At 42.6% G+C, this 72,089-nt stretch overlaps 1 protein-coding gene across 2 annotated transcripts; it reads right to left on the bottom strand.

Moving 5' to 3' along the window:
• Window positions 1–31,783: 31,783 nt before the first annotated feature.
• Window positions 31,784–65,268, bottom strand: SEPSECS (Sep (O-phosphoserine) tRNA:Sec (selenocysteine) tRNA synthase). Of its 2 annotated transcripts, none has more exons than XM_030314100.2 (11): window positions 65,069–65,268; window positions 64,090–64,244; window positions 61,599–61,717; window positions 61,110–61,268; window positions 58,012–58,165; window positions 54,560–54,662; window positions 47,644–47,773; window positions 47,430–47,521; window positions 35,827–35,920; window positions 34,055–34,145; window positions 31,784–32,402 (listed from the first exon to the last, which is right to left on the bottom strand). In XM_030314100.2, exons 1-11 carry the CDS (start codon window positions 65,180–65,182, stop codon window positions 32,099–32,101), a joined length of 1,515 nt encoding a protein of 504 aa, XP_030169960.1. In that variant the 5' UTR covers window positions 65,183–65,268; the 3' UTR covers window positions 31,784–32,098. The 2 variants fall into 2 exon arrangements, with proteins under 2 accessions (XP_030169960.1, XP_030169961.1); XM_030314101.1 differs by lacking the exon at window positions 31,784–32,402 and adding an exon at window positions 33,526–33,976 and having other exon boundaries at window positions 65,069–65,187.
• Between the last annotated feature and the right edge of the window lie 6,821 nt (window positions 65,269–72,089).

Below are 72,089 nucleotides of genomic sequence, written 5' to 3'. Positions count from 1 at the left end.
TGTTGCGTGCTAGGCAGGAAGAAGAAGGGTGAAGGAACGATACCAGCAGAATTCTGGTTATGTTTCTTTGCCGGAAAAGTGTCATGCAGGCACTCTTCGCTGCACGGCAGGTAGAGAAACCAAGTATTTAACCTTCTAACCTCTATAGTAGAGGAAAGTAATGGATAAAAGATTTGGGAATGGTGTTGAATGAGTCACCTGCTGGTGACTGCTATCATAGGAGTAGAGGCTACAGGCTGGAAGAGACTAGAATGACTTAGGATCTTATGGAACGCAGTGGTCCTCAGCACTTGGTTGTACATTAGAATCACCTGAAGATCTTTTAAAATAATGATGCCAGGCCTTACCCTAGACTACTTAAATGAGAATCTCAGGGAACGCATTCTGGCATTGTTATCTTTAAAAACTACCCGGCGGATTAAAATGCGTGCAGCCAGCTTCTCAGAGCTGTTCTGTCCAACACGGTAGCCACGAGCCCCATGCGGCTATCGACATTGACAGTGAGATGAATTAAAACTGGATAAAATTTAAAATTTACTTTCTCAGTTGCACTGGCCGCATCGCAAACAGTCATCAACCACACGGGGCCGGCGGCCACAGTATTGGAGAGCACAGGTATAGAACATTCCCGTCACCGCACGTAGTGCTGTTCCGGAGGAACCTAAGAGTGAGAGCCTGTTCAGCATTTCAAGGCTTCTTAAGTCTGGCCTGACTGAAGTGGGGCAGGGCAGAGAGGTTTGACCTGGAAGCAGTGGAGAAGAGGTGCTTAAGGGCATGAAGCACGGGGCCACACAGCCCAGGTCCAGATCCCAGATCCCCCACCTTCTGGGTAGGTGACCAGACAAGTCACTTACCTCCTCTTTCGACATGTGTAAACTGGGAATGCCGTCTCCTGGGCTCGCGATGAGAACGCTAAGCTGCTTCGTGTAATGGTGCCGTGGCCCCTGCTATCTGCTATACGTATCTGCAGCCCATGTTGTCTAGGAGGGCGCCAGGGGTCCGAAGCCCCCCTGGAGGGGCCCTCGCTGGCCACCTGTGCCATGTTACCCGTCAACACCACCGGGAACCGCACCTAAGCTTCCTGACTGGGGCCCCGACGCTGGCATTTCCACGCCACCCCTTGCTCTGAAGTCTGTCCTCCTGGCACCCAGCTGGATGGCCCACCCTGGTCCCTGCCTGTAGGGCGAGTGAGAGAATGAACGAATGGATGAACCCTGCTCACATCCTTGTTTTCATTCACAGAGTGTAAGGAGGCCCTTTGCCATATAACTCGCTCCTGGGTGTGGTGGCTGCAAGAGAGTGTGGGGGCAAGAGAGGCAGGCTGTGTGGTCCCGGGCAGGCCACTGGGCCTCTCTGAGCTTGTGGCCCCTGATCTATAGAATCAAGGGCTGGAGGGAAGAGGGAGTACCGCCTCTGAAGGGCATGAGATCTCTGCAGCACAGTTTTCCCTTCTTGGGGAAAATTACAGCTTCCTAACCAGGGTGGCTGTACCTTGGTCTTCTTCCAAGGCTTCTGATCTCCCCAAGGTGAGATGGGTTTCCTTTCTCGGCTCCCCAGGCTGCCACCCGAGCCTCCCCTGTCCCTTCCCTACCTCCAGGCTGTGTTCACAATGTCTAGGAATGGGGTCCTGGGGTAGGAAGATGTCATTTGCTGCACCAGAAATGAACACGATGCCCCCTCCCTGCCACATGAGGGTTCTCAGAAAGTGGGGGCGGGGGTGGGGGAGGGGGGCAGCGGCGAGGCTCCTTGAACAGTCCGCCTCCCAGGGAAGGAAGGGCATTTTCAGATGCAACAACCTTGAGCCTCAGCACATCTGCTCCTGGCGTGCGCACTCCTCAGCGCGGCAGACACGCCACGATGGGTCCCAGTCATTAACTGGCTGTCAGGTTCTTCAGATGATGGAGCTAAAAATAGCGCGCTATAGATAGAACCTTCTCCCACGCAGGCAGGCACAGACTGCAAATGGAAGTGGGGAACAGGAGCTGCGCGTCTCCCTCTCCCCTAAAGGGAGGTGTGTGCCCATCTCCAGCCCCCTGCCGCCCTCATGGGCAATGCCCTGCCTCCCTCAGCCGCGTCCCCCCCTCCCCTCACTTGCGACCCGCAGATGTGCCCCACTGTCCCTAACGCTCACTGCTGGCCGGGCACTGCGGCGGGGTTCATTTGTATGCAGCACCCTGGATAAAAGTGATAAGGCCCCAAACCCTCCAAGGAGACCGCGCAGATGAAACCCCGCGCTGCTCGCTCCGGAGGCGAGCTATTTATAGAATCCAAATATCAGCATTTTCCACCCATTTACACAAAGCAATTTCAGCCTTTTCAGATGAGAAAAGAGCAGCCCGGGCCGTCATTCATTCCGGTGCCGGAATCACATTTGGGGCCAGGAAGCCCTGATTTTATAGGAAACCTCGAGGCGGGCTCGGATTAAAGATCAATGGCCACATAAAATGTAGGCTGTCATATTCTCGCTGCGAACTTGTCCTGGTAATAAAAAATGTTGTTTTAGTAAATAAACTCGGGGAGATGCATTGCTGGGTGCTGTTTATCCCCCCACCCCTTCCCCGCGCTTCACCCTGAGCCCCGAGAGCAAAGGACTCAGGGACAGAAAGAGACACGGGAGCAGGTCATGGGAGCCCAGCGCTGAGCCTGCCCCCCTGACTCACTCTCCGCCCGCAGAGCCCACGGGCCTGCCCTGGGTAGGTCTCTCTCTGCTGCTTCCTTAAGAAAAGTGGGAAACGGGTTTGCAAATAATGACGAGGCTGGCAGTGGAGCTGACTGGTTGGCAGAGCGGATCCTGGGACGGACAGACGTGGGGCCGAGGTGGGGTCCTAGCACATTCTAGCTGCTGGCGTCTGGGGAAACTATCCAGTCTGCAGGAGTTCAGTTTCTCATCTGTTAGGTGGGGGCCTGGTGGTCTCCCCTTCCCCCCTCTCTCCCTCTCTCTCTCTCTCTCTCTCTGGTTGGGCAAAGATCCTCGTGCATTCAGACCGTCCCCTCCACACGTCCGCATCCCCTCCGACACCACACCCTGATTTGGCAAACCAAGAGAGAAGGGGGCTGGCAAGGACCTGTCGCTCATCTGTTTGCTCACTGGCTAGACCAGTGGTTCTCAAACTTTAGCGTGTCCTCAAAATCGCCAGGACAGTCACTGAACCCCAGAGTGCTGAGCCCCACCCCCGGGTTTCTGATTCAGTCAGGAGTGAGACGGAGTCTGAGAACTTGACGTTCCTAACCGGTTCCCAGATGATGCCAATGGCTAGAAGAGGACCCGGCAAAGAGCACTGTGGGAAGGAGGGGCCGGCGTATGTGTTGGATGGAGCCACATGGCCGAGGGAGGGAAGTGAGAGCAAAGGAGAGAATACGGTTAAGTATGAGTTTCCAACCCAAAGAAACCAACTGCCAGCTGTGGTCTTGTCATCTTGTCGAGACTCCTTGATGAGAGGTCAGAACAGATGCTCAGAGGCTTCCTCCTCCCCAGAATTCCTCCCGCCTGCCTCAGCCCTGTCAAGTCCCGAGGCTGAGGGCCCCACCCTTATTGACTGTTCTCACCCCGTGTATTGTTTCAGTTGGGGACTGCTGCATAGACACCCCAAGGGTTAGTTCTCACAACTCTGTGGGTGGGCTGGTTCCTCGGCTGGTCTCACCTGGGGTCCCATGTGCCCGCAGCTGGCAGATGGCCTGGGGCAGCTGCTCAGCTCTGTCCATGTTCTATTGGCGGAGGGGAAATGGAAGGCAGGAGGTGGAGAGAAGAGTCATTCCTTCCTGTTTTCATCCACATCAGCCACAGCTTTCAGACCTCAAGAAAGGGTCTAGAGGTTGACAGCCTGAAGGCTGGCTTAGTTTTTCAACAGGGTCGCAAAGGACCCAGATTCTGTCTTCTTACTCTGCCACCTGTGAGTGTTGTCTTTTCATCTTCATGCCTGTCACCTCACGGTAGCAAGATGGCTGCTGCAGCTCTAGACATCATGGCTACATCAAAGGCAGAAAGCAGAGAGATGGCTATGAGGGGCGATGAGAAAGAACTTCTTCCTTCTCTCTCTCTCTCTCTCTGTCTCTCTCTCTCTCTTAAAATTTCCTCAACAGACTTTCCCCCCACATTTCATATACCCAAACTAGGACAATACCTCTAGCCGCATGGGAGGCTGGTTAATGTAATGTCTAGCAAAGGAGGATGAGATTACCATGAAGAGCTGAGGTCAACCATCATTTCCTACCCGGGGCTCCATGTACTACCTGAAAAAAACTCAGGGGCCTCTTCTCAGTAGGATGTGGAAGGGGAGCAGCGAAAATGGGGAACACTGCGGAGAAAGCAGTCCCCCCCATCCAGCTCCTTGCCTGGCCTGCCTTCCTTGCCCCCGGAAGATCCACAGGCACTCAGCTGGGCTCCCCTCCAAGTCTCCTGACCCAGGGCTTGCTGCGACCTCTGGGGCCACCCCTGCAACACAGGAAGCGAGCTCCGGCCCTCCCGCTGCAGACACGCAGGTGGCCAGACAAGCCTGGGGTCCCGTGCTCCGGCTCCCTGGCCTCTCTCTCTGCCTTGACTTCCACACTCTTGGTTAAGGGCCCCCTTTCTGGCCAGCTAAGGAGACACATCTCTCCCTCCAAGCTCTGTGTTTGCACATACTCCCTCAGACCCCCCTCGGAAGAGAGGCTCAGACCTTAGAAAATGCACAGTCCCACCAGAGCCCTGACTCCCCATTCTCCCTGCTGCTGCTCATTCGTGGGCCTGCCTGTGTTCAAGACAGAAATAAAGGAATTTAGGAAAACGTCTGTCCTCTCAACAGCACCTGGCTTCAGGAGACTGTTCTCTTCCTAGCGCAGGCAAGAAGATCCCAGCCCAGGAACCCAGGGGACACCTCCTCGGGATGGCGTGGCTCCCCACCCCTGCCTCTCCACCATCGCCCATCGCTGCGTCACTGTATGGACAGACTGAGGGCTGGGGTTCCCCGGAGGCCTGCTGCCTCCCCTCGGCCATGAGCGCCCCGTGCAAATCTAGCACACCCACGCTTATCTGGATATTTCTAAAGCTACTCACTCTGCCAGAGGCCAGCAGGGAAAAGAAGAGCAACGACCTAGGTCCGTGACGTTTTCAGTCTCTGTCTGGTGCCATTTTCTCCATGACCTCTTGGGGTCAGAAAGGTGGGAAAGGGATTTCCACCTCCTTTGTGTTATATCCTCCTTCTTCTTAACTCCAGCTCAGCTTTTGTGACCCATGTTGGTCACTGCTCTCTTCCCAGGGCCTAGAACAGTGCCTGGCACACAGTGGGTGCTCACCGAGTTGTACTCTGGAAGGCTGAGCGCCTCTGGTCCCCTCCCTCACCCTGCTCCTGGGATGTCCGGCCCATCCTCCCCCACCCCCCCCCACCCCCACCCTGCCTCTTCCTGGCAAATCCTGCTTATCCGTCATCGTCCTGCACACGTTCACATTTTCCAGGAAGCTGTCCTATCCTCTGCAGCAATTAGAATGACTCAAGAGTTTCTTCTTTCTTTCTCTGATCTCTCCCTGAGACTCATCCCCACCCCCTCTGCTTAGAAAGGACTTTTTTTTTTTTTTTTTAACTTTGTGTTTGATCAAGTTGCACACGCACCCTACCCCCATTCTGGGTGTTTGTTACTCGCTGAGGAGAATGGGAGACATTTTATTTTGCTTTATATTTATTCCCCCTCCCTCTTACCCCCATTTCCAGGACCCATCACCATGCTTGGCACATAGTGGGTGAATATTTGTTGAACGACTACTAATGATTATTTTATTGTATATAATATGGATGTAATATTATATTTACCTATAAAAGATGTATATTGTATGTTGTAGATGTATATATATGTTATGTGTGTTATATATACTAGTTATATATAATGAGTCTTCCTCTACGTTCTTAGCACATTATTAACTCATTCCCTCCTCCCAGCAGCCCTGAGGGCCGCACAGTCAATAGGAGAGAGTAGGAGAGAGAGCTGGGAATATAGCACTGGAGGGTGCTTGGTTTTAAAAGCATATTCTAGGGGCGCCTCGGTGGCTCAGTCGGTTAAGTGTCCGACTTCGGCTCAGGTCATGATGTCACGGTTTGTGAGTTTGAGCCCCACGTCGGGCTCTGTGCTGACAGCTCGGAGCCTGGAGCCCCTCCAGATTCTGTGTCTCCCTCTCTCTCCGCCCCTCCCCTGCTCAAGCTCTGTCTCTGTCTCTCAATAATAAATAAATGTTAAAAAAAAATATTTAAAAGCACATTCCAAGAAAAGGGTGTTGGTCTTTGGGGCATGGTAAATCCGGGAAGGCTTCTTGAAGGCAGGGGTAGATTGCATGGTTATTTAAAGGAGAGGAAGAATGGTTTCTAGGTGGGTGGAGGCAGAGAAGAACAAGACAGAGTAGGAGGCCCATGGCAAAGCCAGTTGCCCTTTTCTGTTCCTCCCTCATCTGGCCTTAAGTCAGCGAACTCGAAAGAGCAACTGCTTTATTTGGTTCCAGGGAAAGATGGTTCCAACAAACATTATCCGGATATGCTGACTTACCGGCCATCTTCGCTGCTGGAAAAGGCGCCCCGTCTTGGCGTATCAGACCTTTAGTAAGAGTTTACGGTCAGTTACCGAGGTGCATTACTTCCCACATAGGTATTCAGTGAATTGCAGAAACGCCATCCGCCGTAGCTAAAGGGTTCCATCGCCATCTGCATAATTCCCGATGCTGTCAGTCTGCGTGACATGTGTGCACTGGGCCTCTCACGGCCATCTGGCAGTCTCTCTGAAATCACAGCTTCCCCTGCACCCCCCGCCCCGTCCTCCATCAGGAGTGGGGTCCCCGAGCCAAGACTATCGGTAAAGCAAGATCAGGACGTATGGACGCCTGTGTGATGATTTAGCCGCGTCACCTGCTTTCTGACATTTCCATAGCTCTTCCCGGCTTCACCTCTGCGGCCGGCCAGTTGAAAGCCGCAGGAGGCAACAAGCAGAAATTGAATTTTCCATAGTCTGCCCACATTTGGGAGGCCCATTCCTCAGCTCTAGGGGCAGCTACCTGGGAAGGTTCCAGCAGCTGCGACGGTCCCCCACGCTCTGCCCTCGCCAACTCCCCTGAGAGGAACTGTCCCCACCCGGAAAGGGAAACGTGGCTCCAAGGACAGAGGCGGAGGTAGGACTGTGCTCTTCTCTGTGGCCCCTGAACAGGTGTATGGAGGCCCTCCCCCGATTATCCTGAGAAAGCCCAAGAGAATTTCCCATTTCGTGGACAACTTGGCCACACAGAGGCTCCCCGGGGCATCATGGCGAGTGTGGCTACGGGAAAGGCACATCCACATCCACACTTGGCTTAGTTCTCTAAATCCCTTGGACAAAAGAATGTTTGTCCACGGCAAGGTAACACAGGAACCGGGAAGAGAGATTTTCCTCGCGGTCTGCTGGACACCGGACCCACGGGCTAACGTGAGGGTGCGTGAGTGAAGCGAGGGTTCCAGACAACCTGGTTATTTGTTTCCATCTAAACCCAAAGTCCCCTTTCTCTGACTGAGCGTTTCACTCCAGCACCTATCAGGTGGGCCACGAGTGACGGTGCCTCGGTTGCGGTGTATAAAGGAATTTCCTGGTGGCTGTGGCAGGACCGGTCCAAGCTGCAGGGGTTCTCACTGAGTCGCTTTGAGTGGACCCAGGAAAATACGAGTTAAACAAGTACCATGCAGGGTTCTCTTGTAGGTGCTTCTCAGCTGTAGTTTAGGAAGTGGGGTTGCTACCTGTAGTCCCTTCCTACCGCGTGGAATCTCTCCTTGAGGGTTAGGGCAACGGTGCCCACGGGTGGGAGTGTGGGGGTGGGGGGTGTTACAGATGTTCTGTGCTGCTTCTTTTCTTTTTTTTTTAACTTTTTAAAAATTGATTTATTTATTTTAAGAGAGAGAGAGGGAGGGAGCGTGAGTGGGGGAGGGGCTGAGAGAGAGGGAGAGAGAGAGTCCCCAAACACTCTCCACACTGACAGTGGGGGGCTCAAACTCACGAACCATGAGATCACGGACCGGAGCCGAAAAACCAAGAGTCAGACGCTTACCTGACGAAGCCACCCAGGCGCCCCGATGCTTCCTCTTTTCTATCCCTTAGACATGGGATACAGTCTCTGCAATTCACTGCTCGGGATGACCCTTGCTTTCCTGCGTTCTCCCTCCCGCTTATTTCTCCCCAAAGGCAGGTGCCTCCCCCGACTCCTTGTCACACGCTGGGTGTCCGTGGGGGCAGCAGCAGAAACGACGCCTAGCATGACGGACTTTGTAAATATTTTCGAGCTACTGTGTTGCATATGTATTAAGTCCTAACTTTGCTTCAGGCCCTAAGCTAGCTGCTAATGAGAAGAAAGAAGGTAGAGAAATAATTTTAACCGAAATTGATAAATAGCGCTGAGGATAAAGGATGAAGCAGCCAATCTATTGGATTGGCACAGGTTGAAAAAAAGGAAAACACCCAGCTTTGGCAGAGGTGGGGAGAAGTTCTGACGGGGTGTGTAGGACTGCAAATGGGCAGGGCCGTTCTGGAGAGCAATCTGGCAATACATGACCAGAATAAAAATGTCTATTCCCTTCGATCCTAAAATTCTAGTTCTAGGACACTTTTTCTAAGGAGATAACTGAACGAAGACACAAAGCTCTTCACCTGAGTTGTTCCTCAAACATCTGCTGAGAACCTCCTATACCTGGGCGTGGAGCGAGGCACTGGGCAGCCAGGGTGTGACTCAAACGGGCAGGACGAGGTGAGAGTGTGGATGGTGTAGGTGCATGTGGGGAGGGGGACGGTTATCAGAGCAAAAGCCCAGCAGCAACCTACAAGGCCATCCGTGGGTGGCCCACGCAGCGTTTTGATAGAACAGAATACTGAGGACCCTAAGCATCCATTTAAAATGTTGCTGTGTATTTGCAGTCGTTGTTGGAGGCTCTCCGTGACATTGTTGAATAAAAAAACATGCAAAACCAGAAAATGTCTCATTACGTCAAGTGACACCCAGATGTCCACGTGACTGTGTACATAGAGAAAGGTGTCGACAACTTCACTGTCCCATGTCAGAATGTTCAAAGGGTTTGTTTCTGGTTCATGGGGTGTTCTGTATTCCTCTTTCTACCCTTCTGTATCTAGATTTTTTATAAGAGCAGGCACTCAGGATGCAAATACCGTCTTTGTAAACGGAATGAACGAGCGAATGAGTGAATGAGTGAACCAACGAACGAGGGAAAAAGCAAAATAGCATCAAAGCTCAAGCAAAGAGCTAACTGCTTGGGAGGGCCAAATGGCTTTTCATGGAAGCCCTGGTGAGCCCTCGCCCTCGGCCCTGGGAGGACTCTAGCTCCTGGGGGGTAGGCACCAGGGCCGGCAAATGGTAGGTGTGCAACTGTGTGGAGGCTGCCCTTCTATGTCCTCGGGTGGCACATCCTCACCCCAGAAAGCCTCACGGGTCTCCTCTCGTCCGACAACCGTTGGACCCCATGGCTTTCCCGGGCCTCTTCCACCAGGGAGGCTCGGAGAGGCTGAGACTCTGACAACAAGAGAACCCCATCCAGGCCTCATCGGGCTGGAGTCCGCCGGCTGGCCCCGGGTTGCTGTTTCTTATCTGCCGAGGCTCCGTTGAGCTGGCTGAGTGACAAGGCACAGCTGAGGCAGTTAAAGCTCCCCCAGCAACGCATGTGCGGTCAGGATTATTCACAGCGGCTTCGGTCCCCTGCCCAAGACCCCTTTTCCCCAAAGAAACCCTTCCAAGCCCGACGCATGGCTAATAAACCCATACCCAAATTGATCTCCCAGCTGTTCTCCAGAGGAGCTGCCAGACCCCCTCGTCTGATCCAAGCTGTTTGGCCTCGCAATAAATCGGGGCGATTTTTCATCCGGGGCCTTTCATTGGTTTCAGAAATTGTTCTCATTCAACAAAGGCTGTGTGTGTGTGCGTGTGTGTGTGTGTGTGTGTGTGTGTTTTAAGATTTTATTTTTTAGCGCAGTTTTAGGTTTACAATAAAATTGGGAGGAAGGTGCAGAGATCTCCCATATATCCCCCTCCCCCTCCACATGCGTAGCCTCCCCGCTTATCAACATCACTTATCAGAATGGTACATTTTTTTTTTTTATTAAGGACAAACCTACAGTGACACATCATAATCACCCAGAGTCCACAGTTTACCTGAGGGTTCACTCCTGGTGTTGGACATTCAGTGGGTTTAGACAAATGTATAATGACACGTATCCATCATTATACTATCATATAGGATATCTTCACTGCCCTAAAAATCCTCTGTGCTCTTCCTGTTCATTCCTCCCCTCCTCACCACCACCCCTGGCAACTACTGATCTTTTTATTGTCTCCATAGTTTCAGCAAGGGCTTTTCAGTAGAGACAGTAACACATCTTGGCAACAACATGGGTTTGGAAAACTGGCTTTCTCTTATCACCACATATATTGGCCAAAAAGACGCCCCCCCACCGCCCCTCCCATCTGCTAATATAGCTTGGTTCTTCCATGCCTGCATGATTTGTTCATGAGAAAGACAAGGGAACGGTGAATGCCCCCTTCTCACAGCTTCCTTTCATCAAATTGAGGCAGAACTTCAAACAACATGGCCCAAATGCAAGAGGGAGGCTGGATATTAAACACCACTGATGAACTCAGTACTAGGCAGTTGGGGAAACAGGAGAGGGGTGGTTCTTAAGAAGGAGGTGTCTGGAGGCCCATGAGGACAAGAGCTGCAGACCACAGTAAGGCCAGCAATGGCATAAGCCCCGGAACCAGTAGCCAGAGTGGTGGTGGTGACAGCGGTGGGAGAAGTAACAATTATCATGACAAATATTTGTGCAGGGCTTGGCCTTCCACAAAGCATGTGCCCATATATAGTCCCATTAGCTTTGGTTACAAAGACAGATTTTCCCTTAGACGCATAGCACCCGATGACCATGCATGATTCATTCATTCATTCATTCATTCACTCACTTATTGAAAAACACTTACCAAGCTCCTCCTTTTTCCCAGGCACTCTGCTAGGTAATTGCCAAATCCAGGGTATGCCACAGAAACAGAGCTGATATGATATTTGTATATAAAGAGAGAGCTTTAGGGGCACCTGGGTGGCTCAGTCAGTTAAGCATCCAACTCTTGGTTTTGGCTCATGTCACGATCTCATGGTTTCTTGAGTTCTAGCCCCGTGTTGCTCTGCGCTAACAGTGTGGGGCCTGTTTGGGATTCTCTCTCTCTGTCCCCCCTCCCCAACTTATGCTGTCTCTGTCTCAAAACAAATAAACTTAAAAAAAATAAATAAAGAGAGGGCTTTATTTTAAGGAATCTACTTACAATTACGGAGGCTGGCAAGTCCAAAATCTACAGGGAGGATTAGCAGGCTGGACACCCAGGAAGAGCTAATGTTGCCATTCAAGTCCAAAGACCATCTACTGGAAGAACTCCCTCTTGCTCAGTGGAGGTGAGTCTTATTCTATTCAGGCCTTCAACTGATTGGACGAGGCTCACCCACTTTATGGAGGACAATCCACTTTACTCACTGTCACCTGATTTAAATGTTAATATCATCCGAAAACATCTCACAGAAGCATCCGAAATAACGTTTGACCAAATGTCTAGGCGCCATGGCCCAACCAAGTTGACAAATGACATTCAGTATTATAGTAATGAAGGCACTGAGCTGAAAAACTCAGTCCTCAAGAAGATCATAGACTAATAGTAGAAGCAGTCGTATGTACTAGAATGGTAGCACAAGATAGGAAGTGATACATGCTATAAAAGAGGCACAGGTAATATTGCCAGAAATCCAAACTTTGTTTGGCCATGGGTAGAAGGTAAAGGAGCAAGGGGTTCCCAGAAGGCTTTCCAGAGTAGGAGGATTTGAGCAGGCTCTTGAAGGATGGGTAGAGGGGCGCCTGGGTGGCTCAGTCGGTTAAGCGTCCGACTTCAGCCAGGTCACGATCTCGCAGTCCGTGAGTTCGAGCCCCGCGTCGGGCTCTGGGCTGATGGCTCAGAGCCTGGAGCCTGTTTCCGATTCTGTGTCTCCCTCTCTCTCTGCCCCTCCCCCGTTCATGCTCTGTCTCTCTCTGTCCCAAAAATAAATAAACGTTGAAGGATGGGTAGACTTTAGAAGCCTGCACGTAGAGGGAGGGATATGGCACTAGGTAGATGGAAGAGCATGAACAAAGAAAGAGTTTCGAATCTGTTCACTGAGCAGCCAGGAATGGAATACAGGTGTGTAAAGAATTAACAAGCAATGTTGCAATCAACAGAGCAGACAAAGGCATTGAAAGCGTGCTTTCTTGTCCCTTTCCACCTTCCTGTTCCCTGTGGTCTGACTTCTTTCTTTGTTCAGTTATAGTTAACTACGAGTAAGGCAGGCTGCAGGAGGCAAGCAACCCCTGTGTTTGTCCCAGCGTCCACGGAACCGCACCCAGCACTCCGCTCTGGGGGACACTCTTCCCCAGGCTCCGGCCCTGCTCTTCAGTTCACGCTCCGCCATTGGCTCTGCGACGGAACATCTGACCCAGTCCTGAACCAATCAGAGCCCCACACTCGCACTGCTAGAGTGATTGGTCAATAATGGACATGTGACGGCACCGTGGCCAATTACGCGCTGCGAGCGGGTTTTCGCGCTTCCTCTCGCCCTGAATATGAGTGAGAGCATGAATGAAGAGTGAGCAGAGAGGCTCCAGCGGAGGCTGAGCCTGAAGCCCACGCGCTGCGGGGCAGAGCCGACAAGAGAGAGAAGATGCGTTCCTGTGCCTCCAAACACAGCCCACAGAACACGGAGGAGGCTTCGGTGAGCTCGACATCCATAAGCGTCTGGCAATGATTAAAAACCCTGATAGGAATGAGCAGCAACTGTTTTTTGAACTCTTACTGTGAGTCAAACACTAACGTAGTCTGTCCTTGGGGCCTCCCAGCCTTGAAAGGTAGTTACTGTCATCCCCCATTTTATCGCCGAGAAACCAGTTGCAAGAACTTAAGGAACTTCCTCAAGGACCCCTATCAAAAGGTAGCAGGAAAATCAAGTTGCAAACCCGGGTCTCCCCAGTGGTGAACCCCAAGCTCTCTCCACCTCAGTGGTTCAGAAACCCCTGGGAAGATTCTGAGAGAGTGGAGAAATGTGTGTCACTTGGTCTGGAGGGGTTGCCCGGGCACCCCTAAAGGGTAGCCACCGCACCAGATCGTGTGGGAGGCAGTTCCTAGTGCTGGAAAGTCCTCGCAGCCACGTGCACAAAAGCGTGTTGACCCCGACCCCGCAAACTCCCAGCAGCCCAGGGCAACCCTGACTTTGACTCCACACCGCCATTTGGATCACTCGATTCCAGTTCCGCCCTGATTGCGAGAACTGCCAAGTCTTCTAGAGGGTGCAAGGGAGGCGTGGGGGGGTGGGCTAGGCCAAAACAGGAGACCCCCTCCTTCTCTTTTTAAATTTGGCCTGTCATTTTTAGAAAACAGGCTGCATAGTTCATGAAGTGAGGAAAAGCAGCTGCAGTGAGAAACTCAGGGACGTGGGCTCCTGGCTTGTCACAGCTATGATCCACGTTCTGTTCCACTCCACTTACAGGCACAAATGTCCCTGTGATATTCAGGGAACAGTGTGCACAGCTGGTCCCACCACAGCATACCACAGCCGGGGCCAGGAAAGAGGCTGTCTGAGGCGGGGCAGGAGCCTGACTCCAAGTCTGGGGGCCATTTGGATTTTTAATTGTTGGGCGGTGGGGATGGGAGTGGGGGGTGGGGGGCGATGAGGAGGGAGAGAGGTCGGGGTTGTTTGCTTGTTTTGGAGAGTTGGCCAAATGTAATCAGAACTTCTTTTCTGAACATTCTTCTTGCTTAAAAAAAAAAAAAAAAATGCCTGGACTGCAATTTTGGTTTTATGGCCTTTCCCATGAGATCAGCTTTTATTTCAAAAGTAAAACCCCAGCACAAAGGTAAGGAAGCTTGCAAACCTTTTTGAGGATGGCTGTATAGCATGAGTTTTCATTAAAACGCTTCAGTAACTCCTATGTTACCAGGAGAAGGCCTTTTGCACTTACTCTAGAAACTCCAGGTTCCTTCCGATTTTCTGGTCCTGTGATTCTCTTGTGCCCAGCACTGTGCCTGGCACATAGTTGGTATTCAGCAATTTTTTTCCCCAAAGAACAAGAGCAGAAGAGAATCCTTATTGACCAACTAGCTTTTTTCTTCAGTAGCAAGTTGCTGCAAGGACGTCAGTACTACATGAAACGTGAAATTATTGCCCAACTGAATTTTAATGAAGCATTTCACCATGGGGGGAAACTTTAAGTAAAAAAAAAAAGCAAAAAACACAAAAGCAAAATTATCCTCCTTGTTGTTACTATTATTAACATGATTCTACAAATAAATAAACAAACTTTAAAATAATGGTCAGAGGGGGGAAAAAAGCCCCAGAATAATAGCAATAATGTTGGAGAGCATGGTATCTATTTCTAAAATGCAATAGAGATATATTTGGGCCCAACACTCAGCTCTTAAGACCTTTCGCTCACACTGGTCATTATTCAACATTCTTTGGCTACAACCAAAGATGAATCAATCTATCTGTGCTACATAGCCAGACCACATTTCTTCATCTTGTCCAAAAGGCCGTTGTTAGTGTCTCTGATAAAGATCTCACAAGATCAAGGTCTACCAAGTCTTCAGCATTTCCCAGACCCATATTAACCCCATCCCCAAAAGAGTTTAAAGGGGTTTGGCATGACTTGTTTGTGGTGAACCCATGAGAGTACCTGGTGATCACTTCTTTCTTCTAATCCAGGTATGTCCAAACTGTCGGATATTTTTATAAGGGATTATTATCACACAGTCTGGGGTTTCTACAATATATCCTTTTCTCCTTACAAAAAGAACTAGAAAAACCCTTTCCATCTCTGGCTCTCTCTCACGACTCCCCTCTTTTGATTCCTCATAGGACTCTGACAGCAGCTCTATGGCCACGTCCGCAAGTTTTTCAATGTCCTGGAGTACAATTTAGCTGAGCCTTGGGAATGGCACTAAAGTAGCTCCATATGCTTTCACTATCTTCCTGCTCTTAAGAATCAGTTTGCTTATTCCCTGAACAATTGTTTAAAGGCAAGCCTCTCCAAAGAAGCTAGAAGCAAACTAAGTGTGATTGTGGTCTGTTTTGGGCTTCCACACATGCTCACATTCTCTAGAATAACAGCTGCATCTGCTGAAGAACCTACAACGTGTTGGACGTGATTCTTTCAAAAAACTCAGTGAAGAAGGTACAGCTATTAACCTTCTCATGCAGATGAGGAAACTGAAGCATAGAGAAGGTGAATCATTTCTCCAAGGTCACACAGCACAATGGCAGAGCTGGTATTCAAACCCATGTCCTTATCCAGTACGCTATACTGACCTGTCCATTCTTTGCCACTTTTTCTGAACTCAGTTTTAAAAGCTCTTTATGATATGACAGGATTATGGGAGATGATTTTTCAATTTTTCTGCTAAGATGTTTTTATCCGATTAGTAGTTTATAAAGCCTGTTTAGGTGACTCCAGTATCACTGATAGGTCCTGCCTTTATGGAAGCCTAGCGAATCAGGCTCCTTTCCTGCCTCCTGCTTCACTCCCCATCGGTCTTTTCAGGAGCCACAGGCCCAGTCTCAGATGGTGGCAGGAACAGAAATCACTTCCGTGGAAGCATCAGCCATAAGGAAAGACTTAATGTTGTGTGTTGAAATGTGTCCCTCTAAAATTCACATGTTGAAGTCCTAATCCCCAGGATGTCAGAAGCTGACTGACCTTATTTGGAACCAGGGTCATTGCAGAAGTAATTAGTTAAGATGAGGCCATATCCGATATGACTGGTGTGCTTATAAAAAGGAAATTTGGACACAGACACACGTAGGGAAAATGCCATGAGGAGGCATAAAGACAAAGACAGAGATCAGGATGATGTATCAGAAGCCAAGAAAGACCAAAGGTTGCCAGCAAACCACCAGAATCTGGGAGAGAGGCACGGAACAGATTCTCCCTCACAGCCTCCGAAGGTACCAACCGAGCTGACATCTTGATCTTGGACTTCCAGCTTCCAGAACCGTGAGACAATACATTTCCGTTGTTCAAGCCTACTTGGTGGCACTTTGTTACGGCAACCCTAACTGATACACTGAATGTGAAACAGTAAAGAGGGACGAAGGACATCCCAGTTAATGAAATCCTCTGACTCTCCACTTAGATGCCCCTGGTCTCAGGAAGCCTTCCCCAAGGCCCCGACAGTGGTCTACAAGAGAGGGGGGCTGGGGGCAGCTCCCTGGCAGAAGAGAAGGCCAGGGGAATGGTGTGGAGGTGGGGGTCACAAAAAGTAAGCCTAGGCCCTTAGTAAATAGCAACTATTCCTACCTTTGCTGTTCCATGAACCAGCCAGTGATATTCTTGGAGCCAGTAGCCCATAGTTGCCTAGGTGGTATGTGGGAGGTGGGGTGAGGGGGAGTGGAGGGCTTGGAAGATGTTTGGAGCAGGTCCCCAACTTCTCCTGCACTGGTTCCTACTCCCCAAACCTTAGGCAATTTTACAGTTTGGGGACCCTCCAGGGACTCTGTTTAGAAGGCCATCCTGGGTGTGGGGCTAGTTCCTGTAAAAGTAGGTTGATCTCAAAACTGCTTCTTCCAAGATGTCAGTGTTTGGAAGCAGTCGCTGATGCTCCCACCAGCTCATCTGTGAGTGGTCTTGCCTATCTGGGGGCAGTAGACCTCTACAGCCACTCTGCTGTGGACACCCCGTGAGCCTGGGCACATCGGCACAAGGCACAGCCCTTCAGCTCTTACCAAGTCAGCTCGTGCAATGGTTGGCAGCTCCCAGGTCCATCAGGGTCAGGGATGGGACCCAGCCAGCTCTGAACACTGGAATCGATGCCCAGGACAGCACGAAGGCCCCTTCTGCTTCCTATCCATGTTAGCTTAGGTCTGGAAAGACTGACTACCTATGGTCCCTATTGTCTGTGCTGTGCTCTTTGCTCCTGGTGTCTCTCTGTGGAGCCTCCATGGTCCAAGCTGATTGCTTGAGTTCCAGCCATCACATCTGCATTCTGTGTGCTTCCCAGAGGCCCCCATTGTGACTGTTACTAAGTGCATGCCTTATTGATATGGGTGCCTCTTTAAAACATGTCCACAAATTCTCTGACCCTCCTACAGAGAAAGATGCAGGTGTATGTCCCCTCCCCCTGAAGGTGGGCCAGCATTTGTGACTCACTTGTAACCAGTAAAATGCAATGGAAGAGAGACTGCTAACAGGAAATCAGAAAGGTCATGCAGATTCCACCTGGTACTTTCTGGCTGCTGGCTCTGGGCGGGTGGGGGTGGGGCTGGGGGTCATCCCTTAGGAAGTCTCAGGCCCCAGAGCCACCATGCTGAAAAGGCCATGCCCAAGGAGGGACAACACTGGTATTGAGACCACTGGATGGGAATCAGAGGGTCCAGTACCAGCCGAGTGGCCGCTCCGGAACGGCACTTTCTCCCTCTAGACTGTGAGGGGACAGCAGGGCGCACCGCTAGAGTGTGGACCCGAGAGCCTGGGGGTCAGGATTCGCGTGCTGCTTCATCCACTCCCTGGCCGTGTGCCTTTCACAGGCAACTTGATCTTTCTGTGCCTCTGTTTTCCCCATCTGTAAGATGGGGATAATAATCGTCCCTACTTCACAGAATTGACGTGAAAATTAAATTGGTTACTACCTGTGACAGACTGAGAACCTTGTCACGCTCAATATTGCCTTGTTCTCTTTACTTCATGGCAACGGTTATTCCCTGGCATTAGTGTGTTTCCTCATTTATAGCTCTTTCTCCACTCGGATGTGAGTATACAGGTAATGTGTCACGTGTACAGGTCTCACTGCTGGGTCACCACCACCTGGAAGAATGTGTGGCATATAGGGGGGACTAGTATCAGCTTAGAGCAGGTTTGGCTGTGTGTACCAAATGGATTCATGACAACAGTAGTTTTATTATTTTTAGAAATTTTTAATGTTTACTTATTTTTGAGAGAGAGAGAGAGAGAGAACAAACAGTGGAGGGGCCGAGAGAGAGGGAGACACCGAATCCGAAGCAGGCTCCGGGCTCCGAGCTGTCAGCACAGAGCCCGACGTGGGGCTTCAGCTCACAAGCCAGATTATGACCTGAGCCAAAATAGGGCACTTAACGGACTGAGCCACCCAGGCGCCCCAGGACAATAGTAATTTTTAAAGGTAGCCTTTTAAGGAAACTTTCCAAAAGTCACATACAGTAACTCAGCCTACCTCTCATCGACCTGACCTTTCTACGTTTCTACACCTAACTCCAAAGCACGCTGGGAAATAGAATTCATTGGAAGGGTGCCATTATTCCTGATTAGAGTTGGGGTTCTAGGGGAGAGGTGGAAATACTGAAAAGAAGCTAGCGGTCTCTAGCCAGTGCTCAGTAAATCTTAGTTTGACAGATAGATAAATGGTGTAGTCCTTTCCAAGGGGATTGCCCTGGGGAATCCCATGGAACTGAAGGCCAGTTGACCTGTAATTTGCATACACCAGGCTTTGACTGCTGTCTGAGTCAGAGTCAGAAGGTAGGAGGCAGGCTCAGGAGAGAGGAATGCTCAAGGCAGAAGCAGTCACTCTTTGCTCTGTAGCACACCCGCTCCTTCCCATAATTAAGGTCCCCAAGTCACGGCCAGAGCAAGCCCTGGGCACAGAAGAGGCGACTGACCAACAATGAGGCTGTCGGATGGAGTGGGCACGGCCAAGCGCTGACCTCCTTCACTTGCACTTCACCCCAGGACCTCATCTGCTTGGTTCCCGAGGGTTCTATGCAAAGTGTCACCTTACTCATGGTCAGTGGGAGCGTCAGGGGTCACCTGGGCAGGCGCGGACCTTCCGGCTGACAAAGGGGAACTTCAGGCCTCCTCTTAGTATCCTGGGTCCTGAGAGCCCTGCTCTCACCTCTGGAGCCGCTCCCTTCCTACCTCCAGAGTGTAGAATCATCTGAGGTGGGTCTCTAGAGGATCCCGGAAACATGTGCCAAGCCACAAGCATCTGCTTCTGAAAGGGGAGAGCAGGGAGCCAGATTTGGGCAAATCTAGGCCAGCCGCCCACATGCTGAGCAGACAGACTCAGGACTTTTTCCTGGATTCAGCTCTTCAGCAGCTTTCTGTGCTCCCAGGCGTCTTCTTCTGGCCTCCATCCCAGTCTTCCCTGGTGATGCCAGAGGCCCGTAGACCATGACTCCTGGCCTGGGTCTGAATTCTTGGGGTGATAGGATTGGAACGCTCTTTCCAAAGTTCACACCCTCTTAGTCCTCAGGAATTAGAGGAGCATATTTGGCTGGTAGACAATTACCCCCCTCCCCCCACCACCAACACCAACACCAACACTCAGGTCAGGTTCAGAACCTGAGCTAGGAGGTGGGCGCCGATGAGGTACAGAACGGGGAGTTCATCGGCTCTGGAAGAGTGCTGACCCCATGCACAGCACCAGGGTATGCACTTGACATGCGTTATCCCCAATCCTATGGGGTAGAGCCTGTTGTTATCACCCCCATTTTAGAGATAAGGACACTAAGGCCAGGAAACACAAATTCCTTATCCTCATTTCGGGTCAGGAGACCTAACATGCAGCCCGTGCTCGTTTAGCTTGGGCCTTTCTTATCACCGATGAGATGATTTTTAAGAGCGTATCTTTGGTTTAAAAAAAAAAAAAAAAAAAAGGATTTCTGCCCCGTGGGCATGTCTGGATTTCTCTTCAATGCACAATTTTTCATTAGCGCCAGGTGCGGAAAAGGCTGGGGTTGTTTGAAAGAGACACGTATATTTTGGGAGGACAAACCATTCCCGACGTAGCATCGGGTCGGGGCACCTCGCATGTACCGAGGGCAAACTTACGACACACATTATGCTGAGTGCTTCACAGCCGTTACATTTCACCCTCCAGTTCCTGCAGGGAGAAATCATCACCTTTTCCATCTTGTAGTTGAGGACACTGAGGCTTATCTAGATCACCGGCCCCACTTAATAAACGGCAGGACCAGCTCTAAACGTGAATCGCACACCATGGCCCAGAGCAAAACCCAACCAGCCTCCTTATTTTTGTACAGCTCACGAGCTAAGAATAGGTTTTACACTTTTAAATGACTGGGGGAGAAAAAAATCAAAAGAAGGCGAATATTTCACAACTCATGAAAATTATCTGAAATTCAAATTTCAGTGTCCATAAATAAAGTGTTACTGGAACGCAGCCATGCCCATCATTTACATATTGTCTGTGGCTGCTTTCGAGTAATTGCGGCAGAGGCCGTATGGCCTGCAAAGCCTAAAATATTTACTACCCGGTTCTTGACAAGAAAAGTTTGCCTGTCCCTGTTCTAAAGCAGGATCCTGTTTGAAACCCTTGTTCCAAAGTTTCCACGAAACCTCCGAAGGCCTGAGTCACAGCCCGAGCGCTAGGGTTTCTAAAGCCCTACCCCTCGGAGTGAGGCCAGACAAGACATCTAAGTCATCAAACGCCTCTTGGGTTTCACCGCAGAATAAGGATCATCACCACACCCTGCCTGGCTCCGAAGGCTGTCAGTGGATGAAAACATGATAATGTATATGAAAGCATTTTGTAATCTGGAAAGCACTCTATAGAAATGGGAGGGATTACTGCATTATTTGGTTCAGGAAAAGGAGGTTGGTATGAGGGAACGAAGCCAGTGAGTGCAGGGGAAGGGGGTGGAGGGGAATTCTACTTTGCTTTGGCATGATTCATTAATAAAACAGACCAAACCTGCTAGAAATGGCCTTTGGCATAAACCCTAGCCCCCTGGCTCATGTGGTGGTTTCTTTGGCCTTGCACAGTGGAATCCACCCTCAAGCATTCATATGTGAGGCCAGTGCCTCGGCCCTGAAACGGCTTGAGCTGCCGCAGGGGGCGGGGGTGGGGGGCTTCCCAGGTCCGCCCTTCTTCCCAAGGAGTGGGCTTCCTCCTCAGCGGCTCTTAAGGTGCTAGGAAGACACCCTTGCCCCCAAACATGCCCTGCTCTTCTGTTTTCTTGTTTGCAAAATTGCAAGAACTTCACTTCTATCTTTATTCCAAAGTTGTTAAAACAAGTATTTCTAGAACAGGCTACCCTTCAACCCTATTGGTTATGTCTATAGTGTTTAGCAAGTTAGTTGATCATTTGTTCAACAAATATTTACCAAGGTCCTCCCATGTGCGGAGCAAAAGGAGGAAAATTCAGGAAGTAGATCAATGCTTCCCCCAGAAAGGAGGCAATCCGAGGTCCAGGCAGGGGAGGCGAGGAGGGCGAAATCGAATCTGGTGCCATCACCACTGTGCTGAATCGACCCCATTTTTCAAGGTGTCTAGGAAAATGAAAGGTGGAGAAGAAAGTGCAGCAGGAATCTCAGGAGGTATGGTTAGGTTCGAAAAGTTTTGTAATATAGGAGGGCAGGGGCATGAGCCAGGTCTTGAGTCCAAAGGGATAGTTGGATCTGCCGCCTGGTAACTCCGGGGGGTGGGGGGGGGTCCGCGGCTGCAGTGAGCCCCCTCCCACCAACAGAAAACCTGCTGTCCTGTTGGCTCTGAGCACGAAAGCCAGGCTGGAACCCAACGGCAGCCCTGCTCTCCTATGCCCCCCGCCTGGATCCCCCTGCTGGCACGGTGCACGCCTGACACTCAGCCGATCTTTTAAAAGTGAGAGACAAACAAAACTGTGTGCGGAATTGGATGTTTATTTCCACCATCTGCGTGGCAATACAAGTTCAAGTTATAATGGCATCCGCTCTCCACCAGTATTAGGGAACCATTTAAACATCCACAGCCATTTACTAATTATAAACACACACTGAAAAAAAGGCGGCAAGTGGCATGTGGCCCCACACCTGCTGCCTTTGTGTGCGTCAGTCAATTTCATGCCTAGGAAGCGCTGGGCTCCGTGGGGATGGCGATAGAAGCAGCTTGGTTGGTTGTGAGTTTTTCTTTTTTTCCTTTTTTTCCCGAGGAACAGCATACACCAAGTTATAAACCAACCCCAAATACTCTTATTGCAGATAGATAGGAATCAATGCGACAGAGACAGTGATCATAAATGCAAACCAAAAATGCTGTATTTCCTAATGTCAAAAGGTCCATTTGCTTCCAATTAGTAGATTAAAACTAAAGAATATTTTTTTTTTTTTTACTGGCCTTCCAGAAAAGTTACAGGGGTCACTGTGCAAAAGGCTCCTCTCTCTCGGCTATCAAAACCTCCCACAATCACCCCGGAAAATTGAGTCACCAGGCAATGGCAAGTAGGTCATAAATTGGACATGGGAACAGCAGGTGTGGGAAATTGAAGGAACAGAGAGAACTTGATGCATTTTACAGGCAAGAGAAAATTTACCCCAAAGCTGTGAAAATGGTCTCTGGATCAACTTTTTCTCTTGCAAAGGGCTTCTTCACCTCCTTCAGACCTGCCCCTGCCCTGTCATGGGTCCACTGGAGGCTTCAGCCTCAGTTCTGACCTTAATTAGCTGTGTGACTTTGGGTCCTCATTCTCAGAACCTGTTTTCTTACTGGGGAAAGCTGAAGGGGGTTGGGGTGGTGGTGTTCCATTAGATCAGGGCGTTCCTGGACCTTTGGATCACCCATTTCCCCCTTAACTTCTCCAAGAGAGGTTTTGGCTTTGTTTGGCTTTGCTTTGTTTTGCTTTGTTTTGTTTTGACTGCTTGTTTGTTTGTTTTGCCCCCTGACAGCTTTCTTAGTGCAAGTACTTCCTGCATTTATAGTGTAAAGGACCCATCTATTGCCCTCACCAAATTTTTTTGGAGCGGGGAGTGCAGAATAGCTCTCTCAGCTTTTTATCTGGTCAAAAACTCCAAATACTTCCCAAGAGTTCCTTCGTCTTTCTGATGTGATCCAGGAGACACATCAGGCTGACTCCTGTCACAGGAGGATCACACTGACTGCTCTGATCAGTCCCAGGGGGCCCTCTCTGCCTCCCTTTTCCTCTGAACACTGGCTTTGAGATGGCACTCTAGTTTCCACTGCTCATTAAGCCTGGCTGACTGGAACCAACATAATGGCTCGATGAGCCTTCGATACATTCATTTAGAATAAGGGTTCCCTCTCTATAGCTAGAACAATTACCCCCACTGCCTCGTAGGCCTAATGCACTTTGGGGTTCTAATTCACAGCGTTATATAAAGGAAGTGGGCATTGAAATTGTACACGAGTTCGGACTGAAGTCCATTTCTTAGGTCAACCAGCAGGTAAAATTGTGACTTCTCCAGTGTCCTGGGACATCTGTAGGATCCCATGCAGAGCACGAATATCCTCCACGAATCCAGTATCATTAGTCGGTGGAAAAGTTGTTAGAAAAACACCACCTCACATGTTTTGACTCTCCTCTCTCTGTGCTGGTCACATTTTCACTGTTCCTTGTGTTACTTCTCACCTTTTCCCCATTTCCACTAAAATCTACCCCTAGGAAATCTTATTTGGATCCTGACTCAACCGTAAAAAAAGAAAAAAAAAAAAAGGCAATTAGAAAAATGGACACTGACAGTGTATTTGATATCAAGGTATTCATATTAATTTTTTTTAAGTGTGATAATGGTATTGTGAGTTAAAAAAAATGAGTCCTTTACTTTAGAGATACATATTGAAATGAGCTATCTGTGAAACGATGCCTGAGATTTAGTTTAGAATAAGGTGGTGTAGGGGACACAAACTGCACTTGAGTTTGTAAGTGTCGAAGTGCATGATGGATACGAGGCTTCATTACACGGTTCTCTCTGCTTTTGTATACGCTTGGAATTTTCTATAATAAAAAGTGTTTTTGTTTTTTGTTTTAAATAACCCACTCCTAGGGAAACGTGATAAACTCATCTACACTAAGATGTCACTAGCTGATAAGTATAAATATAGTTATCTGATTTCTCGGTGTATCTGCATTTTACCAGGAGGAAATAGACTTATGGCAGAGCAATGAATCCAACAGTGGCAAGTCAGGAAGGGTCAGAGGGCACAGAGGGGAGGCAGCTGGGCCACGAGGAGAGAGGCCGCTTGAACCAAGAACTCTGAATACAGTTCCAGTCTCTGTGTTCTTTTTTTCATCTGACCTAATAGGATTTAATAAAGAACATGGCTGCATATTAAAAAGATTCTTTCTGGTGTTACCTTACTGCAGATACCGCCCAGTTCTTGCTAACCGCCATGTGAAAATAGCGACTATCTGAGCCCTTGCCATATATCAGACTCTCTGCTAGGTACTTCACACACGTGATTAAGAGGATCTTTATTAACCCTCTTAGATATTGTTGCCCCTATTTTACAGACGAGTCAAAAGTGGCTTGTGCAAGGCCCCTCAGCCCAGGTGAGGTCTGTGTCTTAATGACCCCACGGTCCCTTTGCGCCTTGAACAAAAACTCTTCCTGGAGGTCGGTCATTGGATGACTTCCTTCTCTCACAGAGTATGGACCACTTCCCAAAGTTGAGCTAAATTATTAAGCCTTGCCGCATACTCAAAAACATTAATTAGTATTTTAAACTATGAAACAGCTAACAATTGATGCCACATTAAAATAATCTGTGATGGCCAACACGCGAAAGATCAATTAAGCTAATGAGGAATCATACTGTGGATTGGTATTACTTAAATGGTAGTAAGCGGGTGCCCTCGGGGTTTGGCCTGTTTAGAGCAAGGGACAAGAGGGGTGGGTGATGAAGCCGACTGGAATGGTGGGCAGGGGAGTATAGCCCACCCTGTAGGCCACAGGTGTCTGAGGTCGGAGTCTCTGGGAAGCACGGGCTGAGACAAGCACCTACCTTTCGTACTTAAGAGTACGGAAGGTTTATGGGAAGGAATAATGCCTGTCGGAGACAAGGGGGAGAAGGAGGCGGGAGCCAGGGGAGCCATCAGGCTGTGATGCAGGCCCCATGAAGTCCAGCCAGCCCTGTGGGAGATGCTGAAGCAAAGACAGCCCCTTAGAGGAATCCTACGTTAGACAAAAAGCCGGGCCCTTGTACCACTGCCTTGCTCAGAATTTGCCCAAAGGGTGTGACTTTGGCTCCACAACTGAGCTTTGAGCTAAACCTTGAAGGAGCTCACAGCAGGGAGGCTCAGCACACTCCCCGGCAAGCTGGGTAGGAAGTCTTTTCTTGAAGGAGGTCTGAGCAGCAGTACCTCGGTGTCGAGCCCCGTTCTGATAGTGGAAAACCACAGAATAGTTCCAATCAGGCATGATGAGACTGCACATATGGTTATGTAAATATTCACCAGTGCCTATTGAATCGTTCCTACGACAAATATTTGAGTGTCTGTCACGTTCCAGGTACTTTTTAGATGCTTGGGATACATGAGTGGGCAAAACAAAGATCGTGCTCTGGTGGAGCTGATGTTCTAACCAGAGGGAGAAGACAAACAATAGGGCACAGTAAATACCTAAACTACTTAGCGTGCTGGACTCTTGCTCCTGTGTGGTCCATGTGCCAACAGTATCACCTAGGAGTTTGCTAGAAATGCTGGCCTTACTCCAGACCTACTCATTTCAAATCTGCATTTTAACAAGAACCCCAGGAGATGCTCATACGCACAGCACAGTTGAGGCTTCACTCTCAATTTTAAGACAATCTTGAGACACTGTTAGAGCAGGGGAGAGAACTGTAGTGTTAAAAAGGATAGTCCGAGTAGACATCACTGGAAAGGAAAATTTTGATTAAAAAAAAACGAAGGAGGTGAGGCCTTTAGCCAGGCGTCTGGGCTGCGGGGTTCCCAGGCAGGGGGAATAGAGGGAGCCAAGGCCCTAAGGCAGAGGGTGCCTGCGGTGCTTGAGGAAGAGCAAGGTGGCCAGTTCGGCTGGAGCGGAGGAGGCCAAGGTGAAGAACAGGAAGAAACGAGTCAGATAAAGGAGGGAGGGTAGGATGGCCACATGCCGTTGAACCTTTGGGGACAGCAGGGACTTTGGCTTGTACTCGGTCATATGGGATCGGAGTCTGAGCAGATAGCTGATAGGATACAGGCCTTAAAAGGATCACCTTGGATGTGGTATTCACAACGGACTGCAAAGGGGCATGGAGAGAAAGCAGGGAGGCTTTTGAGGAGGGCGGGGAGCAGGGGGAAATGCTGCGAGAATCCCGACAAGAAACGCTGATGGTTCAGATGCGGCTGGTAGCGGGGGAGGAGGTGAGCAGGGGGTTCGATTGTGGATAACTTTAGAAGGTAGATCCAAAATGATTTCTCGATGGATGAGATGTAGGATGTGAGGAAGAGGTTTTCTGGCCTGAGTAATTGAAAGAACAGAAGTGTATTCAACTGAGAAGGCTGTGAGTGGAACAGGGTTTGGGGGGAAAAGATCAAGGGAATCACCTTGGCATGAGGAAGACGAATGTCTAACAGATATCCAAGAGATGATTAGGCAGTTTCATAGGAGTGTGGAGCTGAGGAAAGAGGTCTACTAAAGATGTAAATTTGGGAGCCTTCGTCCGTCATTCTACTGAATGTGCAGTCATCTAAGAATAGGGCTAAATATAATGAGCTGCTGGCTATTCTAAACACCTCAGTCAGATAATGCAACTGATGTGGAAGTCCCTGTGGCATGAACTGTTACTCTTCACATCTCTCCTGAGCTATGATCTGAGTTCAGGTGCATAAAATAGTACAAGCATCTTAAATATGGTTCTTAAAAATAATTCCTAAGTGTAAATGCAAAACAAAAAGAAATTCATAAAAACAAAATAGAAACATTCTGAAAAAAAAAAAAAAAAAAAAAAAAAGGGTCAGGGGCGCCTGGGTGGCTCAGTCAGTTAAGCACCTGACTTCGACTCAGGTCATGATCTCCCGGTTTATGGGTTTGAGCCCTGTGTGCTGGGTCAGGCCTGGGTCAGCCCTGTACTGACAGCTCAGAGCCTGGAGCCTGCTTTGGATCCTGTGTCTCATTCTCTGTCTCTCAAAAACAAATAAATGTAAAAAAAAAATTTTTTTTTAAAAGAAGATCATGTAAAAATCAACTACATACTTTTTAATTTCCACTGGAGAATGGGCAAAATTCATTGATGACTCCCCCTCAAAAAAAGTCTAATACATTCACTAGAAAATGAATATAATTTAAATCTAGTACAAACTAATTTTATGCTGAGCATCATAGCAGTTATTAACAGAAAGTGCTATTTCAGGCACTGAGTTAAATCTTTACATATATTACCATCTTACTTAACCCTCAATCCTGTAAGATTGTACCCATTTCACATATGACAGGACTGATATTCAGAAGTTAAATGTGAGCTCACATGACTAATAAGTACCCGTGCAGAGATCCAGCTCCAAATCAAATTAGAAGTACCTGCAGAATTCAAACATCACAATTTAAAAATGAAATCTAGGGGCGCCTGGGTGGCGCAGTCGGTTAAGCGTCCGACTTCAGCCAGGTCACGATCTCTCGGTCCGGGAGTTCGAGCCCCGCGTCAGGCTCTGGGCTGATGGCTCAGAGCCTGGAGCCTGTTTCCGATTCTGTGTCTCCCTCTCTCTCTGCCCCTCCCCCGTTCATGCTCTGTCTCTCTGTCCCAAAAATAAATAAACGTTGAAAAAAAATAATAAAATAAAAATGAAATCTGAAGAAGGAAGTAATACTATTTTATTTCTTTTCAAATAAAAGTGCTTCGTTTAGAAAAGATTCTGTACTTGCATGCATCCAGCTTTCTATGGGCAATAAATCCTCTGCAAAAGGTTGGAGTGTCATCGCCTTCCTCTTTAAAAAAAAAAAACAAAAACCTAGCCCCCACCCCCATGACTCATGATTCTCATTGTAAGTATGACTTTTCTTGCTGATTGATACTGATGACTGAATCAAAAAAACGAGCAAGTAATTTGGTATCAGTTATCTGTACTTCCAGATTGTATCTATAGCAATGATTAGGTAAAATAATGCACTGTCAATGACTTATTAAAAATTTATTTCATGTAATAAATTATAGAATTCATTTTTATTTTTAAACAGTCTACACCAAAAATATTTTTTGAAACATCTTTTTCTTTTGGTAAAACGTACAGGGTAGCAGGCTGACATCACTTCACTTCTAGTAGGTAAAATCCCCTTGCAATTATACAGTCAAACATAGCTTTTCCTCACATGTCTCTAAAAGTTCAAGTTGATACCACTTGATAAAAACAAGACAGCATAACATAAACATTTCCGGATTTTTGCCTAAGGCCTCAGATCGAACTGAATATTAGGTGGAATATTACAAAGATATACTCGGCAGCCTTGAACTCATCATCTTACGTGTATACACACACCATATGGCTACAAGGAGCAGGAAAACAAGAAAGGCACAAAAGGACACAGTGGGGAAGTCTCAGACCTGTACATCAAGAATGGCCATAAGAGACATATAATCAACACAATGTGACAGACAAGGAAGTTATTTACAGGAATTTTTTAAGTGCTAACAGCATATTCATGGTTTTTATCAAATTATTCAGAGGATATCAAACTTCTGAAATGACCAAACTTCTGTGTACACACACTGGATTAATTTTTAGTTGCAAAATGAAGTCGGCCTCATGAATGCAAAAACATAACAAAACCATTGAAGGGCTTGGGAGAAATTAGTAAATGGGAAGAGAAAACTCAAGTGTAATCTGAACGATACTCATCAGAGTTTGCTGTTGTTATTGTCAAATGTTGGGTATTTTCCTCTATGAAAGAACACAAGAATTTGATTCTCGTGATGAGCTACTAATTCAAGAATAAAGCAATATCACTGGTTAAAAATATTTGCCTTTATTTAATTTAAATTTTACACCTATCATAGGTATATAGTCTAGAAATAAAAACACATCCAAGAGCTTAGGCCTCAATGACAGTGTTTTGGGGTGCTGGGGAGAAATACCAGAAAAAACTTAATTTATATTTAAATTTACCATTGTGTATATCAAGTGCCTACTGGCTGAACAGAACTGTAGTCAATAATTCACACTCTATAACTTCATTCAACTAATACAAAAAGCTAAATAGAAAGATTTATAGTTGAACACCGGGTTCCTAAGGCTGGTATCACATATCATTCCCTGATAGAGCAAGAATTCATCAACAGAGGACATAGGAGCCAAATTGAGAGCTGGATTTTTTTTTTTTTAAATTTTTTTTTTTTCAACGTTTATTTATTTTTCGGACAGAGAGAGACAGAGCATGAACGGGGGAGGGGCAGAGAGAGAGGGAGACACAGAATCGGAAACAGGCTCCAGGCTCTGAGCCATCAGCCCAGAGCCTGACGCGGGGCTCGAACTCCCGGACCGCGAGATCGTGACCTGGCTGAAGTCGGACGCTTAACCGACTGCGCCACCCAGGCGCCCCGAGAGCTGGATTTTAAAATACCTTTCCCTGCTGTGCGTATAAGTAACACATTGTGTAGTGACCTAAAGAATATTCTGTGTTACTCAATTTTCTTTTCTGGGAAGACTACCACAGTCCAGTGACTTTAAGAACCAAACTCCAGAAACTCTACCTGAGAGCCTTAATAAGGGCAGCTGGGTCATGACTGGAAAATCTATCAGCCGATGCCCCTCTGCCACAGTTCAAGGGTAACTAGGCCAATTATGAGGCTTACCCAATGGTACCAATAATTTAAAATAAATAATTGTACATGTATACTTTTTTACACTTACACGTGAAAATGGGCGAGAGTGAGTGAAAGTGATGCTTGGCTGGGAGCAAAGGAAACTTACGACACCCCTTCAAAAACTCTCGTGAATTCCAGGACCTCAAGGTCAGATTTAAACCAGCAGGAACAGGGCTGTTATTCCAAAACCTCTGAAAAGAAAGAACTAATAATAAAAACTGCAGCTGATTTTATGCACCAGGAATGAAATGTTACAACACATCTATCATTCACATGTGGGTTCATGTAATTTATCTTCAATTAGAATTATTATCTATTCAGCAGCTGAAGCCCAAGAAGTGCTGATACACTGCAGATGAGAAAACATTTGCTGGTCTCTCGGCTCTGGCCTTCTCCAGCTAAATGATGAGCACACAATACAGATCACTCGTTCTATAAAACAACCTTGGCTCACGTGTCCAGTTAAGCCGTGCCGCCAGCACGTACATTTGCAACATCTCTTCATCCCCTCTCGTGGACCCCAGAGGGTCCGCTGGGGCTCTTCAGCTTTATTGGTTCTACAACTCGGTCCCAAATTCACATAAAAAAAAGCCTCACACAACCTTTTAATCCAGGATTTACTCCTCTGAAATGTATTATTGGAGCTATAGCTAAAATATTTGAACCCCAAGGATACAATAATTTAAAAGTAACCTTTACAATATTTATAATTGAGTACTTTATCTCCACAGCCTTGACTTCCAAGGTTGTCAAGCTAGTGTCAAAGTACTTTAACTTCCACGTTGATGGGAGTGGCATCCCTCTGAGCTCGTGTTTACCGCAGTTTACACTCTACCAAATCAACAGGGAAAAAGACAACCCGGAAACAAAGGCAGCATTCTCGACTGCAGTGTTCTCAAAAGCATGTTCAGTGGGATGTCAGTAGGCGTCTAACTGAAAATAGGGGTTTCATCTTCGGATAAGGACACACTCGAGCTGGTTTCCAACCAGTTCTTAGAGCCTCTCATGTGCCGATAGGCAGGCTTGCAAGGGCCCCAGATTATCTGCCTCTGAACATTTATCCCCGTGAGCACCTCCTAGGAACACGGCTCCACAGGGCAGGTCTTGAGAAACACGGCTTTGGCATTTTGGTGTTCGGAGACTTCACTAATCCCTCGGGCTTTGAGACCATAGTCTAGTTCTTAAAAATAAACAACACAAATAACTGTGATAGCCGGTAAGTCTGGAATAGTAGACTCAGAAATTGAGCGTGTGTGGGCAGGGAGGGGAGAACACACCTGTTTATCCTCCTACAACATTTTCATCTCCCCAGCAAAAATACGTCCCCAGATTCCCAGGTTAACCACTCCTGATAATGGCCGTGCACAACACCTGAACGAAATAAACAACATACAAAGGCCGCTTAAAGCAAAAACAGTGGAATAAAGTTTCACTTGCCCAAATGGGGAAATGAACAAGTGCCATATAATCTCATGTTTACAACCGGTAACCCTGGTTATTGCTTACGAGTCTGACACTGTACAGGTGCCTGGGTGGCTCAGTCAGCTAAGCATCTGGCTCTTGACCTCAGCTCAGGTCACGATCTCACAGTTTGTGGCTTCAAGCCCCTGTTGGGCTTTGCACTGACAGCTTGGAGCCTACTTGGGATTCTCTCTCTCTCCCTCTCTCTCTCTGCCCGTCCTACACTCATGCTTTCTCTCTCTCTCTCTCAAAATAAATAAATACGCTTTAAAAAAAGAGTCTAACACTGTATAATTTGATAACATTTATAGAGCTTTCTTCTTTGAAGCACTACTGAATAATTAAAGTTGCTATGGCAAACTTCTTTACTTGAGGAGTTCGTTTACTTTAGAGTAGGATTTCTTGACCTCAGTACCACTGAGATTCGGGGCTGGATAATTCTGTCTGGAGACGCTGTCTTGTCCATTGTATGGTGTTGACGGTACACCCCTGGCCTCAACCCCTGGATGTCGACTGCACTCCACAAGTTGTGACAACCAAAAATGTCCCCAGATGTTGCTTAGATATAAGCAAATCATCCCCAGTGGAGAGACATTGCTACCGACTGCAAACTAAAGCTTGACTCTGCTTCCCTGGGCAATGTCCATTTTGCAGGCATACTGTGACTTAGACACATCAACGTCTTGTAAATAGTAGCATCAAATCTTTCTACCTTCTCTGTGACCAGAAACATAAGTAATCTGTGTGTGAATGGTAGAGAATGGTTAGAAGGAAGCAGTCTACACATTTCGAAAGCAATCAAGAAGTAATTTTACTGTCCTGTAAGAATTATCGGAATCATAATGCGTAACTGACAAATAGGATAACAATTAGGAAAATGTTAATTGTGTATTATCTGTTAAGGATCATAATGACTGAGGCAGTCTAAGAGTAAAAAACCTAACAGTCATCAGCGACTAGCTCCGATCACATTCTAGTTCTCCACCAAACATTCTCCACGAAATTCTCAATTCAAAAACCTAAGGTCTTGTCTTTAAACCGCTTATTTGTACTGCAGCCTCGTCACTTCTTTCAAATTATCAAAGAGAAACCTTTCACATGTCATGAAGAATTCTGGTATGTGTCAAGAAGCACATTATCTAGTTTTAAAGCCATTTCTTCAATATCCACATTTTCAGTTCTGTCATAATTGTCAACTCCAGACACATGACTCTCTTTATTTTGTTCTTTCCTTACTGCCTTTAAACACTTGTCAAGTCTCTTTATGAACAAGTCCACATCCTGCGTCTTCATTCCAATGGCTGCGGCAGCATTTAGGTAAGCACAAGGGTAATTATTTGTATGTGACATAAAGCCTTGGAAAGTGTAGCCACTCACGGTTTGCACAGACCCAAGAGGCACAACCCTGAAAGAGAAAAGATTTAGCAATTTAATGTCTGGTGATGCTAACAGAATATCACTCATAAACAAAAGATATCTGTGTTACTAAGCCTTGTATCTACTTATTGAGAAGTTTAAAAACAGTTATAAATCATGACCTGATTTATAAATCATGAAAATACACTGTGGCAGCCTTAAAATAAAATTATGCAATACACTGCTATTTTACATAGAAAAGTACTGCCTGGAGAGTACCGCTCACTTATCTTCTATTAAAGAGCCATAACCTCTAGGAATTGCAAATACCTTTGTACCTTCTTCAAAGAGAAAAAAGAAAATGATTTCTGTTTTGGTACCAACTATGGAATCTGACTTCATATATACCTACCTTAATGAAATACTGAAATTTGTAAGTCAAACCACTTTGGTTAACTGTGTATTGCCTCAAAAAAATCAACAAACTAAAATCACACCCATCTGATCTGTGCTGTGCAATGGAGAGCTGTAAAGCAAAGATCCAGAAAAAACTATGCACCCGCTCACAGTGGATGGTGGTCAGCAATCAGTATATTCCGCAATGGCATGTGCATTTCTTAAGCTAGATTTCATTAGCAAACTTGATATAAGCAGATTTCTACCAGTATTTCTTTCAAAAAAATAAGTCAATTAAGGTCAATCTAAACAAAAAGACAAATACTGGCGACACTAAAAGCAAGGCTAAGAAAACCACTTTAGAAGTGTCAAAACTATGCTGTGTATAGACAGAGTTCATCAAGGTAAAAGCTGAATTAATCTAAGATTTTTTTCTTTTAAAAAGTTGTCCTTTGATGTGAAATCTCTAATCTCTGGTAGTCAAGAGAGAAATGCTTTCATAGAAGCATGTAAAGAAGAGTACTTAGGGCAAGATATTTCTTTTCTTTTTTAAAATTTTTTTTTTCAACGTTTATTTATTTTTGGGACAGAGAGAGACAGAGCATGAACGGGGGAGGGGCAGAGAGAGAGGGAGACACAGAATCGGAAACAGGCTCCAGGCTCCGAGCCATCAGCCCAGAGCCTGACGCGGGGCTCGAACTCACGGACCGCGAGATCGTGACCTGGCTGAAGTCGGACGCTTAACCGACTGCGCCACCCAGGCGCCCCAAGATATTTCTTTTCAAGTCATTTTTCTCTGACCTCATCAAATATAAAATGAAAAATGAAATTCATTTTTAAGCCGTGTATCTATAAGAGAAAAAAGTACACTTTTCAAAGGTAGCACTTAGACAAGAATTGCATAACCTTTTTTAGTTCAGGAAATGGGCTTCTCCTTAAAAATGTTTTCATCTAAATTTAGTAATGAAGATGACTTATTTCTAATACCCTGACGTGACACCACTGAAGATTATCTAACAAAGGAAAATAAAGATAAAAATGTATAGAGACAGGCGATGTAACTTTGTTTCTGTAGCTCTACGAAACAGACAAGATCCCGATCTCCCTGAGGCTGTTTCCGGCGTGGGCCTTCCACAGGCGAGCTTTCATAGCACAACACGTTTTCCATCTCTTCATTCTTTCACTCATGACGAATCCTCAGATGCAGCTCAGCATATACATGGGGGACTATTGTTAAGGAAAGGTACTTTATTACAGGGAGCTTGGAAAAGCCAAATAAATCCAGCCTCTTTCAGACACACTCACCTGGCTCCAGACACCTGTCTGGTAAACAGCATTGAGCCAAGCTGAGTGACAGCTTTGTCTTCGTCTTCACCTAGTGTCTTAAGTGTCATGGCTGAAAGAGGATAAAGGATCCCAATGTACTTTGGTTCACCAGCACAAACTCACTCAGAAAAAAAGTACTTAATGAGGGAGACCTGACTTACGTGTGTGTGCGTGTGTGTGTTAAAGGACACATAACATAAAATGTTAACATCTTAACCATTTTTGAGTGTTCAGCTCCGCGGTGTTAAACACACCCACACTGTTGTGCGACCATCCCCACCACCCATCCTCGTCACTCCTTCCATCTTGCGAGGCTGGGACACTGTACCTCCATTCTCCCCTCCCCTCCAGACCCCCAGCAACCACCATTCCATTTTCTGTCTCTAGGATTCTGACTACTCTAAGTACCTCATACAAAAGGAATCCTACATTCTTCGTCTTTTTGTAACTGGCATGGAGATATTACTTTTTATTCATTGTCAAGGGGCATGATTTCACTTTAATGCACTTAATAAATCTTAATAAATGCAGACAAAAATTTGTTAATATAAACGAACATACTCAGAATCAGAACAGAATTTCCGGATCACCCTTCTGAAGAGTGAACATTCCAATTAAATAGATGGAACGATGACATGATCAATATGGCAGTTTATTCAAATTCAACCATGTTTTAAGAACTTATAAAATGAGAATGTGGGATATTTTCAGCACATACATAAGGTTATGTAAGATCAACTTCTGCATATACAAATGAGAATAATCTTTCTGAGGTTACATGAGTAAACTATGTTCTCACCACCACTACTAGCTACCATTTCCTGAGGACTTGACTTCCCACACTAGATACTTTACAATCTCAACCATTCTTTAACAATTTTGCATGTGAGGGATCACTGTCTCTATTTTATATAGATAGGGGAAAGGAGGTGAGAGGTTAGTACATAGCAGAGTTGTGATTCAAAATCATACCATATCATCTTCTGTAATATAAACCAGCAAAGGACTAAATGGGATGGGTTTTATTATATATTGGTGGCATACATAATTTGTTATATATTAATATATATATATTTAATATATTTTTAAATATTTAATATATATTATATATTTTCCATGGAAGCCAACTCCTGCAAAAGGCTTCAGTTACAAATGATTGTTTCCTTACTTTCCTCAGATATGCATGAAATATGAAACATTCCACTATATATATATATTTGCAAAAGGGAGAATTATGAAGCTTAAAAGCTAAATGCATAAAAGTCAACATTCATATTAACCTGTTAGTAGCCTTTGTACTACATAACAAAAATATATAGTCCTTTTACAAAGGAAATTATCATAAATATGGAGTTCTCTAACATAAAGACAATCAGGAAAACAATCACAGCATTAAAAACAATATAGATTTAATTTTTAATATTATGGTGATTTGTTAAATGGTGAAAAATTTTATAGAGTTCTTACTAGTGACTAAATTATTTTGGTTAGAAGCAGGAGTCAAAGTATCTTTTTCTGTATATTCTAATATTGATTTGGATTCTTTCCAGTGTATGGTTTTTCATCTCAGGAATACATTAAAGCATTTCTAAAGGCTAACTAAACCTTTTCAATTTACAAATTAATAATGTAATGAATTTAGAAATATCATTGTAACCAGAAAGAATTCATACTCTTTCTAGAAATACCAGGTCCCTGCTGGGGATGGTTATGAAGCACTGATTTTTTTTTTCTTAAGAAAAATATATTACCTAAAGATATGGGATTGTGAGGTGTATGCAACAGTCTTTCATTGTAGGTTTCTGACAGCTTCTTTAGTTGGCTGGACAAATATGAAAACATTTCCTGCAACAACAAAATGTTACATTTATTTTTTTTTTTTTTAAAGATTTTTAAGCAATCTCCACACCCAACATGGGGCTCAAACTCACAACCTCAAGATCAAGAGTCGCACATTCTATTGACTGAGCCAGCCAGATGTCCCCAAAATGTTACATTTAAAGAAAATCAAATGGATGCTTACTGAAACTTGCCAGATTTAATAAAACAAAATCTGTTTGGTGTGGTATCTGTGCTGTAAATTAACTCATTTCTGTGCCCTGGGAGCCAGTTCTTTCCTTTGATACAATATAGCGAGATTCAAAGCCGCCACAATTATCAGAAACCACAGGATTTAGGTGAAGAAGGCAAAGGACCGGCATATTTCCTGCTTTGGGGATATTATGGAGCTATCACAAATCCGTCCTCTCTTCCGAACCTCCAGGGCTACCACTCTGGTCCAAGCTGCCATCACCCTCTCCCCTGGACCACAGCAGTAGATTCCAAATGATTTCTCTGTCGACTTCCCTGCCCCTCTACAATCTGTTCTACATGCAGAGGCCAGAGCAGTCTGAAAAGCATAAATCAGATCATGTCCTTCTCAATGATTCCCGTCTGTAAGTACTGAAAACCCAAACTCTTCACCTATTAAGGCCCCAAATGATCTAGCCCAGCCAATGTGCCCAACTCAGCAACTGTCATTCCCCCATTTAGTATAGCGACAGCCACATCAGCCTTCTTTGCAACCACCAAACACAGCAAGCTCATTCTGGTATAAGAACCTTTGCGCCTGCTTCCTCTAGACACAAGACAGTGCTTCTCCCAGAACGTTCGATAAGCCCTCCCTTTATTATTTGCCTATTAAAGTCCTCCCGGTCTCCCTCCTACAACCACTACCTATTTTGGTTTCTTCACTATACTTATCACAATCTGAAATTACCTTATTTATTAGCTTAAATGAATACTTCCTGTGACTACCTACTCGAATGGGAAAACCTGAAAGCAGGGACTTTGTGTTCTTCGCTACTGTTTTCCAAACACCAAGAAAAACGTGCCGTACTTTTAGTATGTACGTAACATAGGAAAAAGTAGTTTAAAATGCATTTCCTTCAAAATGCACAAACTCAATATTAACAACTCCCTCAACTCAAAAGAACATAGCAACTCAAAACAAAAAAAAATTGTGTTCTTGGTCCTACTCTGGAAAATAATGTATACCTAAGAGTAGAAAATAAAATAAAAATATTTTATAAGTATAGTTCCATGTGCACATGTATGTAAGCAGTTTAATAAAGTCTAATAAAATAAATAAATCTTAAATTGGCAACTGTTTGACCTAAAATTATACTTTCTTCTAGTAAGCTCTTTATAAAGTGTTGAAATAAAAATCTGACCAAATAAGTCTTTCCTGAAGAAGCCCATTTGCCCTGACCTCCTCCAGTCACAGTCAAAACACATAAACTCTATGGATACACTAAAGGGCCAAGGGCCAACAAAGTACCAGGTGTAGACAGCAGGAAATGATACTTCTCCTACTTCGAAGGCTGCAAAAAGTGCTTCAGTTTTCTCTAAGGTAAGGGTTGGATAGTCTGATTCTACTCAATCCATCTTCTGTTAAGATTAAGAAGAAGAAAAGTCCTACCAAGTTTGTTAATTATTAATGAGTCTACTTAAGACCACAAACATTTTTTTTACACAGTATATTTTGTGCTCTGACCTGAAAAAAATTTTTAAACTAGTAGTCATTCTTAAATTTTTAGGCTATTATATAAGATCAATTGTCTCAGCATGTCAGAATTGTGAAATCCTAGATCACTAAAATAAACTGACTTTTTTATATTAGAAAACTTAACATCCATATTGGCCATATCTAATGAAGTTATGAGGAAATGTTACTGTTAGATGTAATAAACCTTTCTCTTTTTTTAAAAAACAGAGTAGGGACGCCTGGGTGGCTCAGTCGGTTAAGCGTCCAACTTCAGCTCAGGTCATGATCTAGCAGTTTGTGAGTTTGAGCCCCACGTCAGGCTCTGTGCTGACAGCTCAGAGCCTGGAGCCTGCTTTGGATTCTGTGTCTCCCTCTCTCTTTGCCCCTCACCCACTTGTGCTCTCTCTCTCTCTATGTCTCTCAAAAATAAACAACAAAAAAAATAATGTAGAGAAATAATTAAGGAGGCAAATGTCATCACCATTTGCAAACTGTAAAGAGCTGTTTAGGCAACTTTTCTTAAACATATAAAGATTTCTTGGCCCCTCCTTCTTAAACTACCGTTCTGATATTCATTTCAGAAGGTGAAACAGTAAGAGAATCAAATGGAATGCAAAGATCAAGAGTTTTTCTGACAACTGGAACAATTCCTAATCTTTTAGTACTATACCAGTATTAATGAACAGTAGAATTTCTGGATTTCATTTATATATTTTCATCTACTATAAAGTAACGAGGTCACTAATCCAAATGCTCTGTGTTGCTTAAAAAAGAAAAAAGCAGTCACATTTTAATTTAGATGTTAACTGCTGATTTTTCATCATCTATATTATACACCGAAGTCTTAATTTGCAACTGTCTGTCTAACTCTCTTAGTCTCAAATTCAACTTCTCATAAGCAGAAACAAATCTGATAGCTAGGAAATGCCTTTTATTAGCCTCCTACATTTTCCACCCTAAGAGTAACAGCAAAATACTCACTTCAGTGGTGAGGACAAATGTAAAATATTATTCTATCCAGTATGGGTACCCCAAGAATCACCAATGTGAACACACTCGTAAACTAAGAAGCCTGACGAGTAATTAATATGTATTTATTTGTACTTAGCTATTTCCAAAAAAAGAGGAAATGTTTCCCTAGTAACACCCCTAGAGGGTGCTTTTAAACTTACTGATGCATACATGGCTATTAAAAAACTGAGATTCTCCTAATACTCAATTTCTAATACTTTAACAAATCACTTTTAACCAGTTCTACTGATTGCTAATATCACTAGAAATCAGTTTTACCTAAAACTTTAGACTACAAACATAATGCTAAGGTACATCTTTAGACTACAAACATAATGCTAAGGTAACTAAATCTTACATATAACGAGTATGGGAGTAATTACACAAAAAAGAAAACATCTGTGAGTCAAGTTCACATCCATCTGCAAATATTTCGTGTAAAGGGTTATGATAGGTAAGCCAATAAGCAAAGAAGCTTAAATATCTTAACGTGCAATATACTGAGTCCTACAATATCTGACAGGTTAAGGCCCTCAATGTTCTCCCATTAATATCACTACATTTAAAAAATATCATTTGGAAGGCTGTACCACTATTTCCTACACTACTACTTAGCTAAGCAGTTTTTTCCTGATATATTAAAGGTACTACAAAACCTGCACTATTTTTTTGCCGCAGTTAAATCTATAACTGACATTTATTATAAAATACTTCTGTAAAGGGAGAAATTTATAAGTACCCAAAGCAAATGTATATAGAAAGATCTTACTTAAAAGAAATGAAATATTATTGATTTTCTATGTCTTTTGTGCTGTATTTAACTTAATTTTAAAAGACTCTTCACTAGAGATAAACTGAACTGCATACCTGAATGCTAATGTCAGCTATATTTCTAGAATAAAAATACAAAACTTTACACCATAGTTCAAGATGTTAATGGAAGGGAAGCTGAATTATATTAAGCATTATCTTTCACATGGCCTTTTGTAAATTGATTTGCAGCTGTAAAGCCCAAAGTTTAGCCTATCCCTCCCCATAACCCCCAAATGTGCATAACTCACTGAATTTTAAGGGAAAATGTCTTATGTAATGTTTTCAAAACATACCGTTTCTTGTTACAAGATAAGATGAAAACAGAGCTTCAGAAATTATTATAATATGTCTTACAAAGTAGGTAATAGATCGAAAGGGAAACGTAACAAGTGGTCTAACACATCCATGGTACCATGAAAGGATAGGCGACAACAGACCGCACGTACAGACGCATGCACACGGAGGTCCCCGTGTGCACATGCCAGCACGGAATGCAACGTGCTGCTCTGGCCGTGGCCAGCGGCAAGGACCTGGGTGCCCTCAGCAGGCCCTACATCTCAGGCTAACGCCCTGCTTTCAAACTCCTCTGTGGAGGCTCCATAACCAGGCCTGAGATCTGACGCTCTGGTACTCCACTACAGATCTGGTACGCTCTGGTACTCAACTACTCCACTTCTAGGGCTGCAAATCTACTCAGGTTCCCAAGCTTAGCTCTGTTAGAGAACAGCATCTGAAGCTGTATGTCTGATGTTCTTTCAGAACTTAGCTGGTCTTCCAAGCCCAGCTAGCAAGCGCTGGCCACTGGAGCGGCCCTTCCGCTGTCACTCCTCATCCACCCTTGGCCCCACTCAGCAGATACTTGCAACGACGAATGATTATGCACGTGCCCTGTTCAGCAAAGCACTCTTCTAGAAGGAAAGCTAAGCAGAATGCTGGCCTTCTCTGGAAGCAAAGAGAAGTCAGGAGAAACTTCTAAGACTGATCCTTCTTTTTGCAGAGAGAAACCCATAGAAATGGTGTCTTAAATTTTAACCCCTTTCTCAAAGGGTTCTTCAGTTAAATTCATGGCCATCTCTCCCCTCAGTGAAGCAGAATGTTGATCAGGAAGGGGCTAAGGGCACAGGTTCAATTCACACGCCAGTGCCACTCTCTCTGATCCTTTCACACTTCAAAAAAGAAGGCTTGAGAAGGAATGGCTTCAAGCTGAGTTCTTGTCTGCCTCTACTGTGAAAAGATAAAGCGCTTTCTGAAGAGATATACTAGATGAAATAACCTCTAAAAATATCATTGTGGTGAATAAGGGCACAGAATAAAAAAAAAATCCTAAGTTTTCTTTTAACACTCCTTTTTTAGTACGCAATAACACCGATAATATAAAAAGGAGCTCTCAGTGATGGTATATAAATAGCTCCGGCTGAAGCAAAATAACTTTGCCTCAGCTTCTCCAGAGCCGAACCGATAAACTATCACGATTAAATTTTCACAGTTCAAAAGCAAGTCCATTTAAACAAAAGAGGCCCTTACTTCTGCAACAAATCCAATAAAAAAACAATATTTATGCCACATACATGCAATTAGGGCTCATGGAGGACATCCAGATTTTTCAGTGAAGAGCCCTGCCTGTTGAATGAAGTTGTTAAAGAGTAAACTTTTATTCACTCACAATGACAGGGTTCTCAAAGGAGTACTTTAATACTTTGAAGATTACTACTACAGGCGGTCTCTAAGAAATTCTACACAAAGAATTTTAAACATTAGTCTTTGAGGTTTTTACATACCTCCAGTAGCGAAGAAGAGAGGGTCGCGAGATCATCATTTTTATGGCTCTGATGCCTAGCACAGAGCAGGAAACCATGCCCCCAGTGCTGGACGAGCGACTGGAAGCAGTGGGAAGGGAGTGGTTAAGACACAAAGCGCAGAGGCGTTAGAACCACACAGACCTGGGTTTCAGTGGCATTTTTGGCATTTCTTGTGCTCTCTGGATAAGTACCTAACTTCTTTGAGCCTCAACTTTATCTGTAAGATGGGGATAATACCTACCTCATAAACTTGCTTTAAGTCGTACATGAAATAATGAATATAATAAACCTAGCAGAGCTCCTGACATACAGCAAACATTCATAAAAATGCCAACTTTCCACCCACCTACTTTTCCCTCCTAAAAGAGTTTTCTGGTTAAAATAACTAACATTAGCTGGCAGGACTCTCATAGACACATGCCAACACCCCATAGCTATAATCCTATTCTTGTCGTCCTGTGCATTCCACTCTATTCCATCCAGATAAAAGGAAAAGAAAAAAGTTCCGGATGTTACAAAGACAGGTACTTCTTGACATCTGAGATGGAGCCATCCAACTTGTAAATATCACCAGACATAAAATTCGTCTCATAAAATATTTGTTCGATGATTAACAAAGAACAAAGTCCCAATGAGAAGCAGAGCGGGGCTACCTGCTGGATCTATTCACTTGTTAAGCCACATATTCCTACAGGTCACTCTCGAGGCAGGTGGATTTTCTATGCTGAGCAAACTGTACACACGCAAGGGTGTTTGGAATCATCTAAATGTAAGTGAAAAATTTAAAGTCAAACCCTAAATGTCAGAAGTCAGAAGAACCATGGCATCACAGAAATTCTTAGATTCCAAAAAGATGACAGAGCCCCTGTAAGATCAACAATTCCAAAATCCTACGGTAAGGAAGTAAATTTGGAAGAGGAGTAGCCTGATATAGCACCTGTTACACACCACAGGTTATCACCATTTTAACTCGTTCCTTTTCACAAGTTATGGGGAGTATTGAGAAATACTGAGAAGTATTCCTATGAGAACATCTAGTTCATAATGTCAGTATCAAAATTATTTTCTCTCTAACTGGAAGATACTTATTCTGCGTAAAACAAGAGATGACCACGCCAAAGTAAACCTAGGTGTTCCCTAACACCTCCCGTTAGTTCATTCAACCAACATCTGAAGAGCATCTAGCGCCTCAAGCAAAGGACGCTAAGCCCAGAGGGATGAATGCAAGCTCCAGGCTGGACACTAGTCTCCCAGACTCCCCGTCCAGAAGGACCAAGTCTCATTTCACACCCCTGATGGTGATTTCTGGGGGGTATGCACTCAGATAATCAGTTTAACATGCTAGCTAAATAAACTTAACTACAAAATCACTCAAGACTGATATTAGTTTATTACAGCAAATACATAATTTTATTAGCTATTATCATATATAGTTTCAATTGAAGAACAGAAATAGGAAATGCTGAACAGTACACTTATTTGATACTGTAACAGCATATAAAAATTTTTAAGGTTTCAGGGCGTCTGGCTGGCTCAGTTGGTTAAGCATCTGACTTCAGCTCAGGTCCTGATCTCATGGTTCATGGGTTCAAGCCCTGTGTCGGGCTCTGTGCTGACAGCTCAGAGCTTGGAGCCTGCTTCAGATTCTGTGCCTCCCTCTCTCTTTCTGCCCCTCCCCCCACTCTCTTTCTCTCTCTCTCTCTCTCTCAAAAATAAATATATATTTAAAAAATTTTTTTAAAGTTTCTATCTATATGATAAACAATAATCTTTAAATGTCTAACTTAAAACTTGATGTAATAGTCTTCTCAGAGATCTTATATTTCCAAAAATGAATTTTTAGCCAAATCTGCAGAGGGACCATTAGAAGGCAAAGAGCAACAACAATACAAGAAAGGACTATAACTAGGACAACTAAAGAGATCAGAAACAGATAACTAACAAGTTATATTTTTAAACCTTTGGTATTTTGGGATATTTATATAGTCCATCTCAAAATCCATAAAATATTATCTACCTATGTACTAAAATGCTAAAAAGTTATGTTTCTTCTCCAAGTTTCTGTTATAGATACAAGTGACCTGTGTGCCTCCAAAATAATGGGTTTCAAACTAGGATGCGCATCAGATTTATCAGGGAAGTTTCTTAAAAATGCAGTTGTCCTAGCGCTTCTTGGCCTTTTGGCTAAGATCAAGTGTAAAAATGCAGTTGTCTTAGCCCCACTCCACACTTACTGAATCTGAATTTATCATAAAGGAAAGTTAATTTTATGAAGTGATCTAGAACAAACTCTCTTGGAACTGCATAGGACTTTGCTTTCTAGACTCAGTCTAGAATATCCTGTAAGTAGGGCACTTAGGTGGCTCAGTTGGTTGAGTGCCTGACTCTTGATTTTTGGCTCAGGTCATGATCTCACAGGTCCCTGAGATCAAGTCCCACATCAGGCGCTGACAGTGTGAAGCCTGCTTGGGATTCTCTATCTCTCTCTCTCTCTCTCTCTCTCTCTCTCTCTCTCTCTCTTTCTTTCTCTCTCTCTCTCCCTCCCTCCCTATCTCTCTCTCTCTCTCCCCCTCTCTTTCTGTCTCTTCCCTGCTTGCACTCTCTCTCTCAAAATAAATAAATAAAAACTTTAAAAAAAATACCCTGTAAGAGTTGTACAGGTATTTTAGCCATCGAGTCTAATTTATGATGACACCATAAGAGTCTAATAATAAATGCACAAGTTGTACCTTCATAGAACAGATGCCACTTTGTCAGGGAGGCTTTCCCCAACCCTCTCAAAACTGGGTTAGGTGCCCCAACTGGGTTGGGTGAAACATGCTCTCATATCTTCTGCTTGTCCTTACATAAAGCCAAACAGATTTGTAATTATTTATTTAACATCTAGATTTCCCCCGACTATAACTTCCATGAGGGTAGAGACTACGTGAGTCTCACTGGTGAATTTAACCTTAGGGCCTAAGCATAAACATTTCTTTGCCTGAATAAATGAACAAGCAAGGTCCAATACTGCCAACATAATGTGGGGGCCAGAGTATAAAGGATCATGATGGAAGGGTAAGCTTTGTCTTGCAGGCAACCAGAACTCAAAGCAGAGTAACTTGAAAAACTTTAAAGTATTGACCTGGCACACTCATTTACAACACAGCAAAAGAGAGTAGGCTACAGATTAGAAGGAGAATTAGTAAATTCCTGTAGCCATCCAGGGGTAGATATGGTAAGGGCCTGAGCTAGGGAGCGGTAGCAGTGGAAGGGAAAAGGAGGAAATGAATGTTGGGAAACATTCGGAAGGACTCAAGGGCATAAAAGGAATCACAAGTATCAGTGTCAGAAGTCAGTTTAAAACAAAAAAGGGAATTTGTTGGTTCATCTACAGCCAAGTCTACAAGGAGGCATGGCTGGATCCAGAAACTCAGATGATTCTTAGTTCTGTTTTCCCTCTTAGATTTTCTAGTCCCAAGAAGGCTTTCTTGGTGAGGCCAGAAGTATGGCAGGTGAGTAATAAGATCATATGCTTACAGTTTACTATCTCCAAAGCAGCAAACCCCCTCTCTCTCAAGACTCTATCAAGTCTGCTGGAAGGAACCGACCTCCACATGCCCACCTGTGAACCAAGCTAGCCGGGTCATATGCCCACCACTCCGACAAAAGGAGGAAAGAACACTGTCACTGACAGTCCCACTGGGATCACCTGGAGTCAGGGAGGGGCAGCTCCCCATCAACTGCGATTCTGTACAAATACCTTATATCCTTTCTTTTTTTTTTTTTTTCAACGTTTATTTATTTTTGGGACAGAGAGAGACAGAGCATGAACGGGGGAGGGGCAGAGAGAGAGGGAGACACAGAATCGGAAACAGGCTCCAGGCTCTGAGCCATCAGCCCAGAGCCTGACGCGGGGCTCGAACTCACGGACCGCGAGATCGTGACCTGGCTGAAGTCGGACGCTTAACCGACTGCGCCACCCAGGCGCCCCAAATACCTTATATCCTTTCTAAAATACAACTGAGCTTTTTTGGCCAGGGTTGCTAAATTCATTCATTGCCTTTGCCTCCCTTGCGTATTGGTAGACATAAGTCTTCAGATTTATAGCTATGTAAGATAACTACACAGCTACCAGGCTAGATTACTTATCCATATAGGAAAAAAGCAGCAGAGTTTAGAGGTTAAGATAGAGGATCAGAGGCCCAATTGCCTAGCGTTAAACCCATGGCCCACAATTTACCTCAGACACATTATTTATCCTTCCATCTCCCGTAAAAATGAGGATGACAGAAACACCTCACAAAAAATCTGCAAGTTCAAATGCCTTTTCCATAGTAAAACAACCGGTTGTAGGAGAGCTAAGACCCACGGGCACTTAATACAACTAAACTCTCATATGAACAATACAAACAGGTGATAGTTTTGCTCATCTATAAACAGGTCTCCTCTGTCATATGGAAAAGGCTCCTTGGAAGATTTGTTGAGGTCTTCTCTTAACTACAACAATCTATTACCGTGATGATCACTTCGGGGAGTTGATCAAACTGGAGTTTTAGTCAAATCATTTGGAAATGTTTGTTAGGTTTATTGAGGCATCATTTATATACAGTAAAGTTTCGGAGGCCCAGTTTTCAGGGGTTCACGTCTATGAGTTTGGACAAACATATACAGTTATGAAAACACTCCCACTCTCAAGATACAGAACAGTTTACTACCCCATGAGTCCCCTCGCTCAACCCAAGACTCTGACAACCACTGATCTCTTCTCCGTCCGTCCTGATATGTTTTTTGCCTTTTCCAGGATGGCATACAAATGAAACCATTTAATATGTATCTTTTGAGCATGGCTTATCTCATTTAATATAAGGCCATTATTTTGAGAGCCATTATTTTGTTGCACATATCAGTGATTTGTTCCTTTTTATTGCTGAGTATTATATACACAGTTTGTTTATACACCAGATGACAGACATTTGGGTCGTTTCCAGGGTCTGGCAATACTGAATAGAATCACTACAGACATTCACGTATAGGTTTTTGTACAGACATAAATTTTCATTTCCCTTGAGTAAAGAACTAGGAGTGGGCTGGCTAGTTTATATGGTAGCATATGTTTAACTTTATAAAAAACTGCGAAAGTGTTTTCCAAAGTTGCTGTACCATTTGTGTTCCTATCAGCAATGTCTGAGCGATCTACTGGCTTGAGAGGTTTGCCAGGATCTAGCACTGCCAGCTTCCTTCTGCGAGGTGTGCCGTGGCACCTCACCGTGGTTTTCATACGTGTGATGTTGAGCATCTTTTTCCATATCACGTAAGTATTAAGAGAGGTCCTCACAATATAAACAATTACTTTCCTATGGACTGTTTTTTGGGGGGCGGTGCGAGGACTAGAGTAAAACAGGGAACAAAATTTTTCAACTTCTGTTGCATATTCATAAGGCTGTTGAGAGGATCTACCACAAAACATACATAAAGTATCTTAAAATACGTGAAGTGCTATTAATAATCTAAGGGACTACAACTGCTACTGATGGTTGGGAAGTTACACAGATACAAAAACTGTCCCAGGGGCCGCTAGCTCTCCCAGATGGGAGATGAATAAAACATTTTAGTCTGACCCGCCCTGCCAACACTGTCTCTGTCTACAATTCTGGAGTTGTCCTGAATTAATTAAAGCTAGTTTTTAGTGTTGGAGACAAAGTCTAGTTTTCAAGCACAAATGTCACTTTTCTTTTCACAGCCAACATAACCAATGAGTTCAGCATTGCAGTAATGACAAGGGATGAATTTATTATTTTAGAATGAGAAGCTAGCTAACTTCTGACCTGGTTCTTTCTCCTGTGACTGACATCTCACACCTATACAAGTCTTCAGACTTCCAAAAACTAAGAGGAAACAAACCTGTATGTTTGTTTTTCAAGGGCCTCTATCTTTAAGTGACAAATGAACTGATTTTTACTGAACTAATAAGAATCTCTGATGTAGGAGTTTCTCAAAAAACACAAAAGCAAACTCACTTGTCCAAGATCTCTCACCATATCTGGACAGACAGGAGAGAACGATTCACCGAAAACCCCCTGGGGTGATTCCAGATCAAAGTAAATGCTCTAGGACCACACTAGCTAGCCATGCCTTCCAAGTGGCAGACCAAAAGGCAAAAACACCAGTAATATGGAAGGATTTTAGTCAAGGGTATGATTTTGTACCGAAATGGAAAACTTACCTTTCTTTCTTTTAATAGCTTCTTATAGCCATTTGATCCAAGTGATAATAAAGTAATAAGGACATCTAAAGAAGGTGAAGCAGAAGCTCTTCCTGAAATAAGATGAACAAGTCACATTCAGGGCAGGGAAATTAAAATTTATTATAGTGGTCTAGGTACAAATGGAATTTTTGTTTGTTAGTTACTTTTTCTGAAGAGCAACTGATTTATTTACCTGGATACATCTTGCTGATTTCCTGAATGAAGGAATCATTAAAGCCAGCAATTATAGCGCCACCTACTGGAACCATGAAATTTTTGTCCAAGCTCTGTACGAAAGCATCTATTCTACCAACTCGAGCCCCCTAGAATGAAGTAACGTGTAGTATTACAGATTGGCTTCTAGAAAAAGAGACGACAACTATTAACAAGTAAATACCATTAACAGCTATTAACAGTTAACAGCTATTAACAAGTAAATACCATTAAACAATGCATGAAATATCAGATCAAATATCCTAATTTTCTTTGTAACAGTGCCAATAAAGGATTTTTAAGTATTAAATCAGTTTTTAAATGCTGCTCCTTTTATGTGAAAGAGCACTTTATAGTTTACAACCTGCTTTCATACAAACAAATCATTAACTCCTCACAACACCCTGGGGAGGAAGGCAGCGTTTCTGTAGTAGTTCAGGTGAGAACTCAGCTTTTCACCTTAATGTTGGATAAGACGGTCTATTCTTCCCTTGTCTCTCATCTGTGATCTTCCATTTGACAATAAATGCCAACAGTGGGTCCTACAACTATTAACTAACTTTAAACAAGAGTGGCCACCGTAATCTAATAGACGTTAGCCACCCATGTTGCCAATCAGTTAGCTATACATTTAAGTACTGTACTTCTCTTTGATGCTTGGATAATCTACTACCTGCATGACCACTTTAAGCGACAATCTGTGCTCCTACCACCATTCAGACAACAGGAGAGAAAATTTATTTTTAATATCAACTAATGGAATCTTTTTTGTATACTCTTGGCAATGTTTCTAAAGAACTCGTGTTTCCTAATGTCATAATCTTAGGTGATCTTATTCCACTGCAAATGAACTTCAAGTGAAAATCTAATATTCTAGTGAAAAAATGAATACTTACCTACTAGAAATGTAAAAACTAAGTTCTAGCCCCCATCCAACATAGTCTGTGACCTTCTATCTAATGTGCTTCAATTTTCTCCTCTTAAAAATAGAGATACTATCTAAATTTCAACTAAGATAGTTTTTTTCCTTTATCTGTAGTGACAGATTTTCAATCTGTATTCACAATCTACATTCTTATTAATATAACCACATTTGACCTTCATCTTCACACTTTCCCTCCACATCCATATCTCAGGGAGAATAGAAGGAGCAGATAGCTGGCCTAATCTAAGAGACCAGATCCAGGCAATCGGTAGAAACACAAAAGCAGGAAAGGGAAGCAGACTACTTCGGAAGCTACTGCATGATTGTTTCAATCTCAACCTTTCCCTACTACTCTTCTAATTTCCTCATAAACTATGATCAAAGAAAATCTCACTGTATCACAGAAAAACAGAGAGAAGCATATAAAGACTAATAGAATAACTGAACAGCACACAAAGTAGTAGAAGGTAAAAATAAAGAGGAACAGTTAAGAGTTGTCTTTTACTAACACTTCAGTACTGTCCAAGGCTTCCTGAGAGAAACGTGAGCCTAAATCAGGTACAGGAGTGTAAGAGAACCACCACTGCATTGGACTTTGCTAGAATCCCCTCACCGCTAAAACCCAGAGAGCATAAAAGGCACTACCACACTCCATGGCAAGAAGACAAACAGGCTCCCAAAAAACAAATGGTTTTATCAAAGAAACAGAATATCTAAATATTCAGTGTATATCTAAATATTTTTAAAAGATGAAACTTTGCAAAAAAATGTGGAAGCGAAGTATGTTTTTTTTTCATATTTTTAAGTGAAAAAATGCCAGCTTTAGTGAGATATAATTGACACAGTATGTAGAAGTTTGAGGTATACGACACGATGATTTGATATATGCATACATTATGAAGTGATTACCATAGTAAGTTTAGTTAATATCCATCAAGTATGGTTTGATAAATTGCTTAGCAAAAAAGATGAAAAAGCAAGCTAGACCCACTCACTGAAGTCAGAGGATATCAATGAGGAGGAAAAAAATACCAGAAGGCTGAAAGGGTTTTTAAATAAAACAGGAATCATACGAGCATGTTCTATGAAGGAAAGGGTTGTCAATTACCAGCTCATTCATTTCCTTGTTTACTCACAAAAGAAATATTTGGGCACCTATCAGCTGCCAAACATTGTCCAAGGTTCTAGGGACAACAATAGCAAATAAAACAGATACTTGTTCATATAATAATTTCTGCCAGTATTTACTGAGAACCTACTGTGCATCAGGTACTGTTCTAAGCACTTCACATCCTTAACCCTTGTAATAACCATATGAGGTAGATGCTACTATAATTGCTATTTTACAGATGAGAAAATTAAGGGACAATAAAACTAAAGCGACCTGCCCAAGGTCAGGAGTGTACTTAATATTAACAGCACAGCTGGGATTCAAATCCAGGCAGTTAAAGCACCTCACTAGAAGTCACCAAGGTAATCCAAGATACAACAGGGACTAAAACCTAGGTAATCTGGAGGAAGAGCCCAGGTTTATAAAATAAACTCTTATTCCCATGGCATTTCCGTTCTTCCAACTGCCCAAGGTAAAGCCTTGGGCTCTGAATTCTCATTTCCTCACACCTCACATCTGATCCATCGGTACACCCTGTGAGAGCCACTCTCAAAATACATCTGAATCTAACCATTTCTTAACACCTTAATGGCTACCCTCCTGGCCTGAGCCACCAACTTATTTCATGTGAGCTCTGCAACAGCCCTCCACTCTTGCCTTCCTACAGCCTATTACTCACATAGTAGCCACAACGACGGTCAAAAAACATAAATCACACGTCACTCTCCTGCTCAAAACCCTCCCATGGCTGACGACCATACCAAGGATAAAATCCCAAATGCTGACACACCTCACTTCTCTTTACTACCACTGCCGCCCTCATTTGCCCTGGTCCAGCCATACTGGCCTCCTTGTTCTTTGCATACGCCAAGCACACTCCTGCCTCAGGGTCCTGGCACTTGCTGTCGTTTCCTGTCTGGACTCTAAAGAGCTGTGTGGCATACTCCTTCCTATCACTTGGGGCTCTGCTCACGTTACTTCCTGGGGAGGACTTTCTGGATCGCTCCATCTAATCTGATACCCCCTTCCCGATCCAGAGCATTTATCAAGGCCCGTCGTACTTATTGTTTACTGTCTGCTTCTGCTCCGTGAAGATAAGGATTTTGTTGTATTCGCCCCTGTATCCCCAGTGCCTAACCTGATGCCTGGCACACAGAGGGAAACCCTGTAAATGTTTGTTGAATGAACTGAGAATTAGGTCTGTGAATAAGTAGTATAATACCTACTTTTCCCAAGTTCTTTTGTTTTTTAATGTTTACTTATTTTTGAAAGCAGGGCAAAAGGGCAGAGAGAGAAGGAGACAGAGGATCCAAGGCGTTTCTCAAATTCTTAATAAGCGAAGCCACTGCTTCCCACACTTTGGGAGCCTTACAATCCATTCTGACTCTAAAAAGATTAATCCTATGTATTTTTGTGACTCTACCACATCCTTCTCCATTAATCCGTCCTACTATCCATATTCCATCAGTCTTCTAAATGAGTCAGTTTAGCACAGAAACAGAAGCACAGGTTGTTCAGAGCTGACTTCAACGACACGTGCGTACCAGAATGCTTTCTGTGCCGAGGATTAAGTCACCCTGGGGCAGCATCTTTAAAATAAAAATAAATAAATAAGCTGACACGCTGTAGCTATAGCTCTTTCTTCACTGACGGTTTGATTACTACACTGCTGTCTTCTCAAGGAAGTGTTTACAGTTTCAGCACGCTGTTTTTTAAAGGAAAACATGGGGATTTGAAGCCTCACTGAACTACATGGGCCATTTTGTAGCTACTGGACCTTGGGCAAGTCACTTAATCCTTCTAAGTTTGCTTCTTCATTTATAGAACAGAAATAATAAGTACACCTTAAGTTGTTAGGATTGAGCTAATAAACTTTAAAAGTCCAGGAGGATGCCTGACGCATGGTGGGTACTCAGTAAATGGTATATATATCACTAAGAACTATTGAGATGAATGAAAGCTAACTTTAATTTTCTAGAACATCATGAAATAGCAGTGGCACTCAAAAAGACCCAAATATTTATTTAGTTTAAAGCAACAGTACCAACACCTCTCTTTGCGAGGGCCAATTTGGGAAAATTCAAATGTTTAAGTACTGTTTTTTTTTTTTTTAAGAAATGCTAATTTTAGAAGGTAATACAGTATCTGCGACAATACAACAGCTGTGTTTAAAAACCACTCACCCACCCATCTTAAAGTGTTATTTTCTGGTTAAGATTTTCACCTCACCGATGAAGAGAGGGGACGACAAAGGCAGGCATTCATGAAGCACACTTCCACTGGCACCTTCTACATCACATCCTGGAACGCACTGTCTTTGTCTTAATCTCTCCAGTTATGCCGCCAAATTTTCCAGTATTCAAAATTATACCATGGGCACCACAACACTAAGCACTTCTGGGTTAAATATATAATATCTGAGTGAATGTTTTGGAATCACTGAAATGATCTTCATGAAGATTTCACAGGCATGTGGAGAATACAGAAATGTAATCTATAAAAATTAAATATTTTTTGCACTAAGTTTAAAAAAGTTAACACTAAATGTACACAACGACTGTCACTATTGTAAAAAAGGAATATACATATAAAAATGAGAAGAAAGTGGACACAAACTATTAAGGGTATTTGTTAGTGTACAGGTTGATGAGTGATATTCTACTCCTTCCTCACTCTTCTGAACTTTTAGTAATGCTGATGTGCTTAACTTTCAAAAGAATTGAGGCTGATAAAACTTAAAGAGGAAAAGGGGAAAGGGAGAGGAGACATAAAAACAAATCACTGAAATAAAATGTTTTTCAAGATTTCCAGTGTAGAGAATTATACAGCTTTTCTCCGCTACCATTCACATTGGAGATAATCTAACCTAGAATTGTGATGAAAACGTTCTTTAAAAGTTCAGGAATAATGCAAAAAGATATGGAAGAAATGGTGAATGGTCTTCCTTGACATAACATGCCTACCACCCACTCCAGCTCTGGACTTCTGACGTTATGTAAACTTCTGGATTTCCTCACTGGTTAGGCTAATTTGAGTTGGGTTTCTTTTACTTGCAGCCAACTGCATCCTAACTGGCACAACCTTTGAGTAAAAAAATTAAGCAGGGGCGCCTGGGTGGCTCAGTCAGTGGCATCCGACTTTGGCTCAGGTCATGATCTCACGGTTTGTGAGTTCAAGCCCCATATCAGGCTGTGTGCTGACAGCTCAGAGCCTGGAGCCTGCTTTGGATTCTGTGTCTCCCTCTCTCTGCCCTACCCCCACCCCCCTTGCACTCGGACTGTATCTCTCAAAAATAAATAAACATTAAAAATTAAAAAAAAAATTAAGCAGATCAGCTAATACCATCATATAAACCACATTTATATGAGAGATGATAGTAGCATGCTCCAAGAAAATTTTTTTTTCCAGATAGGATCTACTTGGCTAAGAAGCATTCACCACCACACTGGAGAAGACCACAGATAATCTGTGAGTTAAGTCTTGCCCATGTAACACAAACCACATGTGCCAAAACTGAGTATGTGATTCACAACATTATGCATACATATTATGTAACTTACACCATACATGCATAACACCTATCCACATCCTCATACAGTATAAATAATCGTTGTAGTAGATATAATACTTCATTTACTCATCCAATTTTTTCAGTAACCAGTTATTGAGTATCAACTATGTACCAGAGACCATCTTAAATACTGAAGACATAACAGCGAACAAAACAAAGTCACAAAGTCTCTTCCCTAACAGAACCTTAATTCTAGTTACTACCAATAACTAGACAATTAAAAAAATAAATATCTTATCAGATGGTGAGAAGTGCTATGAAAAACAGAGCAAGAGGTCATCAATTTTAAGAAGCATCCAAATTTTCCACACTACTAGGTAAGAAAAAACATTACCAATTAACATTACAATGTTAATCAGACACCACTGATTCTAAGACACCCCAATTTCAGGGATGTTATGATGTGGAAAAATGTGTACCTTAAAATCAACATTTCTGGTAAAAATACAAAAAAGGAGACAGAAAATGCAGGCAAGACACAGGACCCTGTTATTTTAGATAGAGAGTCTAAGAGAGTCTCACTGACTTCAAGAGAGGTAAGACACCAAGTAACTCTCTGGAAGAGGAATCCAGTGAGAGGAAGGAACAAGAGTAAAAACAGGGCAGTGCACACATGTGTGGCACACGGGAGGCACAGAAAAAAAGGCAATTAGGCCCAGAGACAGCGGATGGGAGGGAGAGCACAAGTAAATGAAACTGGAGAAGGTGCAGAGGCCTGAAGACACAAAGCCTTGCAGGTCATGGCGAGATTCTTATTCTGAGCGGGATGGGATGCCCAGACACATTTTCAAAACGTGAATCTAAAACAGATGACCAGGATCTAGTTGATGCTTGTAAAAACAAAATCATCACGTGTTTTAAACCCTGCCAATTCCATAGCTATACACTAAAATGTTTATAAGTGAGGCCATTTCCAGCCTAGGATAATGAGGTACAGTGGTTCCTTAAATGTTAAATATGGAATCAATCATCAATATAGCTTAAAAAAGACAATAATCCAGTAGATTAGAAAAATGAGAATACTGGTAATGAAACGTTCTCAGAAAGTTACAAAAAATAAGCTACTGAAGTATTTCTGTGTTGGTCTTGACCAAAGCTAGTAGTCCAATTACCATTAAAGAAGAATGATTTTTACTGTGTGGCTATAAAATGCTAATTTCTAACCCGCCATGAAGTTGAAGATGCTACAGAGTTGATTTTACTACATTAAGTTGTAAGAAAAACAAAGTAATAATCCTGTAATACGTTAAAATCATTGTTTCTTGACGCATCTTTCTAAACTCTCTTACCTGCTGGATGAGGTGCATACATTTGGAAGACTGCACCCCGTACGCATTGTTGACTACGTGCGGAATGCCGTAATCAGCACAAATCACAGCCAGTTCTTCTAATCTACAGACATAAATATTCAACAGAAAGACATATTTTTACTGTGCTTTTATAAATTACAGTGTGAAAACTTTTCTAATTTAATAGTTATTCTTAATGTACACTAGGAAAAAAATGGGAAAATTGAAATTTCTATATCAGAATTTTAGCATAAAATTCAGCAGCAGGCACTTTAGGATAAATCTAAAAAAGCTTTTAAAATAATGTTACCAATAAATGAGAAAACGGGTATTTATAAAAACTTACATAGATGGTAGCTTTTAAATCGCTTTAAAATTTCCTATATATATATAAAGCAAGAAGCAGATTATAATGACCCCTTACAAGGTGGTATGCTCATTTTTAAATGCTTTTGGTTGCTTATTATACTAAAGCTAATATCTGCAAAATAATTAGCATATCTCGAAATCTTAAGAAATCTCACATTTAACATCTCATAAAGTAAAAAATACATTTTCAAGTAGACTTTAATGTATTAAAAAATACAGAACATTAAAACGTTTCAGTACCAAAATAACATTTTCCAACAACTTGGAAACTAAAGAATCTTTTAAATAGCTGCCAGTTTTAAATTCACTCTTACTTTTTCATTTGACACTCCTTATATTAAAACAATTTGAGAGTCTAACTCTATGTAAAGTAAGGTAATAAATTTCAATTAGAATGTAATAAATGATGTTCCTCTGAGAAACTACTACTTGTGACGGAGGTGATCTCTTAATAGAAATGTCTTCACCTGCTATGAAGCTAAGACTAAATCCTATGATTTAATAAAGTTAAATTTTTAAAAAATGTTCTTTCTACAATATAAAGACTCTAGAAGCAAAGCACTTTTATTCAGTAAAAGTTCTTTCCCACACAGATGTATTTCAAATATCTATTACATAGTTTTATTACTTACTTTTGCCAAATACGTTTTCTTTTTTAGTAGATACGCGTTAATGTTTTTAAAGTACAGATAGGACTGACATTATTCTGTTCATTCGTCCGAAGTTTTCAATTTACTTCCTTAAAGTATTATGAATTAAAGAGTCATTTTATCATTCATTTTCATAAAGCTCACAAATTGACACAGGAACCTTTCTACTACTTAAATTAATCAGATGTCGTTTTTAACAAACTAGACCTTCTGGGATACACCCAAGTATTTTCTTCATAAAATGCACTTTTATGTGTTTGTGTTCTAATGAAAGCATTCCTTAATAACAAAGTTCCTTGACAGTAAGATACTATAACAACATAAAGTACGATTTTAAAAAGAAAAAAGAATCACTTGTGACTAGTTTTAAATACTCAGAATTGAGGAAGTCTGCTCATGTTTAGAGTGTGTATAAAGGTATTTAATGAAAGGCAAGGAGAGACAAAAAATCTTACATGTGAATCAAATTGTATTCTAACTTAGCAGCCAACTGAAGATCAGCTTGTCAAATAGAAAAAATGATATCCTTTTTTATTACATTTCCTTTGACTGATTTTGCCCCACAATACTCTGTCAAATTAATTAATAAAGACAACATATATATACAACTATTCAAATTAAGACTATAAAGGAATTAAGCTTAATGCAATGAAATAAAAATATATTTTAAATTTAATAAAATCAGAAGTTCAAACATATTACTATAACTGTGTATTACCATTTTCCTAAAGTTCACCCATACCAGAAACAGTCATTATATAACACAACTAAAAAAAATGGCACATGAGAATTTTGCTCACTGATAAAAAACTTTTGTGATTTGTTTCCAAAAGAGATAATACATGTAAAATACTTAACCCTACACCAAGCATACTGTAAACATCAAAAAAAAGTCAAAATGAAACAAAACTATCCTCAAGCATAAATAATCTAACATAGGGGCCCCTAGGTGGCTCAGTTGGTTCAGCATCTGACTTCGGCTCAGGGCACGATCTCACAGTTCGTGAGTTCAAGCCCCGCGTTGGGCCCCGTGCTAACAGCTCAGAGCCTGGAGCCTGCTTTGGATTCTGTGTCTCCCTCTCTCTCTCTGCCCTCCCCCGCTCACACTCTGTCTCTCTCTCTCTCAAAAATAAACATTAAAAAAATCTATCACAAATATCCATGTGCTGTTTTTAGAAATGGGATTTATTTCTATCACATTAAAATTCTTCTAGATAGCAATATCATCAATGAAGAACAATAGAGATGTTTATTTAATATTTCAATACAAATTTAAAATCTGATTGGTAAGTAATGAATAAACAACAAAAGTATATGTAACATAATCTTAAAATAGAATCCACAGAGTAACATAACAAGGTAAATTTTCAAAAGCATGCTCTTAAAATTGTCTCTTAAAACATGCCTATAATAATAAGTAGTAATAATAATAGTAAAATGATAAAAATTAACATACATTCATTACTGCCGAAGTATGTGATTCCATGAATTAAAACTAAAGTATATACAACTCAACCTAAAAAAAATAGTCCAAGTCAATATAGTTTTCACAAATTATTAGCACATCAGTTCAAAATGTTCAAATGAAACAGTTGCTGTCAAAACTAGGAATCTGTATTACTATACTCAGGCCTATTACATTTCCAGAATAAAAATTTGTGGACACCCTTTAAAGAGTAAACATTTGCTTTTTCCCTTTCTGCTTTTCTTCCCTTTTCTCTTGAGAGAAGAAAGGTGCAAGTGAGCAAGGGGGAGAGGGAGAGGGAGGGGGAGAGAAGAGAGAAAGAGAGCAGCAATGCTCTCCTGAAGCGAGGCTCCAGCTCAGCCGATGTGGGGATGTGGGACTCGAAATCACAAACGGTGAGATCATGACCTGAGCGGAAGCCAGATGCTTAACAACAGAGTGACCTGAGTGTCCTTGCTTTTCTTAAATGTACGCATTTTTCTCAAAATGCAAAGACATCCACTGTGAACACTTGAGTGTACATGTGAGTTAATCTTCCAATTAAAAGAATTCAAAAGGCAATAAATAATCCTAAAATTTTCTATTTAAAAATCTGTTAATACTGATAGTTCTTACATAGGAAAACTTACTGCAAGATCAAAGAAATGGAGATAGCAATGAAAACAAGTAAATCAAACATTATGCTTAGAAACTTCTACAAAACAATGAGGAAAAGATACACAGAGATTAGAAACAGGAACAAACAAGAAAACAGAGATGTTTTTTGTCTGCTCAGGTCCACTTGCTACTAGTTGTCTTCCCAACTTCTCTATCCAAATTTTCATTTTCCCAAACCACTGTCGTTTCTCCACCGGTCCATTCACCTATTTACTGCCACGTGTTACTTAAGCATGTTTGACAATTAGTATGTCTGCATTTCACTTAAAAGACCAATCAACATCCACAGGACAGTATTAAAAATTATTTACCTATCAGGCACCCTTGGAGCAAAACAGGAGGTAGTAGAATGAACGCACAGAATGTGATCAGGCCCAAGTTCCCGGACTTTAGCCTCCACTGCTTCCAGGTCTGTGCGCAGCTCGTCACCTTCTAACACGTTCTCTATCACCACAGGTTCAAAACCTAACCAAGCCAATCCGAAATCAAAGTGTTAGGTAAACGAAAGTAAGAAAAATCTTGGAACTCTAGGAAACAGTGCCATTCTGCATAAGAACTCTAAATATTTGATTTGGTCAGTGAAACCTCCCCTAGTGATAAAGACCTGGCTCAATACTGGTATGAGTCAAAGGCAGGTCAAAATAATGTGAAGGACCCCTAGACCACAATTAGGACCACAAAACTATTTAACACTCAGATATGCCCAGAAAGATATGCCTATTTCTGGGAAGGAAAACAAATGTCAAACAGACACCTATAAAAGTAATTACACGGTCATTGATAAAAGGATCACTTAGTACATACAATTTCAGACCACAGAAAAGTAAATCTACTCATTCTCTGGCAACATTTCATTCTAAGTTCACCTTATGTCAGGAATGAACAAAAAAATAATACAATTCAAGTACCAAAACAAATCACAATCAACTTAGTATTTTACTAAGGAAAAAGTAATGCATTTTAGTAGCCTAATGATCACTGACCCATCTCATAGTTTACAAGGGTCTTCTATAACTTACATACAAAAACTTTCCCAATTGTCAATTGAATTAGTACACTTAACTAGCATACGCTCAAAGGTCTACCCAAATAATAACTATGTAATCTTGTATGGTGAATATTTAGAGATCCATGAACATTAAGAGTTGTATGTGCAATAGATACACTGAATAATGTACGTAGCATTTATTTTTTTCATATGAAATTTATTGTCAAATTGGTTTCCATACAACACCCAGTGCTCATCCCAACATGTAAAGCATTTAGAAAACTAAATTATTTTGTAATATTAGTAAGTACTTAGGGTAAAAGTAAAATCTAAGTGCTTAAATCTTACAAACTGGATAGAAACTAAACTTGGGAAATTTTACACATAAAGTTATTATGCAGTTACATCTTGAGTCTTCCCAAATAGCAAATCCACAGCAGACTAGATTCATGGATTTAGGGGCTGTAAGAGATTTAGAAACCATTTAGCTGACCTCACTCGTGTCAAAGATAAGGGTGCTGAAGTTTAGGAAAATTGAGTGGCTTTCACAAGACCACACAACAAATTAAAGCACAGTTATGAGCAAGTAGTTTTGTGTTCTAAAATCCATATCAAGTTGTCTGCATTCTATCTACAGAAATATAAAAACCTGGCCACTATAAAATCAATTCAATTATGTTGGTGCAGAGATGTCCAGGTTTTATATCTGTATTTTCACAGCTATCAAAACAAACACACAAAACTTTACTTAAATAAGTAGCTTCCTAATTACAGCTGATTTTCTATTATTTCTCAAATTCTCTAGACACAATCTTATTTTTGCTTTTAAAACTTTTTAAAATGAAAATTTTTTTTTGAGGATACAACTATCTTATTTACTAAGAATTAGGCTATCCTAAGAAAGGATAAACTATAAATTGTAGTACAAATCCTAACATCTTTTGGAAAAGTTTCCAGTTTTTCAACATGGCAATCTTTGCCAGAAGTTTGGTTATTAGTTCTTTGGTTAACATGATATAAATAAACAGACTTAACAACTTTACACCACTTAAAATAAATCAGTATATTTTTTAAAAGTCTATCAGTTTCTGCTATATGTCCTTACTATGAATCCCTTTACATGAGTTTCTTTAGGATTACTCATACAGTTTAATTATAGCCTAATACAGTTCATTTCATACAACACACGGAGGCCATTCAAAATTAACCTCAAATTCTCAAATTCGACTTGAATTAATCAAGCCAAATACTAAAATACCAAAGTAGAGTTTCTGCCTCATTTATACTTAATAATGTCTATATCCTTATACTTTTTCCTTCTTTCTTTCTTGACTTAGAGACAGAAAGAAAGTGTGTGCACGTGTGCACGTGAGTGCAAGCAGGGAAGGGGCAGAGAGTAAGGGGAAGAGAGAATCCCAAGCAGGCTGTGTGGAGTCTGATGCTCAATCCCATGAACTGAACCATGAGATCATGACCTGAGCCAAAATCAAGAGTCAGACATTCAACCAACTGAGCCACCCAGGTACCCCTGTATCCTTACACTTTGATTCATGCTAATAATTTATGTGTATTTCACTTATGTATATGCAACAACCATTCCTGAAGCACGGTCTATGCTCCAAGGATTGCTGTTGGGCATTTCATATGCCATCCTATTTACTACTCAAAACAATCTTGTGAGACGGGTAATCATATTCTTTAAAATGGGGACGTATGATACAGCAATTCCACTTCTGAGTATATACCCCAAAGAATTCAAAGCAGAGACTCAAACAGGTATTTAAGCACCCATATTCATAGCAGCATTATTCACAAGAGCCAAAAAGTGAAAGCAATCCAAGTGTCCATCAATGAATGAATGAACAAACGAAATGTGAAATATATATACGTATATCTACGCATATAGATATACGTATATATATATATGTGTATGTATATATACACAGTGGAATATTAGCCTTAAAAAAGGAAAGAAATTCTGATACGTGCTACAACATGGATGAACTTTAAAGATACTATGCTATGTGAAATAAGCCAGTCTCAAAAGGACGAATACTCTGATTCCACTTATATGAAGGACCCAGAGTAGTCAGATTCATAGAGACAGAACGTAGAAAGGTGATTGTTAGGAACTGGGGGTAGTGTGGAGGGAGCAGTTATTGTTTAATGGGTAGAGACTCAGTTTAAGAGGATGAAAAAGTTCTGGAGCTGGTGTTATGCAATGGTTGCACAACAATGTGAATGTATTTAATGTCAGAGAACTATACCTTTAAAAATGATTAAAATGGTAAATCTTGTTATGTGTATTTTATGACAATAAAAGGAAGGAACAGGAACACGCTTAGTTTCTTTCTCATTCATCTATCTCTATATAAACAGTCTGAATCTTCCGCATTATATATGCCACTCCTCTTCCTTTACCTGCAGTGATCATGGATTTAAAGCAGGACTTCTGGTCTATTCTCGGCCATATAATATATTTTGCCTTTGGTCTTCTGTGTCGTAATGTTAAGAAACACAAGGTTAGACTCATACCAGTTGCCATAGGAACTACAAAGCAGTTGGTCACTGTATGGACACCTAAAAATAAGAAGTAAAAGAGAAATCAGTTATTCCACTGAAAAACCAGAACCCTTCTTGAAGAAATGATATACTTCTTCAATTACATAGTAAGAGTTATAGACTTAGTGCTTCTTCTGTCCTTGGTCTCAGGAGGCTCACTGCCAAATTCATCCTCCTGGCTTATGGTTCTGATTTTCCATCTTTTTCTAAAGGGTTTTAAAATATATATATATGTATCTTTTCAAAAGCCATTTATAACCTATTTGGAAAGAGGCATTAATAAAAGATATTAGGCAAAAGTGTGTATGGCTGGTCAGCCAAAAGTATTATGATTAACATAGTACATACCAGCCAACTTTATGATGTCCAGGACCAAAGAATTGGTAATTTTGTTCAAAAGGCTAGAACCTGCAGCTTTTGGTTGCACAGCAGAAATATCACCCGATCGTCCAATTCCATGAATGAACCTAAGCAAAAAATGGGCCAACAACTGGACAAAAATATTCAGTGTTCTAAGTAATCCACTGTATAAGTATATAGACACAACAATCAAAACAACAGGCAACACTTGACTATTGTAGATATTTTTCATAAACTATTAACAATGTAAAAATATCCTAGTTAAGTTGAAACAAATTCATCATTTATACTGTGGTAGCTAGTCTCCCAAGATGGCCACCATCAATTCCTTTTCTCCCTATGCTACACACTATTGTCAACACCAAGAGAGAGAATCAAATTCCCCTGCATTGAATCTGCACTGGCCTTAGTGAACTGGTTGGCCAGGAAGAATCTAGCAAGAAGTGATGGTCTGGAATTTCTGATCTGGGTCAAAGAAGCCTTAAAGCTTCACCTGACCTCTTGAAGGGCTTGCTTTTGTGGGAGTTCCCTCTCATAATCCAGCTGCCATGCTGGGAGAGGCCCATGCCACCTGGAGAGGCCATCTGATCTCTCAGCCATCTAAGTGAGTCAACTTAAACTGTCCAGTTGAACCTAATGACTAAACTCCCAGCCAACATCCGACTACAACTGTATGAGAGACAGAAAGCAATAATCATCCTGCTGAGCCCAGTTAACCCCCAGAACTGTGAGAGATAATAATAAACGATTGTTTTCAGCCACTAAGTTTCGAGGTGTATGTTAGCAGCAATAGAAAACCAGAATATATGTTAACATCAGATTCTCTTCTTTCTTTCCATTTCCTTAACCAGAGCAGTGGACTAAGTTCCCATGGGCATGAGCTGCTATTTCAAATATCACCTTAATTTTAAAAATACTACAGCTGACCCCTGAAGGCAGGAGTTTGGGGCGGGGGGGGGGGGGGCACACAGTCAAAAATTCACAAATAACTTTGATTCCCCCAAAACTTAATTACTAATAGCCTACTATTGACTGGAAGCCCTACCAATAACATAAACAATCAATTGACACATATCTTGTATGTGTATTATATACTGTTTTCCAATAATAAGGTAAGTTAGAGAAAAGATCATGTTATTAAGAATATCATAAGGAAGAGCAAATGCATTTACAAGTATTGTACTATATTCATCAAAAACAAATCCACATGTGAGTGGACCTGCACATTTCAAACCTATATTGGTCAAGGGTCAACTGTGTATACTCCTTAAAATAGTGCGCAAATCTACTCATTTTGATTAGATGATGTCATACACGTGAGAGACATTTCTGAATATTCTTCAGAATCAAAAGTCTGTTTGTACTTTATAGTTAGATCAGAAATCCTTCACGCTGGGATTATCACAGAACACTAGTGTTATACTTCATTATCCCGGAAACCTAATGTAGAAAGCATTTTTTTGCAAATATTATAAATCATGTTATCAGCCCATTTTAACCATGAATTTTTCATCCAAGTTATAGATTCATTATTATTATTAGTTCCAACTGCAATGGTTTTGATTGAAATAAAATTCTACTATCTGCAGAAGAGTTTCACCACGCAAATTTCAAGACAGGAGTGTTTACTAGTTTACCTATATTTCATGGAAACTTTGAAGAACAGAGAAATGATCATATTTGGAAATATTACCAATTAAATGGTTAACAGAATTGATAAAAAGCTCCCTAAAATATTGCAAAAGAAAAAGGTCACTTAATAATCTAAAATCAAATTTAAGGTATCTTTCCTGCATCTACTGCAACAAAGCAAGGTATTTATAAAATAACTCATTTTAGATACAGATGAACAACATTTTAAAGTTCTACCTACATATCATTCTCTTAAAAAAAAAAACAAAACTTGCAATGTTAGAAAAGAAACAGCAAACTGGGGCACCTGGATGGCTCAGTCGGTTGGGCAGCCGACTTCAGCTCAGGTCATGATCTCACGGTCCATGAGATCAAGCCCTGTGTTGGGCTCTTGCTGACAGCTCAGAACTTGGAGCCTGCTTCAGATTTTGTGTCTCCCTCTTTCTCTGCCCCTCCCCTGCTCATGGTCTCTCTCTCTCTCAAAAATAAACATTAAAGAAATTAAAACAAAACAAAACAAAAACCCAGCAAACTATAAACAACCTTAACATCTTTAAACTCTTACAACCAAACAGGCTTATTACATTAAACGTTATTAACAGAGCGTATAGGCAGTATTGTTCACCACCCAGAACCTGACAGAAGAGCCACCACTGTCATCCTACTGTCCTGAAAAACACATACTCAAATTGTTTCCATCTCCCTGTTGCATCTAGTTTCTATGTCCACTTGAATAGGGAAGAAGTAGGTTACCAATGGACATTGTATAATTTAACATGTTACTATTACCACCATTGTTTTTAATAAAACAAAGGGGGGGGGAATGTCTTCTACTTTAAAAATATACCTGTAATGACGCCGAGCAACTAATGCAGATGCCACTCTCCCTTCTCTTTCACCAACACCACAATTACCCAGGAAGTTGTTGCTGTCCATGATTGCAAGTTCATGCAAAAAGAGTTCAAGTGTACTTTCATCCCAACCATCCTCTGGACACTTGCCCTTTAAACAAAACAAAACAAAACAAAACAAAACATGTATATTGAAGAAAACCATCCCCCAGGACCTTACTTCAATACATTTTTTAAACTTCGTAATGTGTATTTTGCCATACTCCTTGCTTTCTAAACTTCAGACATAAATTCCGCACTACGAGGAAACCTCGAATAGGCAAAACATTCGTTACACTGCATTACAATTCTCTACAGATTGCCAGAAGTGATAATAAATGAATACGATGAGATCTACTCAGGTTTGATGTTTCAATGAGTTAAAGTAACTGAAAACCAATAAACCTTATCTTCAACGAGGACTGTTCCAACCAGGCTGCTGAAACTAGGGATTGTCAAACGTCAGTGAAATTAAAATTCGGGATACCGGTAGGAACGAGACCTGTGAAGTTCGGGGGCAGCTCTTGGCTAGAGTTAGTATGTCGTGGTTTAGAAACAAAGTGTTCCGTGAGTCCTTGGGAGACGGAAGGAAGTGGAAGATGGAAGATGCGAACCTTGCCCTTTTCGCCAACAAAACAGTAGCAACTGGGACTTCCACATCCCGAAGTTAGAAAACAACCAGACTCAAAATCCCGACTCCCGCACGCTCCCTTCACAACACTCTCTGGGTTTTGCTGACTTTGGTGAGGCTGAGAAGGAGATGAGCGCAGCAACTCAGCACAATGCTTGCCAAGCTGCGACAGAGTGCCGCGGACAGGTCTCAACCAGCAAAGAGGAGCGGGTGGGCAGGACGCAGCACTACCGGGGCGCTGGGCGGAACCGGAGGCTGGGGGTGGGGGGGCGCTGCGGCTGGAGAGGGGCCCGACAGCTCGGTACCTTCTCCAGAAGCAGCCGTACGAGGTGCTCATGCGAGCGGCGGGCCTCACAACCCTGCCGCACGTAAGCCGGCGACACCAGCCGCTCGCCCGCCGCGAAGCTCTCGCGGTTCATTTCGGCGGTGGCGACCGCAGCAAGAGAACACTCGACACACCCTGCACCCACTACTGAACCGGGACGCAACTCGCCGCCTGGACGGTACGGCAAGGCCTTGGGACAAAAAGCGCGTCTCGCTTTCGCACATGCGCAATCCGCATAGATGGTGCACTAGCAAGCGTGGACTTGAGCATGCGCAGACGTCTGCGCGTGTGGCGGGCTCTTGAGACGGGCTTAAAGGAAGAGTTTGCCCTTGTGCAGAGGGGCCGAGGAAAGTACGGGGGAGCTATGTGAACTTCTCTGCAGAAAAACTTTCAGATCTTATGTGTTCCAACTCCGTTGAATGGTGAGAGTTGCGCAGTCTGTGCTTCAGCCTTACACAGTGTTTCTCATATTGCAGAACCTTTCATCCTTTTTGCACGTCCCAACATTTCCTATTATTGCCTTGACAGCCCGCTACGAAATAACCGTGTCCCGCTCCTTCCGTCCTTTGCACTACAGAAAGCCCCAATACTTGTCACCCACCAACTGATTTTACTTTTTTTTTTTTTTTGTATACCCCACACCCACGCCCACATACCTATGGATATAAACTTCCTGAAGTCTAGGGACTTGGTTTTCGCTGCCATACCTCCCCAAGCACCTAGAACAGTGCCCAGAATATATAGTAGGGACTACAAAAATTTTCATGTTGATTTAATGAATTGCTTTGACCATTAAACAACCCAGGGCTAGGTATGGGATATATAGGAATGAAAAGATAGGATCCCTGCTTTCAACTTCCTTGCACTCTTCTCCTTAGGTGAGCCTACAGTAATTCCTGACATCGCTCGAGTCCACTTGAGTTGGTTCATACTCGCTTGCAAAAGCTGATTGTTAAATGTGCCGTAATTTTGTGAGCTGGTTTTTAAATACAGCCACTTTAAATTATATTAAAAGCAAAAGTGATGAATACACAAACTTTATCACTTCCTACTTATTTTTACTACATTTTATTGTTTAAAGTGCACTTCTGAGATTATTTATCTCTATTATATCTGTGTGGTGGAATCACAAAATAATGGTGTACCGCCGCACATCTCTTTCCAACTCCCTGTTTAGGGGCATCATGATGGGAGTTTGGAATTGGCCATGGTAGAGTGGAAATCACCATGGAAATCAACAACTGCTACACATCAGGCCCTGACCTCTGTGCTGCTGCCCCGGAATTAATTGTTTAGTATGTACCAACTCACCACTGTTCCTACTACATGTTCCCAGGGCATCCTACCATTTGTCAGCCTGGTACTTGTCAAGCTGCATTTCCATTGTTAATTTTCTGTTTTCCTCAACTAGATTGTGAACTCCGGTTTGACGAAAGCTATATGGGATATCTGTGTTCAAAGCACAGAACTAAACACAAAATAGATGGGCCACAAATTCAAATTTATCTGAATGATAGGCGGTTTAAAAACTTTGTAAAATTACACAGAAATATAAGCCACAAAAATAATGAGAATTTAGCTCATTTTTTAAAGTAAACATCAGCCTTCAAACTTTTGAAGAGTTCAGTTCTTATTCCCAAAATACAACTATTTTTGCAACTTCTTTGGAAAAGCCTTCAAAGCTATCTTGTCAATCACATACAAGTGCAAGATCCATCTCATTATTGAGTGGACACTCTAGGTTTTTGAGCCAGCAGTTTCTCTCACCTTACTTACCAGTCTTAATTTGGAAAAATGTTTGTTTCCAGAAACTAAATCCATCATCAAGGTATGCCTTCATAGAAATTATTCAAAAACTGCAGGCTGTGAAAGCAATTTCAAAAGAGGTATTCCAATATTATCTTCATCCATTCACACACCCAATGAGTATTGAACATCTAACATTTTTTAAATTTTTTCTTTCTTTATTTCTTTTTTTTTTTTTCTTTAGAGAGAAAGCGCCTGTGCAAGTGGGGAAGAGAGGGAGAGAGAGAGAATCCCAAGCAGGCTCCATACTCGGTGCAGAGCCAAACGTGGGCCCCGATCCCACAACCCTGAGATCATGACCTGAGCTGAAATCAAGAGTTGGATGCTCAACTGACTGAGCCACCCAGGTGCCCAGGCATCTAATATTTTTTAATAGCACAACATCAGATAATTTAATTGTCTTTACAAGATGTAACATAGTTAAAAATAAATCCAACATTCATAGTCTGAATTTTGCTTGTGTCACTAGTTGTTTGACTTTGGGTACATTACTCGTACTCCCTGAGCTTTACTTTCCCCATTTGTAAAATAGGAACATGGAGGAGACCATTGTCTTGATTAAATGAGATGTAATCTCTCAATGCCATCTTTGCCTTGATGGACTGGTTGTACAAATGGACAAGGACTAGACCTTGTCTGATGTCCTAAGAACCCCAACCCATAATCTCTGCAGTAAGTAGCCCAGGAAGCCAAACCAAAACCCCTGCAGCAATCTCGCCAGAAGAGTTAGGACTCAGTCAATGACTTCCAGCTTCCCAATTTTTTCACTTGCTTCCAATGCAGCACTAACCAGAGAAAGCCAAGTATGCTCCCTAAACCAATGACATAAGATGCCCTTTTCTAATTAGCCTACCTCCATTTTCCCCTTGCTAACAACTCCCAATCAGAGCATACCTGAACCCTTCCCATTTTTTTCACCATAAAGCTTTTCCACCCTTCTGCCTGCCATTGAGTCTCCAAATGTGAGTGATGGTGACTAATTCCCTTGCTATAGGAAGCTCTGAGTGAATAGTCCCTGTTTATTATTTGGGTGGTCTTTGTTCCTTGCCACAGTTTTCCTGGAGACTCCACTGAGACATGGTTTGCACTGTCCATCACTGTGGCCCCCAGCCTTTGACCAGATGTGGTACACGGAGAGGACCCTTGTGCCTCGCTGCTTGTGGCCTGTCAAGTCTGTGCCATCGTCGTAAGTCAGTGCTGGGTCTGAACTCTGCTATCTTTGCATGGAGTTCCTCAGCTATTTATTGTACTTATTCTATCCTTGGTGGAATCAGGCCATTCCTTTTCATTCTTTTTTGGCTGTCTTTTATATTTTTATTTTGTATTGTGCTACCTGAAAATGCTGTTTGTCATAAAAAGGAGAATCATAGGGTAGAACACAGCCATAGGCCCTATAAGCCTGTTGTTCAAACCAGCCTCAGAGACCAGTGAGTTTGAAGTTCTCACCAGATGGCCATCCATTTGGACAAACATCACTGTGGGTCACCAATAAAACTGAGTGAGGCACTCCTTCCATCTTGATTTTTGGTCTTGAGAATTTGCCTTTAATTTAGAGAGGGGGCTCACTCTAATTTTCTACCTGCTGGGGGGGGCACAGATTGTCAGGTCTGTGTTTGGAGGGGCCAACCCTCAGGTGGGAGGCCTGAGACACAAACAGCATAAGCATCACTTTCAACCAACCATTGCCAGCTCTCCTGGGTTTGTCTAAGCCTAAATCCACTTCCCCGCCAGGAAAAACTGCTGCTTCTTATATGTGGTGTCATTACAATCCTAATTCTGGTGGCTGTCTCTCTTAGTGGCATAACTTCAGCAATGAGGATCTGGGCCTTCTGTGGCCACGCTGTGGGACATTTGACTTGGATAAATTTGGTGTTGATAGGCAACCTAGAAAAGAAGGGGAGTTAAGATTTCTTAGGTCAATGGACTGCAGTTTTTAACTGGTATGCAGAAGCCTCCAAAAGAAATTCTGGTTCAAAATTTATTTCACTTAAACATTCTTTGACCAAAGCTCGTGAGCAATTTGACAAACTTAGGCAACAAGAAACTAGACTCATTTCCTAGTAAATCCTTCCTGTCCTTGTCTTCCAGTGGCCTCCCTATATCCAATACCCCTCTACTTCTTTACCCTTCTCATCTCTTGTCTTTCCTCGCTTCTGTCAACTATGCCATTCTCTTCCTCTTGAGCAGACCCCCCCCCATGTTTGCCCAACAGCCTCCTAATGCCACAAAATATCACATGCCTCTGAAGATCCATATCTTATGAGCCAGATAAGCAGGCAAGTGTAGAATTTAAACTTTGGATGATGAATTAAGATGAATTAAGAGCTATAGTTAAAGACCTCCTTACAAGACCCCCAACAAAACCAGCAACTATTCCTAGAAGAATTTACAATGCTTTTGGGTACATATGATTCAGGGCTACCTAACCTATATCAGCTTGTATACATGTTGGTCAGAACCTCAGATGCTAAATCTTGGATAACAAAAACTAATTGGATTGACGCAGAAAGGGGTCTACAGGCTCTCTTTTATCCACAATAAATCTAGGGTTTAAAAAAATCCTGAAAAGTAGGGCAAAGCCTCTTACAAGCCATACCCCTAAACATTTCCAATAAAAATTAATCAGACTATAATTTAATAATGAAACCAAGAAAAAAGGTAAAAGTATAAGATTTTTTTTTTTTGTGCTAGACTAGAAAATACCTCTGACAACATTCGGGAGTTAATAAAGGTGTCAGTGTAAAAGCAGCCCTTTTATCTCATTCTGTCAATGGAGTTAAGCCTGAAACTGAAGCCTAATTCAAAAATAGAAATTAGAATAGGAAATAGCACCTTTGCCTAAACACCTGTTGGTATATTTTAAAAAGGGTTTAGAATCAAAATGAGACAGAGTCTAAAATAAACTATGATCTTGCCGAACCAACAGCTAGGTGATACACCTTCCAAGCAACCATTTTTGACAAGGACACTGTAGACAGTATAAATAGAAGGGACACTGGCAAAACAGAATGTCCTATCTCATAAAAGAAAACCAGGGACAAAGGAAAACCCTCAATCCTGATCAAAAAGGGTACTCTAAAGAAGGAAAAAGCTCCCAATATCCTGACTTACCCTTAAATGCTCAAGTTGAATAAATACAGTTGGTAAACCTACTCAATTCCTGGTAGATAGGTGCTGCTCTTACTACATTAAACTCCTCACTTGCTCAAAGTCTTTCTCAGACTAAACATGTGCACAATTCTTTCAGATAGAAATACAGATAGGTCTTTCAGACAACCCACAGACTTTTCCTAACTCCCAGCCCTTAACTGTAGCACTTACTCTCTTGAATGAAAAGCACTCCTTTCTGCTCTGTGATAGCACCCCTGCGAATCTGATAAGGAGAGACTTACTCCACAGATGTAACTGTAATATTAAATGCTCAACAGAGGAACTGTTAAAGTTCCAGAGCACTCTTCTATTCATAATCAAATTGTGTCTGTCAAGATATACCTTTGCCCTCCTCAGTATAATTTATGCATACTCCAGATAAAGTTCTTGCCATCATACCTGACATTCTATGACCTTCAAAGTCCACTGACACAGAAAAAATAATTGGAGCAGAATGCAGAAAGTTCTACTTACCAAACAGGGAAGGGTTATCATTTTTTTCAAGACTTAAGGACAATCAATAAAATGTTTGTCCCTTGCTTCCCAGTAGTACCTAACCCAAATATCATTTTGTCATAATTCTACCTAAAGTTAAGTTGCTTCAAAATAGTTAATCTTTGCTTTGCCTTTTTCAATGTGCCAGTCCAGGATAGCACATTGTATTCAGTCATCATGTCTCCTTCATTTCCTTCAGTCTATTATAATGTCTCAGTTTATTCCTGTTTTCCATGACTGTGACAATTTTGAGGAATACTGGTCAGATATTTTCTAGAATGTTCCTCACCTGTAGTTTGATATTTTCTCATGGTTAGACTAGGGTTATTGGTTTTGGAGAATCCCATAGAGATGCAGTGCCCTTCTCATATCAGTTGTACATGACATTCAAATGATTTAATCACTTGTGGTATCCTAGGTTGGATCTTGAAGTGGAAAGAAGACATTAATTAGAAAACTAGAGAAAGCCAAATAAAGTCTGAAGTGTGGTCAAGAGTATGTGTCAAGTTGGCTTCTTAGTTTTGACAAATGTATTATGGTATCATTAGGGGAACCTGGGTGAACATATGAGAACCTTCTGTTTTATCTCTGTAATTCTAAAATTATTCCAAAATTACAAAAAAGTTTACTTTTAAAAAATGAAAGAGACATTTTCAGATGAAAACAGAGAATTCTCACCAATAGAATACCATAAAAGGAAGCCCTAAAGGGTATTCTTAAGGCAAAAGGAAACTGGTTTCAGGTGGAATATCAAATGCAAAAAGGGGTAAAAAGCAACAAAAATGGCAAGTTATTGTGGTAAATGTAGGTTAATATTGTCTATATAAAAAAACTACAGTAATGTGTTGAGGGGTTTATATATGTATAGAGTCAAAGTACATGATTGGCATTTAATTATAGAGGGACTTAGTAAATAGAGTTAAGTGTTATAAAGGCTTTGTACTCATAGAGTGGCCCATGGAGGTTATTAGAAGGCAGAATCATGGACTTCTTCTCAGACTTACTAAATCAGAATTCCTATTTTAACAGGGTCCTCTGTTGTGGGAGATAAACTTAGGAATCCCCCAGGGTTACACCAGTGGGTTGACAAGTCATAAAGAAATACAAAGTCATAAAATGTTCACACCCAAGCTTGGGTAAACCAGATTGACACTCCAAGAATAGCGGGGTGCAAAGACACCCTGAGAATAGGGAGGCACAAAGGTGCCAGGAATAGGGAGGTGCAAAGGCACCCCAAAATAGACAGAGAGATGCAAAAGCCTGAAATAGAAACAGTGCAAAGGTGCCCAATACATAGAAATAACAAGATTAAATATTCAGGGGGAAAGCACCCCAAATATAGTACTATAGCAGAAAAGCTCCTTTCATAGGAGAATAGGGCCAGGTTAGGTAAATTGGTGAATTGGACTGTGGACCACTGCGCTGCAGGCAAAGCAGCCCAGAGCGGAAATGGTTAACAAAAGAAAAGGTGCCTTGTCAACCCTGAGGTTATTTCCCCTACCTGTCTCGTCCCTGAGGCTAGCTAAGGTAAACATAGGTGCTGCCTCATG

Source organism: Lynx canadensis, chromosome B1 (assembly GCF_007474595.2).
Source record: "Lynx canadensis isolate LIC74 chromosome B1, mLynCan4.pri.v2, whole genome shotgun sequence".
NCBI lineage: Eukaryota > Metazoa > Chordata > Mammalia > Carnivora > Felidae > Lynx > Lynx canadensis.
This window is presented reverse-complemented; position numbering and strand designations above follow the sequence as displayed.

What these genes read in the sequence shown, in the direction of transcription:
- SEPSECS (XM_030314100.2), bottom strand. Translation starts at nt 65,182, where the DNA reads ATGAACCGCGAGAGCTTCGCGGCGGGCGAGCGGCTGGTGTCGCCGGCT. An exon ending in GTTGCTCGGCGTCATTACAG is followed by an intron (nt 61,718 to 64,089) that starts GTATATTTTTAA and finishes TTTTTTGCTTAG; the next exon opens with GTTCATTCATGGAATTGGAC. An exon ending in AGACAGGTGTCTGGAGCCAG is followed by an intron (nt 32,403 to 34,054) that starts GTGAGTGTGTCT and finishes TTTCTCTTTCAG; the next exon opens with GGTTGTGCCTCTTGGGTCTG.